Source organism: Magallana gigas, chromosome 10 (assembly GCF_963853765.1).
Source record: "Magallana gigas chromosome 10, xbMagGiga1.1, whole genome shotgun sequence".
NCBI classification, from domain to species: Eukaryota; Metazoa; Mollusca; class Bivalvia; order Ostreida; family Ostreidae; genus Magallana; species Magallana gigas.
In genome coordinates, this window is record NC_088862.1 from 8,699,213 (window position 1) to 8,760,616 (window position 61,404).

The window sequence follows — 61,404 nt, forward strand, 5'->3', positions numbered from 1 at the left end:
GAAGTATAAAAGATCGATTTTAAAAATTGTGAATACATGTACTTCACAGAACGAGGTATTTCATCGCTTACATATTCTTTAAAAAGCCACAGAGATTTCAAACAAAATCAAATTTAAGACAATATTTATGATTATCTTAAAAATGTAAGGGTCTGTCCACTGTTCTTTCTGTATAAGATACGTAATTTAAGACCATAACATTTTAAATGACTGAATGGTACAGTAATTGCTTATCGGGGGTGGGGGGTCTTTTTTTGCAAATACTGTTCATCTGTATGTAAAATGAAGCAACATCGATAATATCAAATAGGGCAATCATTCCAAATGTAGAACATTCGACGACTCACTTTAATAAACGCTTAATTGTAAAAAATTACACCTCTGATTCATACCCTGAAAATCATAGCTTGAGAACATTCAGACACATTTTGCTCTTTTTAATGTGTTTAAACTTTTAAGTTAGTAATTTATATTTCATTTGAACTCTGAATGGAATAAGATTGTTTGTTAATTGGTGACTTTTAAACCTTCATAGTCAAGTCTTCGTCGAATTTTTTTTTAGATTATTTTTTTTTTGTAATCATGGTCCAATTCCCATCAACTTATAGCGGTAATGTTCTGAATTAAAATGTTCCTTCATGGTAATAGAAGTACTTGAAAAAAAGAGCCCAATACAGTTGAATAAGATCAGACAATTTGATACCTGGCCCACATCAATCATTGTATTAGACAGGGTCGAAAACTTCACAAGGTAAAAAGCTTTGATGCATCTCACGACAATTGTCAAAATGATAAATGTTTTGATAGTGTGTATTTGTGTGTGCTTGGATGTCTTTCCTTTTTATGCAAACTTGTATATACTGTTGACACTGTTACCAGGCACTTATTTTATTCGCACATTATATCGAAAAAGAAGTTTATATCGTTAAATTCTGATTTCTTTTTACATTATTGTTGCATTATTATTATTATTTTAATAGCAATAATATTTAAGGGTTTTCAGAAATTTATTTTGTTTTCTTTTTATATGATAGAAATGTTTCATATCTTGAAAATTGTGAAACTCCTATAGTGCTTGGATCAATTACATCGTTAATATAAATCGATTGGTAAATTTGACATCGGCTCTTGAATCCTTGACATCGCATGCATGTATCGTAACCTTGTAAGTATAGCGTTAGATCGGATGTCTAACATTTAGTTATTTGCCTTCCTGTCAGCTAAAGTGACATTTTCCTTCTGTCTCTTTCACATCGATTTGGATTTAATGACGATAAAAACTGGGGTTTTTTTTCAATTCAGTAAAACTGTGATGTTGTTTATTTAGAATGCAAATTGCCTGATAATACAATACAAGTGGGTGTATTCGATTCAGTGATCAAGATTGTTGTAGATTTTTTTTTTAAATTAATGTAGATGCTATCTCGTTGCGAGCAACGAGTGGTTTCCATTTGAATGCAACATAAAAAGGTATTGGGATAAATTTCATTTTATAACTTTTCTAAAAAATTTAACAATTTTCAGGTATCTCAATAGATATACAGACCCTGAAACGTGCTACTACACCAGTTGCACGGTTCGGTTCGTTACGCTTTTTGAACGGTACGGTTCGCTTTGTGAACGGTACGGTTCGTTTTGTGAACGGTACGGTTCGCTTTGTGAACGGTACGGTACGCTTTGTGAACGGTACGGTTCGCTTCTTGCACGGTACGCTTTGCTAAAAATAGCTGCACGCTTTGTGAACGGTTTGCGCGCTTTATTAATGAGGTAGGCGTGGCCTGAACGCTTTGATTTTTCTCGATATAATTTTGTTTAGTTTTTGCCCAATCTACCTCAGCAAGGTGGTAATTATGACAATATTTTTTCTTTATTTATATATTTCGATCTATTTAAAATCAGAACTTCCATCCGTTCCCCCGTTTTTGATACGTTTCGTGAAACGTGTACTCGGTGACAACCGGGAAGCGGAGGTAATTTTTATTTTGATTAGTCTGTTATTAATCCATTTAAAATTGCCATAAAAAATTGCCCCTACTTTATTCCGATATTTCTTAAGTTTCCTTTATCATTGTTTTGATTCTCGGCTAGTTGTTAATTATTTATACAAGCATCTTTATTTTTCTTTATTCATAATTCGTATGATCATTATTTATTGCGTACTTCTGTAGTACTATTGCCGATCAAATCCCCTTAGTAAATAGACGATGTAAAATTACACGCAGTTAATGATCAGATACATGTAAACAGTGAAATTCAGATAAGAAATCTTGAAATCAACTCTTATATAGTTTTTTGACACGGATTTTTATTCATTTAAATATTGATTCTATGATTTTCTGCACTTGTTCGTATACACAGATCATACCTACATATAACTCGTCATCTTTTTTCTTATCTGAACAAAGATCGCGTGTATAGTCAAAGTATGACTATTAGTTTTTGTTTTTCCGTTAAACTATACATGTACATGTAACATATTTCTTATGATATGTACGCAATTGGATATACACAAGTCAATAGCATTTAATGGCGATATTTATCATTTGAACAAGTGTCCGCTCTTCACTATATGCATGCGATTTAGCTGACGTTTTACGAATGCCGACTAACCTGTTTATATTCTAATTACCTTTTTACACACATACTTGTTGTAAACAGGACACGGAAAAATACCCGGTAATCAACAAATGAATGTTAAAAGTGATAGATATATTAAGAATTTATCTAGTAACAAAAATAATACGACAGCGAGAGAAAACGACTCTGATCGCCAGTACATGAGTTACATGTATGTAATCATGAAGTTGAAAGGAAATTATTGTTGAATAATTTCAAATAGGAACACTCTTTTAAATAGGGATTTAAGAAAACATAAAACAACAACTTTTTCATTCGATAATTTTTTTCTAGCCAAATAGGAGGAGCCAAGTAGCACGCGGCACATGACGTGATCTGTACTGTTATACTTAAACTGATTGACAGGCGAAGCACGTGGAGTCCTGAGATTAAATCCCGCTCAAATGACCAACTTTAGAAACCCAAAGCGAAATAATATAGTTCAGTGATAAAACTTTAATTTAAGTAATATAATCAACACAAGTTCTCTCTCTCTCTCTCTCTCTCTCTCTCTCTCTCTCTCTCTCTCTCTCTCTCTCTCTCTCTCTCTCTCTCTCTCTCTCTCTCTCTCTCTCTCTCTCTCTCTCTCTAAGAGAGTACTATGTAATTGAGCGCAAACAATTTGGAATTATTAGATTTTACAATGTAATTTTGGTACATTAATGTACCCGGTAAATGATATTTTTATCGCAAGTCCCTGAATTGTTCTACGGATCCACGCGCCAAAAGTCTTACGTGTAGTTGTTTGTGTACATATCTACAGACAGTTTTTTTTAAGAGATTAAGAAAAGCCATGAAACGAACAAAAATAGAAGTAAGATATATTCAGACTATACACACGAGAGATTGTGATGAGTTGCCTAAGAGGTGTCCGTGGGAAGGTGTGAATACCGGCATCTCGTGTACACCCGTTTAAGCGTCCAAATATACAGAGTTAGATGTAAAGTACATTCTACTACAGTTATTGCCGAGATCAAAGAGATGCCGCGGACATTATTCTCCAATATACCACGAACGTCATCAGTAAATTATCAGATCAGAAATCTCACCGTTAAATTTTTTTTTAAACCATGTCAATTTCACGTGTTAGTTCCAGTCAAAACGATGTGTATAGCCTCAAATGTTTATTTTTAAGAGATCAATGCGGCTGTTCCTAGGACCTCCCTAGCACATTTTCACTGCGTGTTTTTACATAAAATATATAACGTGTAGTAGTAATTATCGTGTTAAATTGCCCTTAAAATATCAGGAACATGATTCAAAGATATTTTATAAATAAGTAAAGAGTATTAAAAATCCAAAGAAAAATTCTGTCGTCTGCATGTGATTCTTTTGATCAATACACATGTAAACATTACTAACAAAACCATTGGGGTTACACGGAACAGCTGTCAAAATGACCTAGATCGTCTCTCTATAGGAGAAATGATCTGTAGAAATACTGAGCTGTTAGTAGAATAGAAATAAAGTTCTTGTTATCGTGAATGTGGCAGGATAACCCCCTCGGTCTCGAAATGTTGTTTGAAATATAAAAGCCTCGGCTAACGCCTCGGCTTATATATTTCAAAACAACATTTCTCGACCTCGGAGGTTATTCTGCAACATTCACGAAAAAAAAAATAAGACAATAACACCTGTTGTGTATAGAACCCAAGATGAAAGACGCTGTTGTGTTTCTGATCAGCTTCTGTATACATGTATCGCACGAGTGATTTTTGTTCATGTGAAATCACGACGCCATTACCAGCTATGCGGGAAATAAAGTTGAAAGTTATTTTATGGAATGCGTGTATATTTTGTTCGTTTAATGCTTGTATTTAATTTACTAAGATTCTATACATGTATTTATCTATAATTATTATATAAGAGTGATTTTTTTGTTTATTTGTAGCTACATAAATAGCTGAAGTACAAATCACTCGAGTCACCGGTAATAAGTGGTTGTCATTTACTACAGCACATCCACATATATTTAAAAGCATGATCTGAAATGTTTTCTTTTCTCATTTTTAATTGGTTTAAATCTTAGCTGTAGATCAAAAAACAAATTAAAAGGTGTTCTATCAAAATGTTTTTCCGATAACAGAAAATAAGACATTTAGGCAAGCTCCCGACATTTTAATCGGATTGTCAGTTACAACATCACGCTGTTTAGGGGAAAAAAAGCACATGACTTAAATTGATTTGAATTTATCTAAGAAAAATTAATTAAAAGGTACCCATTAACGATTTCAGATTACAAAAATTTAACTTCACGTTGAAAACACCGATAATTTTCTGGGTCCGCGTAACGTAAGTCGGCATTCTTTTTTCTATTTTTTAATTTGAAAAGGATATAAAATTATATATTATAATATTTCAACCCTTGTTTAGCCATAATGTATTTCTTTCTAAACATACGCTATTTTTTTAACGTATCAGGTAACGATCTCTCTCTCTCTCTCTCTCTCTCTCTCTCTCTCTCTCTCTCTCTCTCTCTCTCTCTCTCTCTCTCTCTCTCTCTCTCTCTCTCTTTATGTGCTGAGAATCAATTAAAGCTATGTAAGGTCCAGTGTGTACCAAATGTTTCAAACAATTCAAAAAAAAATCCAAATAGTATAACCACGAATTGTGTGAACATTAATAGTTTACAATGTTTATGAAATAGGCGATGCAAGTTTAGTCGAAATCCAAATAAATGATTACAATCTTAGAAAGGAAATTAAATTAAAATGTTTTGTGACTGTTTTAATAAGAATTATAATGTTCAGTTTTAAATCCTAGCATATGTATTATCCAATCCCGTATAAAAAAAATCTAGCAAAATATTGAACTTAACTGGTCAGCGATAATCTCCGTCCATATTGATCGAAAGACACTAAGTCAATAAGCCGTTTATGGAAGTGCACGCGTCGCTTATTGCACGGTACGGTACGCTTTTTTGTCCGTCTGGAGGCGGGTCTTGCATAAATTATCTTGCACGCTTTTTGCACGGTACGGTTCGTTTTGTGAACGGTACGGTTCGCTTTGTGAACGGTATGGTTCGTTTTGTGAACGGTACGGTACGCTTTGTGAACGGTACGTTTCGTTTTGTGAACGGTGCGGTTCGTTTCTTGCACGGAACGGTACGGTTCGTTTAAGAGGTGTAGTAGCACGTTTCAGGGTCTGTACATATTTTTATAGGGAAACGGCTTTATTATTGCTATTTCTTTAACAAAATTAAAACGAAAAATAATTCAATGTATCATTTTAAAGACAAAATCGTAAATCTTAGCACAATGAAGATAGAAAACAAAGTTTCGTCATGAGGATTGAAGCTTATTGCCACTGCACAAAACCACCACTCTAACCATTACGACGCCGGAACTATCGTTTCACAACATTTATGCCCAATGTTGATTTTAAAACAAATTACTTTTTATGATATTATTATAAATGTGTCTCTATTAACTAATAAAACCCGGAAAATTTTAGAAAAACATACACGTTGGAATAAAGCAGGTTTTACTTTCCGGTGACGACCAGAAATAACGGCGAACGTTCATATATGTTATAGACTTTGTGGGTGTAGAATGTTTTTAATAAATAGAAATTTGAAAGTTCTATCTTCGATACTCTCTGAGAAAAATGAGGCACAGAACACACGAAATGTAAACTATTTCGGGACCGAAATTAAGAAATTTTGAGAAAACGTTATAGAAAAAATAAAAATAGAGAAAGAAACTAAGCAAAAACAGTAATGTTTTTCGTTTAACCGATAGATTTAAATCAGCAATTATCTCTATTTCTATTATTTTCGCCATGTTTTGACATGTTTATATAATGTCAGATTATCCTGATTTTTATTTTTGTTTAAATATTTTACCTGGTGATCTCCAGAATTATTCAGGTGTTTTTATTCAATAATGGAGATCCCACAGTATCTGTTCATTAATGACATTATTTCTTCAATAAATATTGAGTTGTTTTTTAAGGTGAACAATTTAAAGCTTCAGTTCATAGATGGAACAAAAAATGGAGATTATTGATGGAACAGTCTTTATTGGTAGTCGTTAAGATCAATGGATGGGCATAAATATTTTTCTGCTAAAACATACAAATAAAAAAATGACATCATTTTTAATGATTATATTTGCTCTTTTGAATTTTGAAAAAAATAACAACGCCAACTGAAAGGAGAAATTAGATATCTTGATTATCCTTTATTTTATAATTTGTATTATAGAGAAAAGGTAGTAGTGTCGATACAAGTAGATATATATATATATATATATTATGTTTATTATGTAATTTTAGAATGATTGCATTTTCTTCAAATAAAAAACTTATAGAGCTAATGCATTTCAAAAGAATCGTACAGCTTGGAATTAAATTCCTTGTCCTGTTTCAGCAAGCAATGTGGATCTCCGAGTTCATTCTTCTCTTTAACATGTTTACTTTTAATACTTTTGATTAAACATAACACTAACGCAACTGTTCCAAAGACGACAATGAGAAAAACAGCCGTTTCTAAAGTCGTCTTAATCTTCGTCTTGCTTCTTTTTTTGATATCTGAAATAATTGAAACTAATGAAAAAACTTTCTCTTACACAACATACCTAGAATAGCAGACATAACAAAATATAAACCAAAATAACAAAACTAGAACAAAATAAGAAAACATTAACCATCATTGGTCGATGAGTTTCGTTTCGATCCCAAACTTGCTAGAACGTCATTTGTAACCCCTTGAGACTCATTTATTGTCCATGTAAAATCTCCGCAGGATGGAAAGCCTTTCGGAGGTTTTGGGTGAAGAGATCGTTCCCCTTCTTTGATGATAAGTGCCATACCTTCCGTAAGATGTGCGTCCATATGGCAATGCAGATACCAAAATCCTGAGAAAAAAAAAAGCTTTTGATTATAGTAATACAAAATATTAAGGTTACAAGAAACAAAACTATTAACATGCATATGCATAATTTTTCCTCAAAAGTTTAATTTTCCTACATCTTTAGGAAACGTAACTTTGAAGTTAACTATTCGAAAATTTAAATGCATGCGATTTATAGAAAAAAGATAATATTCAACACAAGTTTTCAAAACTTTAAGTGAAATAAAAGCTTTTTGCAATGTTCCTAATTACTACAATATCAACTATTGTGATTTAGTTAATTTTCATTTAACTGAAATTTGTTTATCAATTATATATACCTGGATTATCCAAATAAAATCTAAGCACTACATAGCCTCCCCTTGGCACCATCACCGTGTCTTTGAGTGGGGGGTTACGCAAATTTAGGTCAGGAAGGTTTCCACCGGCCCACTCTTCATTACTCCATCTTGGTTTTAGACAGGTCTCGGTTTCGCATTCAATGTCTCTGCTAAAGTTCGTCACCAACCCTGTTGTGAGATCAAGTTCAGGGTATGCAATTTTCAAAACATGAAAGCTGTGTCCGTGGATATGAATTGGATGATCCGTGGACCCATGGATGCCATCTGTGAAGCAAACATTAGCCTTTGGTTAGACAGGTATTATTTTTTAATCTGACTCTGTGGTCACTGTTATCGCTTATCATCTAGCTGTATAATTAGCCCGAATTTAAGAATTTAAAAGTTTCATTTCAACTTAATGAACCTTTCATATTTTTTGCTGAGGCTTTGTTTGGTCAATTTCAAAATTTTGGTAATTACTGAATGTTCTTAATAATTTACTAATTTGCGTTTGAAATAATGGAGAATCATGAACTCAATGTCAAAAATAATACAATATATGGCTATATTATTCACCTCTATTCAAAAGGACGAGCTGTACAGCAGATCCCATCAGCATATTGTCATAGTTAAGCATAAAGGTACAATTGCACAGTCGTTTGGTACAATCATATCGACTACAGTCATTGATACATGCGTTTGCCTGCTGTTTATAGGTTGACTTTAAGTAAGAAAAGAAGTTTAAAGTCATTCAGGAATGAAAAAAGAACATGAGGATAGATTCATACACTGTATACTATTACGTTCATTTCATTCGATTTATATTCTCAGTATTTGATTTAATATTTGATCTAAATCTTTGCAATATGCATATTAATACCGTCACTAATTACCTGAGGGGGACATGTGGGTGTGGTAAAAGCATGTCCATTAATCGTTGCCTTATACGAGGGATGTTCCACCTCTACAACAACAGGAACAGAACATGATTTTGACATCTGGTGTGCATCATATTTTTCATTCAACAATATCAAATGAATAAAAAAAGTCTTTGAAAAATAAGGACTAACCATATTTGAAAAAAAAGAAAAAAAATACCAGCTGTTTATCATATATTAATATAATTTTCTGTAAACGGAAACAATCGTGCATATACTGATAATGTTCATGTAATTATAAGCGTATCTAAAGTACCAGGAGTGGATGTCGTAAAATGAAAGTTGAGAAAGTCCTCTCGTATAGTTCCTCCTTTTAGAGAAACAGGGACGGGGTGGGAATCTATGACTTCCTGTGTGGATCGTAGATCAGAAACAGGCAAACACTCAACGTTGGCAGCTTCTGGATATGATCTTCAATGTAAACGATATATCCTAATATACTGACTCTCTTCAGAATATTGTTGAACACTTTCAGAGCAAAGTCTTACCAGAGCAAAGTCTTATTCATTTTGCTCCATCTTAGCCACTTAATGTATAGAAATTAACAAACGTATTTTAGGGGAAAAAATCAATTTCTTAGCAAATCTACGTAATCATTCTTTTCACAAAACAGTGTATTCTGCAAACATATGATCTTCAATGAAAACAATACATCCCAAAATGCTCATTTTTTCAGAAACTTTTCGAACACTTTCAGTTTTTACCACAGCAAAGTCTTATTTTGCTCCATCTTAGCCACTTGATGTAAAGAAATAAACAAACATATTTTATAGTTGACAATACATCTTCATGGCCCTCATAAAGGAAATATGAATATTTATATTTTTTCTAATATAAATATACATATTTCACATTTACTGACCATGAGCTTTAGTATTAGATTTCTTCATAGCAATGTTTGGCGATCTACGTAAATTGATCCAATGATCTAAGTTTAATTATATTAATACGGGAATGTAATGGCTTTTTCCTATTGTTGAAGAGTTCACAAAAAATGAAATAATTGGAAACACGTGGAACTATTTCTAAAAGTATTATTGTAAAGATAAAAGAGCGGGGTTTTTTTTGTTTATGATATATAACTTACTATACATGATTTTGTTCACGGTATCACCTACTTATTTGGACAGTTTATGACTTTACACATATTCTCTTTGGTACAGTTTTGGCGACGTGTCTTGGGTAGTTCATCTGGAGCGTCCTGATATTTAAGAACGGCCTTGGCTACCTTGGGGAATATAGAGTCCTACAACAAAACAAGCATTAGTCAAAGTGATATTCTCTCCTTCCGTTTCATAACCTCAATATATATATATGAACCATTTCTTTCAAAGACTATATGCATTCAACAGTTGCATTTCTTTCTCAGTTTTGAATTCAAGTCTAGTTTTCTTCTCTAAGCATTTATTGCATGCAGAATCAATTCATTGCTAGATCGTGCAACAATTGTGTTGTTTCTAGCAATATCAGCCCACTTTTCAGAGTTCATTTTGCTGCAGAAATGTGCTATAGTGATAATTATGAATGTAGCTTAAACACACTACAATGATGTATTCATATAATTAAATCAAATAGCATTTTATAGGATTAAAAATGTATAACTATGAAATATATATACATTTGGTATGCACACTTTTTGTAACGACAACAAGGATCAGCTTTGCTTCAAAAGGAGCTGCAGACCCCCCCCCCCCCCCCCCCCCCAAAAAAAAAAAAAAAATTACTAATAGAAGTTTTGAATAAACAATAATCTTATAATACAATTTATAAAAAAAAATTACGATATTGCAAATATCTAAAAAATGCAGGCATAGGTGGGATATAACATAAATGTTTCTTTATACATCCTGTCTATTTTTGACTTCCAGGTCTCCTAGTCGAATAAAGTAGTTTTTCATTGAGTGTTGCTTTGTTTGAACCAAGACATCACATCTCTCTCCACTCGAAATAACGATTGACTGCGCAGTTTCCGGCTCGACGTCATGTCCATCAGTTGCAATTACATGCAATAGGTGCTAAAAAGTAAATTTAAAACATGTCAGAAACGTTGACTTTACCTTGGATAAGAATGGATTCAATTGATTTACGTATCTTGAAAAAGATGTGTATAGTTACACGTACATTGAAATATAAGATGCCGAATATTTTGATGTTTAAAGGGGGATGATCATAATTTTAGTCAAATATTATTTTTTTCTTATGATTTTTATGTTTAAAATGCTCCAAATGCTCCAGTAAGACATGTTAATAGGCACCAAAAAATTGGGCGGCTTTCTTTGAGGTATGAGCGAGTTACAGAGCTTACAATTCTTTACAATGTGCACAAAGCATTTGTTTACATTTGTTGAAGTAAGAATTCCAGTTTGAGACCTAAAATGAATGTGTTAAACGTTAGGACTGTTTATGCTTAAAATGAAGAAGAAAATAGACAAATCAGCTTGAACAATATTTTTTCTGGTATATCAATCTATGTAAACAAAAACTGGACATGACAAAGAATTGTGAGCCCTGTATCTTGCTTAGAACTTTACGGATGACTCTGAAATTTTATTTGATCATTAGAAATGCATTACTAAAGCATTGTAAATAATAAAAACAGAAAAACAAAATTGACCAAAATTGTGACCACGCCTTTTAAATTTTACATTGGCATAATAAAATAATTCTTTATTTCATTTTTTTTAATTGCGCATGGTGATTAAATTGAGTATAGGAATTTATTGATAACATGTTAATTGCTATGATCTAAAAAAAGACGAATTTTTTTTTTTGAAAAATATCGTGTAGAATATAAAATTATCCTACAGATAACAAACAGATTCATGCTGTAATTACACGAACTTATCAAAAGGCATCTTTCAAGTAACCATATTAATGATTTGATTCATTTTCTTGACAAAAACAAAATGGTTTGCACTTTGATGCAAATAATTTGGCTGTAAAATTAGCAAAAATCGTGTATCAGCATCAACATGTATTTTGGTTCAAGAATAACTTTGATTATAATTTTGATGTTATAGTAAAGTTTTATACAAACCTCGTCGATAGAAAATCGGAAAGACACAAACATGGCAACATTAATGATCCGGAATCTATAGTGCTTTTCTGGTTTCACTTTGAATGTTTCGAGAGGAAGTTCAGGATCTAAAGGTTTTTCTGTGTCATCTGGGTAATAGTGACCTAAATACATAAACATTGGTATTACGAAACTTCAAAATGTAAAGGGCAAAAATATCACCAAAATTATGTATGACATGTATTGAAGAAAAAAAAGTAACAGCGTCCTAACACATAATTTGTGTACATTCAAAATACTTGCAACCTCAAAGACTTTCTGTTCGAGTCGACACTATAGAATACATAAAAATATATTAAAAGTACATTAACGAAGCTAACGTGCAATTGATGTGAGACATACCTTTTCCGTTAATTAGTCCGGAATGTACAGGGTCCACGCCCATATTGGTTCCGTCCGTGGTATGTGTCATGACGTAGCAACTTCCGGTACAATTAAAGTTGTCTGCATAACTACAGAAAGACAAATATATTCCTTATTCATTATTAAAAACATTTAACAGGGTGCATAATGTAAATTGCAAGAAAAGTCCTTCAACTGTTTCAATACAATACCATTCACTGTAGACATCTTTTACTCTTCTTTTTGCCAATACTATATTTTTACAGAATTGATTTAAACAATATTCAAATTTTAAACACAATTTCCTGTTAATATCATATACAATTAATAAATTCAAAATATTAATTTCGATACTTGAATGGATAAACGCTTATTTTAATACTAGTACCACGATTTTTGGAACTCTCTCTCTCTCTCTCTCTCTCTCTCTCTCTCTCTCTCTCTCTCTCTCTCTCTCTCTCTCTCTCTCTCTCTCTCTCTCTCTCTCTCAGCGTATCATAACACATTCATATAGCTCGACACAAGACCACGCGAATTTACGGTTACACAGTAATACACTTTAACATACAGATGCATGTTCCATGCATGGATTTCGTGATTTTCGAGTGAAGATTTGTTTCTGTTCCACTCCTGTATAACAATGATGAAATCGTCCTCTACCCTGGGTAGATCCGTCCGTTCCTGGCGTGGGAGGACAATCAGGGGTCCCGCCAGCCCGTCCCCCCTCATTGACCCCTGATGGGCGTGGTACCAGTGGGTACCTGCTGGGTCAGCCTTAAATCTATTCAATGACAATATTAGTAACAAACGTTGATAGCACAGAAAAGTAGTGTTTAGAAATTTACCCTCTGTGGTGATAAGTTGAAAAAAGGTTGAGAAAGATTTATTTTTCATACGATGAATGTTGACAAGTTGATGGTTCTGGATAACACAAAACTTAGGGCATCATTTCTAAGATATCAAGTGCTACTTAAAAGTATGTTTATCAGCAGCAAATTTTTTTTACTACTAACTTGTATTTATCCATTACTTCTTCATGCAAAATTTGTGGTAAATCAAAGATTGATTAATTGATCCTTGTATCATCTTGAAATTATTTCACTCAAATTAAAACATACAAAAATACCAAAAAAAAATGTTCTCACATCTTTTACCAAGGGGTTCTGTGCCAACGGCAACAGGGAATTTTCTATTTATTTCACATCAAATGATAATAAATCTCGCTGCTAAAAGGTCTTATCTAAAACACAAATTTTAATCACCTATACAAAAATCTCTGTCCCGGTCCAATTGGACATTGAGATATCATGGAAGCCCCGTCCATCCAAGGCGTGTGTTTCTGGTGCATGCCGTGCCAGTGGATAGTGAAGACCTCGTTAGAGAGGCGGTTCCTCACCAGGACCTCTATCTACATGCATAATCAATTTGTTACAGAGTTAATTTTAATTAAGGTACTGACAATCTGATTTTTGTTTATAAATAGTTGTTTCTATGTGGTTGAGGGACTACTCCTACTTGTACAAATATTTGACGCAATCTAGACCAGAAGATGCTATATTTTGTCTTGATGTGCCATGGGAATGAGTACAAGAGCAGAGTTTTAAATTTAAAAAAAAACACATGTATTTATAAATTTAGCTCCTTATAAAGCAAGTTAAAAAATAAAAAAAAACCTTATTTTAACAATTAAAAATGTAATTAAATTGTTTTGCAATTTATGATATATACATAATTTATAAAAAGGTTTAATAGGGAGGTTAAGAAATGCCACATGCATAAACTTCCTTTCAAAAGATATTAGGTAATCAATATTTAAAAAAAAAATATACATTCCTAGAAACATACGTTATGAAAATGAACATAAAAAGGAACAACTTGCACAAACAGTTTCTCATCATTGGCATCGATTTGGCATTATCTGTCTAACCAGAACAACGTTTACATCTGTCATATTTGTTACATCGCACAATCAACATACATGTACAATAAAACCACTTAAGCCGCTTGGTAAGGTAGTCGAGAAATACGTATTGTGTACATGTTCGTTTAACCTTGTACATTTATACGCACATTTTTTTACTTTGACTGCACCAGGGCATTCAACAAAACTAAGTATCTCATGATATGTACTTAAAACATGTCTTGTAGTTTTATTTTATGTGTTGACACGATAAAAACCTTCACAGTGTGTCTGGCAAGATAATGAATGTTCACTACTAATAAGACTCTCATTATACAAGCTGTGGACACATTTTGAATACTGATATAACTCCTTATTGTGAAGCACTAAAGCGAATGTCTGCCTTAAGTATTGTTAAAATCTTTTGGAATGTTTAAATTTAAGCAGATCCACGCCTCATCTGGTTTTGCCAATTTATCTGATGGGATTGGAATAGACAAAGACGAATGAAACAGGCGTGATTAGCGCTTCTTTAAATCACCATTTAAATAGGTTAATCCCCCTTTAACGACCCCCTATTTTTACTTATACAATAATATTGCGAAGATAAGAAGTACCAATTAGGATGAAAAAAGATATCAAATGAGTGTCGCTAACATTGAAAAGGATATTTAAATTTTAAAACTGGACCCGATGTGAATATATCAGATCTTATACCTTAAACTCTTACAGTAAACATAATTCAATTCAGTTTTTAAAAATGTTGGTTTGTTTTGTTTGTTTGATGTGAATTGTTTTGCGGGTTTTTTTTAACACAGACATTAAATTGTTCAACAAAATGTGAAAAAGCGATAAAATAAAAAAAAAACCAAAACAAAATTATTTTCTTTTATAAATGAAATGTTATGCATTAACAGTCTCCAAAGAACACATGACAATTTCCATTTTACAATACAATTTGATAGGATGACTGCATGCTAGAAAGCATTGACAACAAAAAGGCTTGTAACCTTTTTTTTTTATAATTTATTTATTTATGAAATACAAGCATACACACAATTACACGACTTGTAACTTGATTTGGCATTATTTTTATTGATTTTTTTTAACTTTAAAGATATGATGAATGGCATGTGCATGCATCATTTTTATATGCGTTAGCCTATCTGCGTTCCTTAATATCATTTTTGGTAAAAAATATATTTTTTCCTCAAACTGTTTTCATATAGGGTAATTATAGCCTCTCATATCTCAATCTCTCTTTTTCTATCTCTCTCTCCCTTTCTCAATCTTACAGCCAAAGTTAAGGAAAAACGGAGAGAGAGAGAGAGAGAGAGAGAAGGAGAGAAAGAGAAAGAGGGAGACCTACCGTTTGACCTTCATATACAATAATAGGTGGGCCCGGAAATTCTCCATTGATAGCGAAGAGAAGTTTGTAGACCCCATCCACCGTCAGTGTTTGCTCAAGTTCTACAACAAATTCCAAGATAGAGTCCTGAGGCATAGAGTTTGAAATTTCTGACAGAAATTAATATTATATGAACCCCGGACCTGGGAAAACATTAGGCTTAAATCAAAATCTTGATTATTCACAGTTATAATTTAAATACTAATGTTGGAGATGTTTAGATAGCTGCAACATACAGAAACAATTTTATAATGAATTTTTAATTTAACTTGTATGCAATGACAATGATTCTGGGGATGAAAACTCACCTTCAATCAATTCCTCAAGAAAATAAAAATGGTGAATTATAAATAATTTACTGTGTAGTACAAATCAAAACCCTTTCAAAATGAAGTTTCAGATCATAAAGTACGCGACTAATTTAATTTACGGGGTACATACAACAGCAAGCAAATGTAAATATATATATATATATATATATATATATATATATATATATATATATATATATATATATATATATATATATATATATATATATATACTTAAATAAAACAGAATGCGACAGTCCAAATTAAATAAATTGTTTACTGTTAGCGCTTTCAGCCATGTCGGCTCTTCAGACAGTTATACAAAATTAAAAACGTTGTTTGTAACGTTGTAAATGACGTCGTGTTTTAAAGTTCATTATGACGTCACAATGTACATCAAGGTAGCGATGGCGTGAACTTTATCAACGCCGTTAAGCAATGCATAGACATATAATACAAGACATATAAAAAATTATATATATGATAAATCTATTTTCGATTAAGTTTCGGGTTAAATATTTTAATAAAATAGTCCTCTTTTGTGGTTCGGGCGATTTCATTTGAAGTCCACATTTTGTAAAACGGAAATATTTTAAATGTTCCCTTTCCGCACTTTGCAAAATGTTCCGAACATGGAGTGTTTCTCACTGTTTCGTCCTTTATTTGTTGTTTGTGGACTCTCACTCGGGCGTTGAGCTGGTTAGTCTGGCCTATATAATTTTCTCCACATGTTGGACAAGTCGCACAATATATCAAATTAGACGATTTGCAGTTCATTGGGGCATTAGGTTTTAAAATTTGGCCGCTTTTTAATATAATTCCTTCTCCCTCCTGTATAAGGTCACATGTTCCACATCGGGGGTCGCCGCACTTTTTGATGGAAATAGTATTGCTGGACGAGAACTTTGCTTTGGAGAGAATTTTCCTCAGATTCGGCGCTTGTCTTCTGCTGTTTATGATAGATGATTGGTTTAACAGTTTTTTCATATTTTCTGATTGTTCTAATATTGGAAAAAAACGTTTTGCTGATTTAAAAATAATATGGTTACACGGATTATGTGTAGTTACAAACGGAATTTTCTCATCTTGTTTCTCCTCCTTAAGGCGGGTCCTTCTAAGTTGTGCTAAAGGAATATCCATAGCCCGGTTAATTCCGTCATTAATAAGTTCCACGGGGTAATTCTGTAGTCTAAGGTGTTGTTTTAACTCTTGAAGCCTTTGTAGGCGAAGAGAAGGGTGAGTCACAATAGTACATACACGCCGTGCCATGTTGTATGGAATATTCCTTTTTGTGTGAGACGGATGACATGAATGAAAATCCAAGTTTTGATGGGAATCTGTTTCTTTGCTAAATAAATCGGTAATGATATTCTCGCCGTCTTTGATAATAAGAATATCTAAGAATGGGAGTTTCTCACGATGGACGTCTGTGTTAACAATTTATTTAATTTGGACTGTCGCATTCTGTTTTATTTATTTAAGTATTTTTTGCTGTACCAAGGCTTTATTTATCTACATATATATATATATATATATATATATATATATATATATATATATATATATATATATATATATATATATATATATACACACACACACACACACACATGTACGAAGAAAGTTATCTAATTGTGGTTTATATTCTTCAATTAGAGTTATCAGACAAAAACATAGGGACCTTTATAATAAATGTATGTGTAATTATGACACGGATTATCATATAAACCTATCTGTAAATATCTAGTATTCTATAAACATATACTGTGTACAGGGAAATATTCGTCCCCATTTTATTTTCGCTCCTTTCACCCTAGTTATCAGCGGGCGAATTCCTATGTCTCAAACTATCCTAATTCGCAAATTTATATGGGCGAATTCAAGACAGGGGAGACCGTTTGCAAGTGAAGAAGGGCGAAAATAACAAGGGGCGAAAATAACCCTGCAAACAGTAAATTATAAAATGTTGACTTCTTAATTAAATGGTTTAAACCTCTAAAGATAAAAATTCCAAATTAAAAACTACCAGTTGAGAGAAAATTTGGTAGAGAAAGAGGCTTACCTTTAGGAGTCAGTGCCATTTCCTCATTTTTAGACCAATTTCTTTTCCTGATTGTCCCATTTCGAATTACAACAGGGGTCGATAGTCCGTTGTCATCTGTGTAAACCATAGTAAACTTGTATTGAACGTCAAATTCAAATTTACAAACCTTTTCGTGTTTTTTGCACGCTGGAACTACTTTGTGATTAAATACACATAGAGTTTCAGTTACAAATATTAATAAAAGTACTTGAAACAGTATTGTATCCATGATTGAATCGTTTTCTTTGTAAATCAATATTTTTTTCTCGCCTTTTTGTGGGGTTTTTTTTTTTGGCGAGATATAAAGTGTTACGGATATTGTCTACGTAAAGTAAAGCTTCATTAAATGCTGCAATTGCTATTTAAATGCTCAGGTTTAAACTTTGATGAATGAAAAAACGGCCATGAAACTGTAATTTAGAGGTTTTTAGGTATCTACTGTATAGGACATGTGATTTATTCTATTTTAGTCGAATATGAACATGTACTGGTGTACTGGTGGATCACGTGTGAAAATCAGCGGGTGTGAAATTTCACAATGACAATGGTATTAAAGAAGGGTTATGTGGTGGTCAGCACTCTGGGGAATCTATTTTGCAAACCATTAAGAATGATCAGTATGTTCTCTTTACAAAATGATGTCCTTCACGTAGGTTGTTACTTAAAAAAAAAATTTTCCAATTATATTATTCAGTACTGTAACCCAGGGCTCAAAAATCCAAAACGTACAATAGTTAAGTTGTAAGGATCAATTCTAAATTGATCAAAGCTGTTCAGAGACAACTATTAAGAAAAACTGCAAAATATTATCTGTTTTACTTAAATTTGCTCTACGATGAATTTGAACTTCATAATTGGGGTTTATTTTAAGAATTAGAATTTGTAAGATTAAAGCGAGAGTACAGAGCTGCTAAATAAGCCTAAACCATGTAATTAAAAATTTCTTGATTTAGATTTATATCCAAAACAAACTCATGCTTGTATGGAATGACGCATTTATCTGTATCACACTTTTAATGTTGATATGTATTATATACATTGCCTGATACGAAAGGACGCATTTATCAGTATCACACTTTATTGTTTTTGAAGTATTAAACAGCAATAAATTTTAAATGTTCTACAAGTAAACAAAATTTTTAATTCCGAGACTCTATCTTAATAATAATCGATGAATATGTATGAATATGACATAACGTGATATACCTTTATTCATAATATAACATATCAATTTTTTACAACTATCATAAAATATTAATGAATTGAACCAACCATTCAATACATGTATTTTTGATTTAGACTGCTTTTGAAACGTGGATAAAAGTATGATAGTTTATATTTTTAGACCAGATGTTTTCCTTTCATGTGCAAAATGCTAGTTATTGATGGTAGAAGCAAGAACTTTGTTAAAATTATTCTAGCCATCTGACGAATTATAGAAGAAATTGATTGTCTATTTTCTGAGCCTCTTATAGTGGGATTTGGCTATGCATGCTGTTCTTGATAATTATATCTAAATTTCTCTATCATTCTTTGGTTCGTTCTCAACATCTCTGTGAAAAACGCTCATTTCCATCTGACCCAATTGTCACTCGACTGAAATTTGTTAGATTTTTTTCTTTTTGGATTCCATTTGATTTTATACACTTGATCTTTTTGCTGAGATTTTATAGAACTCATGCCTTTATATAAGAGTAAACAAACAAGTCATGAACGATAACTGTAAAAAGTAGATACTTCCAATAATTCTCTACATCAGAAATATGACCCAGACAAGAGTGCACTAACAGATAGACGGACGGAAGGACGGCTTGTTTTGTTGAATTTCAAAAAGTTCATTTTGAATTCTACAGACATTTTAATTTACAAATTCATACCTATCTGATTTATCAATACATCAGTTAGGTTCTTTGGTGTCCATATAAAGCAAGTTAATATTGCCTATATAAAAAAATAGTTCGTACACAAACACGAGTAGATATATTTGCAGGTTATGCAGCCTTGAATTATAAAAAAAATTATTTAGATTTCAAAACAAATTGGCTTTCCATAAATCTTTTTTTGAAAATCTTAACCCAAAATTTGTTGGGGGAAACCCTGCTACAGGAGAAAGTCTTCTATATAGAATCTATATACCCCCCCCCCCCCCCCGGGCGGGAAACTACTTATAGCAGGTTTTCCGGTGGTAGCTATTATGGTAGAAAATCTGCTATATGTGCTCCTGACATGGTTTTGCTACTTTGTCCGTTACTCTTTAGGAAACATAGTTTAAGATCACTGCACGCTCATTAGATATCAAGTGATGCCAGACTGATCAAAATAGTGTGCCCTCATGTTTTCAAATAAGGTATTTTTTAACGTGAATCACTACAAATTAAAATCCTTTCTTAAATCAGCAGAAAATTACTTGATAATGATAGATTGCGCTATGAACAAGAAGTATATAAATCAAATAGGTACATGTAAACAATCGTACAAAGCGTTGACGTGCTGTGCTACAATACACACTGCTTATCGAACAGCCCTAGAAAGAGTTTTCGTTTTGTTTGTATTCGGGGGTGGGGGTGGGGATGGGGGAGGTGTTTCCATGCGGTTACGACTGTATCGTTTGACGTTTTGTAGCTTCAGTTTTTTCAGTGATCTGACCTCCTGACAGCAGATTTACTTGACTCATCAAAGTGCATGGGAACAATGGTTATAAAATGGTTTAGTGGATGTTCTACCAATTTTGATGATGAAGTAAGAATGGTCAAATCTCCACAAAATAAACTTAAAAACATCTCACCAATAGCAATAGCTTTTCGCTATTTCGTGGATTCAATATAGAAAGCAATCTAGTTGAAGCGGATTTAGGATTAAATTTTAATTTGATAATATCAATAATTTTCACATTTTGACATTCTTATTCTTTTCATTGACAATATATTTTTGGTATATAATTATGATTAATGTACTAGTATATCTCATATAATTCGAGTGATGTTGCATATATAATCATTTATTTCACAAATTAAAAAAATTGAAACATCAAAATACTACCGTATTTTTTTCGTGTTTAAACAATTCAAATTTAACAATGATATGTTTGGAATCATTATTATGTTGGCATGTGATTTCTTCTATTGCAAAATTAACAAAAACGTCATTGAAATACATAAAGTGCAAAAAAAATTTGTAAAGAGGGTACTTTATAACATGTACTCTATCAGTCATATGCAGTTAGCTAATTTTTCTTCCATTAAATAGATTATTATCAAGAAAGTAGAGGTTTAAGTATTTACGGAAACAGCAAATTAAAACAAAAATTGAATGGTTGATCAGACAGTGACAGATCTGCCCCGGGATGAGTAGTCCCCCTCTTCATAGAAAAAATTCTTATGTTATAATATTTCTCTGTCTGGAAAATCACACCCTGGGAATTGACCACGATCCGACCATTAGGGATTTATAAACGAAATAAAGAGCTCAAAATTTGTTATGCTAGTTTCGTCTCATTTTTTTTTTACATCTAGCTTACTACATAGAAAATGAATGATTTAAATCCAAATGAGAAACTATTGACAACACCATAAGCTATCAAATCATGTTCATAATCAACATGCAGATAGAAAAATCTATGAAAGAAAAATTTCAACTATAAGCCATTTTTCAATGTAACTAATGTTAATTGAAAGACAATAAATCAAATTAAATACTTATTATTAGACTTTTTAAAACAAAATCATTCAAATATACTAAAGACTAAATTAAAATCTTTAATTCATAAATTCATCGTCTATTTCTCAACCGTGTTGATAACCTTGATGATCATAGTCCGCTTATAAACAAAAACTTAATAAATACAAATTTAACGTTTAATAATGAGATTGGAGGGGTTTAGTCAGCTGAGTTACTGAAATTCATATTTTAAAGAAAACCCTTTTGTGTCACTAAACAGAATTAAAATGTTACTTGGTTTAAATTCAATAATGCATCAAAATTTGCTTCAATTAGAAGTGTTAACAAATTATCAAAAATTCCATTTTCACTAGTTTTTTTTCTAATATTGTCTTCATCAATAAGAATTGTCGTTGCTTGTAGGAATTTCTCCGTTAAGCAGACTATCATTGAGTTGGGGATAATCATTTAAGACATTTGACATGCTTTCCAATGTAGACCCCTCTCTCTTGTCTGAAATATCTCTCATATAAGTAGGTAAGTTGCTAGAATGATATCGAACCTGTAACTGTAATATTACTCCTTCACTATAACAAAAATGGTCCAATACGGAAGAATGGTATTCCTTGTTCTCAAAACGTCTATGATTTTGGTCTTGTATACTGTTCTGAATATCTCTATAGCCTATAGTTTTGGACTGGTTTGCCATTTCCTCGCGAAGAGCACTTGCTTCCATTTCCAAGTTTTTAGGATCTGAGTCATCTGATACTGGAACTGTACACCTGTACGTTCCTTGTATTTGCTGAGATCCTTTATCATTTTCTAAAGCCCTGATTGGGATAGGTCAAACTGGGAACTTTGGTTTGCTGATTCTTCAGATGTTGCTATTGGATTACCAACCTGTGGGGCTGCAGATGCAAAGTGTACCGGATTATTAATATAACTCCCAGAAGGCCTTGCCACATTTGATTTGTTTTCAAACCGGAATTGCTCTATATTATTCCTTATATCGCGTTTTCCTTGCATTAAACTTGATCCTTTCTGACCTTCTGCAATATATTGTTGTTGGTTAACCACTATTTCCCTGGGCCTGGGCCTGACAATGCTAGCTTTTATGTTTACATTAAAAAAGTAGTTGAAAGTGTTCATATTATCACCCGGATAATAAGACTTTGGGCAGGTTTGATGACCACATCCGACACCAAGACCTGAAGGCTGTTCTGAAGCTTCTATGCGTATGCATCACTACATGGACTATCTAATTCTTTCGTCTTATTTGATAAAGCAATTTCTTTTTGGGTATCTCTTATAATAGGGCTAATGCCAACACCCTCAGTCCCTGCTATAGACCTTGAGGTCAAAGTTGAGATCATTTGGGGTTGCTTGTCCTCTTCTTGGCCAGACTTTTCTCTAGAGCCACATGAAATAGTATGCCCTGTTTCTGCAATACACTTCATAGCCGGATCACAGCTATCTAAGAATTTTTCTGACATTGAGGTTTTAGCAAAGCTTGATCGATTCGATTGGCGTGCCTCTCACAAATTCTTGAACTCTATGATGGTGAGTCCATCATGTTATTTTGAATATTTTCTTTCAAGTTGCTCAAGGAATCATTGAGTCGAGGTAGACCTTAGGTAACGATTTCAAATCTAGCATCGCTGGCAACTGGTGAGTCAGCAATGTTACAATTTTTGTAGCTTTAAAAAGAGAAAAAAATCTGTCATCAGTATTTTTGTCTTCGAATATTAAAGCACTTCATTTTTGGTGGGATTTTGAAGCATGGGAAAGAGAACGTGTTATCATTATTGGATACATATTTACCTTTGTTTGTTCTTTCATTAAAAAAAGGACTGATATTATTACCGCAACGCAGAAATGACGTCATGACGCTTATATTCTCTTTATAAATTCAAGGGGTAGCTGTGATGTTTAGAATCATGTTCACAAAAATATATGTGGAAATGGTACTTGAGCAGACAAGCGTTCTATATTTCCGAAGGCAAAATATGAAGACAAAGATATAATATTTTCATTTGCTTGCAAAAAGAGAGAATCGGTCCATTTTAATAACGTCAAGGTTATTGAGCAATGATGACTTCAACATGATTATTGTGATAGACATGTTTTATAAAAATCTACATCATTCGATAAATGGCAAATGTAACAACAGTGTAGACAAGTTAAATTCGAAACAGTTTTCAAAGTTCAAGGACAAATAATAAATGTCTTTTGAGACTGCATACAATTTATCGAAGCCACAGATGAATAAGAAATCAGCACAACATCCTGAAAAAGGAGGGCACACATGAAACGTACCGGAGCAAAAAATGCAAAAAGAAGGTGAAATGTTAGAATGCAAAATCAATTCAAATAAAAATATACAAAAAACTTTAAAGAAATAAATATGAAAGTCCAATGAATGGATAAGTAATACTTCTTGACGTTTTATGGTGTTGCGTGAAAAGAATGATTTTTGACAGTCTATATGCATGTTTCATACAACAAAAATATTCGAACTCATTGCATTATCACTTTCAGTTAACGGAATCTTCCCTGTAGATTAACTGTTCAGTTGGTCTCTGACTATTGTTCACCTGGGTTAAAATTTCTATTGTCCTCAAAGTTGGTGATTTCTTTTTGATAATTTTTTTTTACCAATCTCCATAATTGCCATCCATAAATTTCCATACTCATGTTCAAGAAGAGCAGCTAAAAAGCTTTTGAAACAATCAAGGTTTCTTCTCCTTAAGGCTTCATAAAGGTTGTCAATAGAGTCGTTCTGTGTCCTATTTTTAGCAGCTGAGGTTATTTCATCTATATCATTTTCACTTAATCCACGAATGAATGGCAATATTTCCAAAGGTTTAACTTTATGTGTCCGCAATAATGGCCATATTTCTCTCTTTAAACTATCGATTTCGTTCACATTTAATTCATTCAATAATAAATCCATTTAGTTAGTCTTACTTTCGTTTAGGAAATTAGAACTCTTTTGTTGGTAAAGGTTGATAAAATATCAACATTGTCGCAAATTCAAACTAAAGGTTTTAACACGTATTTTAGAGGTAAATCTGATCCTGGTCTTGATTGATCATTTAAAGGATTTTCAGTAAACATTTCGATTATTTTTTTCAAAGCTCACTTGCAACGTTTCCTTTTAGTAAATTTTACAATTTGAATGTTAAAAAAAATATTAAAAATTAGCCATAGCCATTGTATTGTTTAATGTACTTACTAGTACTGAAGAAGATTTCAAAAGACGGAGCTATTCTCAGCAGTTTCAAATCTTATGTTCAGCATTCTTTCTCATATCTAATTTAGCAACAGAACAATTACACGTGTAGAATATTACAATGATAGATGTGTTGATTGCAAGTCAACGTAAGACATCAAAAGATGTCCTATATAAAATGATGTTTTGAATGTTTGCATAATGGACTGGTTTCTTTTTCATTTTTAAAATTATGAATATCGAAACAGACAAATAGGATAATTTTAAAAAGTATACCAAATGCCATGTTTGGATAATACTTAGTTCAGTCTGTTTGATACAAAGTACGATTTGTTTTCCATTATCATAAACTAGGGTTTGACATGTTGGTGGTAACCCTCCCATAGAATTTTGACATATGTTCTTTTGCATCTTTAAAATTCACGCATCACGTAAACTAAATTTGAAATATTTTTATATCTGAAGTGATCCTCCATTTTGACATTTATACGTGATTAATTTGCCATCCGAACTACAGCCAAATCTTTTGTCATCATAATTATTTTAAGTTTTCATTAAATTTTATTTTGAACAGATTTTTTTTTATCTTTTTACAAGAAATTCCAGTCGAATGGTTTTTACATTTCATATTTATATACTCCAGTAATATAAATGTTCATTATTTTGTTTTATTACATAATACATCTGGCATGTTTTGATTTGGGATTTATTGAAAAAAGTATTTTCTAGTTTGTAGAAAACTGTTAAAGAGTTTTTATGATGTAACTCACTTTTCACTTCAAAAATGTCTGATACACTTAAGTATATATATAACAATGTACACACTTTACATTAATAATGTCGATATTTAAAGATATACTTGATACATGTATACGTGTATTATCTGCTTGTTTTGTTTCTTTGTTGAATATTTCATTTATACAGAATCTAGTGAATTTTCTAGACCATTTTGTAGATTAATAAGGAAAATGTTTAGACTCAAATCCCTTACCTTTTAATTCCATCTGATCCAAATATCTTACATTGCTCTCAATTAGTATAAAAATCTTCTTAGGTCAGCCTACCGTTGACTTGCATTATAATTTGAATCAGCTTGATGTTTGACCATTATAAATAACAAGCATTTTAGAAGACAACAAGACTTTCTTTTCATTTTTTATGTTACATTTTTGCGATGCTGGTTTATTCTCGGTTATGTGAGTGTATCTGTCCTTTGGTGCATTTTATATATTTTCAGAGATTTTTGTGCAAAGCTAAGTTTTAATAGTCAACTATTGAAACGCAAATTCTAGTCTTAAGAAATCAGTTGAAATAATGTTACTGATAATGAACACTGATAAGCAGGAGTTTTCGTTATGTCTGTGATTTGGGAGTAATCATGCAATTACGATTCATTAGGTATTGTAGCAATCGGTTTCTGTATAATCTACTGCCAAATTCCCGTGTGTACGGAAAAGGACAGCTAGAATCCTCTCACTTTCAACTTCCAGAATTCCCAAAGTACATTAAAACAAACTAACAAATTGGTTTAGCAGCTGCCTTGACGATTTTGATTGTTTTGCAACAATGGTCAAACCTATCGGTAACAAAATATTTTTTTAAAATACCTCCAACAATAATTGCCATTTTTTGTCTTTGTTCATACTTTTTTCATTAATAATGTACTTTTGTGGCAAGATATAATTATAAACTGGTATATTAAAAATCTTATGATGTTGCATATTAAAAGTATAGATTACAAAATTAACTCAAGAATTTGAAACATTTTTATTTTATTCGCATTTTAATTCGCATTTTAACAGTACAAATTAAATAACAATCTGTTTGGAATCGTTAATATACTGGCATGTAATTTCTTCTGATGCAAAATTCACAAAAAATTTCTTTGAAATACATAACGTGCAAATATAATCTGCGAAAGAGGTTACTTTATAACATGTACTCTGTCATAGGCAGCTGACTAATTTTTCTTAATTTTTAGCCATCGTACGATTAAATATTTAAATATAAATAAGCAAACCCCCTGGCGCCTCAATTTGGCGTCATTTGTATCATGGGTTATATAGTACAAAATCGATACGTAGTGTTATCACAGTCAAAGACACTGGAAAATGTAAATATATAACAATAACACAGTAAATAGCAAGTGACCATGCATGTAATCAAGATAAGTCACATTTAGTTGATCAAATTTCGGGTGATCTTGCCAAGCATGGCTGGATCCCCTATCCATGGTAAATTTCATATGTTACATGCTATATTACATTTTCACAGTGGAAAACTGCTACCCTTTGGAAATGACTAGGGTTCGACAAAAGACGTTATGAAACGTGCAATGTATCGTCAAAAGGGCATGGTCCCAATTAAGACTATTTACAATGCTTAACTCGGGTCAAAACTGTTACATAACGTTTTCAGCGAGATACAGAGCTGAAAATGTGTTGTTATATAAACAAGGCTCGATTCATGTTTTCATTTACATCTATCTTAGTGAATAGAAAATACATGACTTAAAACCTAATGATGAACTACTAACAACGCTAGAAACTATTTAATTATGTTCATAACTAATAAGCAGTTAAAAAAATCTAAGGAAACAAAACTTTTGATAGTATACAACCAATGTTAACAAAAACAAAGCTTTATGGCTCTTTACGTAATATTATCACAGTAACTGTTGTAAACTAAAAGAATATACATTGTATTGAATCGACTTTATAAAACAAAATCTTTCACATATACCACAAAATAAATTAAAATCGCAATTTTATTTTTTTCCTCTATATATCTAAAAGAATAAACCAGCATGCCCATAAGTCATAGTCTATTTCTCTCAACCTTGTTGACAACCTTGATGCTATATTCTTCTTATAGACATGTATTAAAATTCTATTTACTTTATTTAAATTTCTTAATTGTCTTTAAAGAATGTGATTGGAGGTGGGTCAAACATGTGAAATACTCAAATACATTTTGAAAGAAAAACCATTCTGTCATCAAGCATAATTTAAATATTAAATCATTTGAATGAAATAAAGCAACAATATTTAAAACATCCTTATCTGTTTAACAAATCATCCAATCATCAAACATTCCACTTTTACTTGTCCTTTGTAATATTCGCTTCATCATTAAGAACTGCTGTTGCTTGTAAGAGTTTCTTCATTAAGCAGACTATCAGTGAGTTGGGGAAAATCATTTAAGACATTTGACATGCTTCCCAATGTAGACCCCTCTCTCCTGTCCAAAGTCTCTCTCGCATTTGTAGGTACGTTGCTAGAATTAGATCCACCCTGTGACCGTGATCTTCCACCTTCACTGTAACAAAACTGGTTAACTATGGAAGAATGGTATTCCATATTCTCCAAACATCTCTGATTTTGGTCCGGTATACTGTTCTGAATATCTCTATAGCCTACAGTGTTGGACTGGTTTGCCATGTCCTCACGAAGAGCACTTGCTTCCATTTCCAAATTTTTTGCTTCTGATTCATCTGATACTGGAACAGGAGATGTGTACGGTCCCTGCATTTGTTGAGATCCCATGAGATTTGCTGCAGACTGCTGCCCTGACTCTGATTGGAATAGATCAAACTGGGAACTTTGATTTGTTGATGATTCAGGGGCGGCTATGGGGTTTCCAACTTCTGTGGCTGTTGGTGCAAGCTGGACCGGAATATTCATAGAACTCCAAGAAGGCCTTGCTGCATCAGGATTTTTTTCAAACCCAACTTGCTCTAAATTATTTGTTAGATCACGTATCCCCTGTATTAAACTTGATCCCTTCTGACTTGCTGTATCATCTTGTGCTTGGTGGACTAATGGTTCCCTGGACCTCAAAGAATCCGTCTGTGACACGGTTTTGGTGCTGGTTCTCATATTCTCCTCAGACAATAGGCCGGTGAATCTTTTTGATGTCGATTCTTTTGGTTTCATGGATAAGTTTCCTAAAGAGTTTAAATGTTCATCCAGAAAAGTAGACTTTGGACAAGTTTGATGAGCAGAGTCGGCACCGAGACTTGAAGGTTGTTCTGAAGCTTCCCTTTGGTATATTTCATCGTATGGCCTATCCAATTCTTTCTTCTTATTTGCCAAAGCAATTTCTTTTTGGGAATCTCTAATAATAGGGCTAATGTCACTACCCTCAGTTCCTTCTTTAGACCTAGAAGTCAAAGTCGGAATCATTTGGGGTTGCTGATCCTCTTCTTCGCCAGACTTTTTTCCAGAGCCAAAAGACATGTTATGCCCTGTCAGAGTAACATCCTCGATACTATGCTTATTGCTATCTGTGTTGTTTTCTGGCTTTGAGTTTTTGTTAAAGCTTGAACTACTTGATGAGCGAGACTCTGACAAATTTCTTGAACTCTGTGCTGGGGAGTCTATCAAATTATTCTGAATTTTTTCTTCCAAGTTGCCCGAGGAATCACTGGATGGAGGTAGACCCAGGATAACATTTTCAAATCTAGCATCGCTTTCCACTGGCGAGGTACCAATGTTAAAATTGTTTAAACTTGATTCACCTTAAAAATAGAAAATGAATACTTTTCACCAATATTTATATCTTCAATTATTAAAAAAAAGGCTGGGTGCTCAGCAATTTATCCACAAGATATACCAGGTGCCTAAATCTTTAAAAAAACAAATAATTTATTTAGCTATTAAATATTATTTATTAATTTAAAAGAAAAATGTCTTACAATTTATTTAACCTAATGGGTTTTCTTTATAATCATATACCAGGTTCTTCTTTGTATACAGTTTAAAAATGACCAGGACCAATAATCCAGCCCTATAAACAGTTCCAATTTTGGTTAAGATTGCAAGGTAAGCAATGGAAAGGAGACATATGTTATCACCATTGAATACCAATAATAATCATTTTCTTATTTTTAAATTTAAAAAATGGACTGAAATAACAGTGATAAACAGAAAGATTGCATCATTTATTGAAACGACAAAGTATAACATGGGAGGTAACAATGACCAAAGATGTACATGTCCAACAAATCACTCAAAAGACATAATGCACCTTGACTTCAAAAGATAACCATGAATATGGCTTTGTGATGAAATTTGAACTGTATGTACATGTACACTTTTTTGAAGTTTTTTTCTTCATTTTATTGATATAAGTATAAAGCTAAATTCTCTAGCACCCATTTCATATCCCTATCTCCGATCCCAAGAGACTTTTTCTTATTATGTATTTTAATATATGTGCTTAGTTTGGCTGCCAGACTTTTTTTTAAAGTAAAATTTTAAGATATGACTTAAAACAAAAATTGTAATCATATATTTCACATAATTATGTAATTACTGTGACAGTGTCCATTCAATGTCCTGTCAATTATTCATTAAGATGGCCAGAGTTCGAAATTCCATTATATAAGTCACAAAATGCAAGTCAGAATAGCAAAAACTGTGAGATAAAACTTTGAAAATTCACAAAAAAAGAGTTCAACTGTTTTTTTTTTTTTCATTGTAACTCTATCTTCAAAAAACTCTATTCAGTTTGAGTCTTTCTCTCTTTATTTGCTGTTTATAATTGCCATATTTAAATGAGCCAGAGTGCATTATGTAAAAAATAAATTTTGGTCAAATATTGTAAGATTTGAAATTTCTAAACCAGATTTGACTGCAATGTACTTTTTATCCATAAATATAAAATATTATCGATAGGCATCCCATGCCGCCTTAATACATGTACATGTCTACCCACACAGTTAACTTAAAACTTTTAAAATTTCTTTATCATTGAAATCGAATCAACTGTGATGATCTTTGTGTCATACTAATTTAATAAATCACTCATTCAAGAAACGGATTGGCTCATTTTATTTGTTCAACATTGAGGACAGGAAGATGGTGAAATTGTGATTTTTTTTTTTTGCACTCGTAAACATTTGCTAGTAAGTTGTATAGGGAGTTTCTACTGCTGAAACTTTATAATTAACAGTGCATGTAATTATATCTTGCTCCAAAGGAGCATCAACTTACCAAGGTCTAATCTAATGATCTGTAGAAAACTTGAAAACTTTTCATCTTGAAGATGTTTCATCAGATCAGCCACTTTGAATCCACGAAGTGTAAGTTCATCAAGAAAAGCATCCCCTGCATTGCCAGATTTTTCTACAAAAAACAAAAAGGCAGAATAAATACCAATTATTCACATACATGTATGTACATTCATGATATGAATTGCTAAAAATATTGTCATGAGTGTATCAGTTCTTACGTTATCCAACAAATTTTTCTAGAGCTCCAATACACTGAAATATGGGGTTTAATTGTTTCTATAAGCATTTCTTAGAGAAAATAAAGCCTCATATTGCACTAACCTATTTCCATGACTTTATTCTTTTTGAAACCCATTTTTTTACTCAGTTCTCTCCAAAGTTTATTTTTACTCAGTTCAGCGGCCCATCTGTCAGTAATTTCAACTGACACTTCTCCTAGTTCTGTTTCTGAAGAAGAAATAAATCTTTATGCATCATTTTAAATCTGGAGGATTAACATAAAAGATATACTCTCAGGCATTAAAGAGACAAACATTAGCCAGCTCTGTTAATGTAATATAAAATCATTATGCTACATGGAATAAATTATATATAAGGCACCATTTTGTTGATTTCTGAAATAGCAAGGCATGAATAAGCTTTACTTATAGTGGGCAATTTATACTTATGATAAATATTCTTAATACGAATATGTGAAGAAAAACATGGTTTTAATCATTATGTATGTAACTATATAAATGTTTTGTTTTCATGGCAAATGGATAAAAGTAATGTTTTCAGTAATCTACATGTAATAAAAGATTTAATTGAGGTTGTCATTGCATAGTAATTAAAGTATTGCAATGCTCAAAGCTGATCACAAAAAAGTGATGCAAGGGCTTTAATTTGACATTTAAGCTCAGTATGCGTCGACTTCATTCACTCTTGTTTAAAAAAAGTCAAAATTATGCTAACTAGATTTTGTATTGAATTCAATTGATCTAAAGAATGTCTTAAGATTACGTTTTTTAAACGCAGGTAGGTTAAAGCAACTATGATTTAAATGATTGTTGATATTACATGTATTGGCATTTCAAAAATTGTTAACTTTTATTAAAACAATGCTGAATATTAATATTAAGTGAATGTGTTCACTAAGAAATTAAATTTCTACATCGGAATTGAGTCGCTCGTTGAAGCTGCCATGTCATGTTATCATGTAACAGTTAAAAATAGATCACTATTTTACCTTTCGTTAACAAAATATCAAAAAGTGTAACACTACCCTGAAGTTTATTTGTATGCATGATACAATAATATGATCTGAAATTAGCTCATGATTTTTATTACCTCTAGAATCCTATTGTTAATTGTCATTATTTAACACAAACCCTCTCAGCTTCTTTAATTTCATTGAAAAAACTATATTATTTTCATGTACAAAAACGAAGCAAAGGAATCTAGCAGCACTTTTCAAGTATTTTAGGACATATGCTTTGATATTTGCCAAATTCATCTTTGAATCATATTTGGGGTAGTTTACACTTTTGCCTTTTTCGTAAACACTGACAAAGGAAAGGCCAGTCAAGGCAAATGAATGTCTATCTGCTTATAAACTTTTTAACACTTGCTCATAAAACAAAATATCCATGCCTGTATTATACTGATTATATCCTGAAAGACTCTCATCAATTTGGGGGTATCTGTATTAAATAAGTCTTATTTCAGCATTGTTTACACACTGTATTGATTCCAACGATTTGTCACTTGACATTAATTGATCTAATCTTTTAAACTAGCTTGTGACGTCATCAATGAAAACGATACAAAAAAATCCTAGATGTATTTAGTTAGAAGAGTTTCTTTTGACATTTTACGTCTGTAGTTTTTATAATTTGGAGTTAAAGTTGTAAATGATAGGTTTGAGAAAAATATGACATCATGCTGCTTAGTGTGATGTCACATTGATTATGTTGATCAGAGGAATTTTTACTCAATCGATTGCTGGTACTTGCCTTATCATACCTGCAAATTTTATGCTATATACATATGTATGTACATTTCATTACGTTCCTTAAAATTATTCTGATTCAAAAATGTTAAAATACACATCTCTTCAATAGAGACACTTTTTTCTGAACCCTCAATGAGTCGCAATCGCGGTCAGCTCTCTCTTCCCTTTGCACTAAATTGTAGTCTAATTATTCTGAGTGTTTCATATCCAACAATCGTTAATTTGTCACCTGAAGTTAACTGGTCCTCGTCTGTGCCTCCACTAGCCTGCTGTTCTGCACTTCGTGTGTTACTCGGGATGCTTCGAGTGTCTGAGGATGAAGAACTAGAGGAGTGAGACCATGGTCGGGCACATATCTGAGCTGTTCCCCTATACACTTGAACATTTCTTATTCCAGTGATTGGCGAAGTTATATTTTGTTGCATTGCACAGGTTAATCTAGGTGGATATTCCAGCTGAATACCACCCCTCTCTGCAATCTCCATCGCCAAATCTACGTATTGGTGTTTCAGTAAGGCATATAAAAAGCTTTGAAAACATCTAAAGTTTCTCCTCCTTAAGGCTTCTTGAAGTTTGTCAATAGCCTGAATCTTGCTCCTTAGAGCGGCTGCCTTGATGTCCTCTTTGTCAACGTCAGTAAATCCCTGAATGTCAGGTAAAATCTCTAAAGGATCCACCAAATGTTCTCTCAATAAGGGCCATATATCTCTCACTAATTTAAAATGGTCCATATTTAACCCGTCAAAATGGGGCTCTGTTTGGGTTAAGCCAGAGACGTATTTTTACTATTTATATTTTGCTAATATTGTCTCTGGGCACGACCCTACTTTCGCTTTCAATAATCGGAACTCTTTGGTGTGCGGAGGTTACATTCGTATCATTGAAGGGGTGGGCCAAAAGTCATCATGGAGCTTCCTCAGTCAATGCAAGATGCTTTAACATTAGCGGGAGAGTCTATCCACATTCCAGACGCACAGTTTCCGAGTTTTGTAGAGGTGGCATTCCGTGGAGTCATCAATTCAAACGAGAGAAATGCCATAGAAAGTATGTATTCGCGATACCGTATACCTGCAAAATCTGGATAAACATCACATGACTTTTTTTATGCACGACTCGAGAACTTAAAAATGAGACTTTTTCATCTTAACTATAATAAACCAGATTTAGAATGCAAACCTGGTATCATGGTTTTGTACATTTTAACATACACAAAGCTATAACTTACTGTCAAGTTGATGAAATATTTCTAATTTTGCCTGTGGCATTTTGGTATATTTTTTTCACAAGTAATTGGAGAAAATAACTAGAGCAGAGCTCGTGGCAAAGCCACGAGTAGGTCTTCCGTTGTTGCTGCGGGTTGAAAATATATGTGATATGGTGTCAAAATATTATAATGAGTAAACTATCAGTTCTGCTTTTGTTATAAAAACGTGTTGTGATTGAAAGCCTGTATATAAAACATGTTTTGAAAAAGAAAGGAAGAAAATGTTTTACGAAACTATTTGTCGAACACAGTTTGTGTAATCGTTTCAAAAATTCTTTAAAAAATGAGATGTTTAATGGCGAGTTAAATTTTCAAAGGGTAGCAAGCATTGTTATAAACAGTATGTACTCATGATTCATATCAGGAATTGTATTTTTTTTTAAAACCGAACCCGCCTACAAAACATGTAACCTTTTCTATGGGATAACTTCTTTATTTATTTAAATCTTTCTAAATTTTTGAAGACAATGTGCAAGTAAAGAATTATTACGTGCTGATAAAATTTAGTAATTAGTCAAAATTGATGGCTTCTCTGAACTTTTCTACAGGGAAATGTGTGTCGTTTGATATTATTTAATGATACGAGTAGACTTAGACATTCAAAATAATATATAATCAGCTAAAAAAAAGAAGATCAGCGGGAGAATTTATGCAAAAGCGAGCATCTAAATTTTACACCAGATGGTGCTGTTTCATAGAGACACCGCTATGTAACGTGAATTAAATAACCTTATTTACAGAAATGAATATTACTTCTCTCGACAACGTAATAATATTCAAAATCCTTCTTTTATGTCAGTGGGTTGACTAATTAAATTGAAAAAAAAAATTCAATTGCGCTTGCGTAAATTGGAATTCTGGAAAGGAATTAGACAGTCCGTGTTAGAGAATTCGAATAAGTTATGAAACTGGTCAGTTTCTAGATCAAACTGTGCATTGATGTATTAAAGGACTATCATGGGTATCGTCTGTACCCACGGTCCGGAATCCGTATGTGCAGTCATACATTGTATGTACATCGATACACCTTTACCTCCCCACCTACAGCCATACAAATCAGGGTGCAACCTTCATATACACATGCATAGTGTTATAGTTCTGGAAATTATTTATCTTGTATTTTAATATATTGGATATTCATTGTTCAGCTAAAATTAGTATTCCGCTGCTGCAGCTAACCTTGTAAGTAAATTAAGTTGCATTACAACCTCATAATACACAACTTCAATTAAAAGTTGGTTTTTTTTTTATCAATTTTCAATCAATTAGAAATAAATAAAATCCCCAATAACGCACATCTATCTCACTTAAGTGTAACTTTGAGAAGCGCATATATTTTTGGGAGGCAGATATGTCGCTATAGTCTGCAAGTCAAGTGAATTATCATGGTCTTTCAAATCTGTCGACACTTGCAGTACTTTGATGATTTCTATGGCGATCGACTGCATTGCATAATGTAGTCGTATTTCCCAAGAACAAAATTTCCTTTGACTTCAAACTTTTAATTATAATACATTATGAATTATTCTGTTCATAACTATAGAAGTTTAGCGTGTTTAACAGGTTATTTATTAGCTACATTCTCAGGTTACGATTTCACATCTTCAATGTGAAGATGATTGACTTCGAATACTAGTAATAGTCTTATTGTTTATAAAAGCACCCTTTCAACTGTTACTCAATTACATATGTTCTGAGAAGAGACACAAGATTTTCGGTCGCACATGGCGATTGAATTAACACAGACTGACCGAATAAACAAACGGGTGGGAAAATGAAACACGTTGAGGAGAAAATGTTACACATAAGAAAAAGTCACCAAAAATGATTTTCGACAGATCTGGATATCTTTTCGCCAATTTAAAAAAAATCCAGCGCAAGGACTTGTCAGCGGGGCGGGAGGAGGGAGGAGGGGGGGGGGGGGACGCAGCAATGAGTTCGCTTCCATACTGAAACGAACAACCATGTAGAAAAAAACTACTGCGTGATTAATATGTGAACGATAGAACCTAATCTCAAGTTGTTTAAAACTCATGTGAATATTCTTTAAAATAATCATCAAATGCCTCAATTCAGGACAATTCAGGACATTCTTTTATCGTGCTAGCAGTTACCGCAAACATGTAACATGGAACTTTGATTATAATTTGATTTGATTTTTAAACTACCTTGTACGCTATCGTATAATCAAATCAATGCTTAATCAACTGTACAATTCAAATAAATTTATCTTTTCATTTTAAACCTATATAATAGTTGAAAACATAATAAAATATAGTTCTGTCCGTGCAAAATATGAAACATGAACGCGTGATAAGGTACATGTAAAAGAACACGAGCCGACCGCGGATCACTTGTCCACTCGCGCTAGATCTCCTCGGCCATGTGCGAGGGATGATCATCATTTAATATTTGTGGGGCGGGGGGGGGGGGGGTAAAATTTTTTAGATATACAAACCAACCATTAATTTATGTCTGACGATGTTTCCGATTTGGAGTAATATCGTTCATTAATATTCACTTACACTCAAATTTTTAATAAAATAAATACAAGATGGACAAACTTTTATAAAATAAATTTAAAACAGTTCTTGTATTTATGGCTTTATAAACTCAAACACTTTCATATTCATCTAAGTGTGCGTCGCGGTGTGCGAAACTTGTGTAATAGATAACCGCTTACCGCTAGGTAGTGCAGCCGCGGCTGATCTCCTCGGCCGTGGATGAAGGAAAGATTACGTAAAGGTACAACGCACAGACACGCACAGCTCTTAACCCAGGAAGATTTGAAAAGTTTGCAGTATAATGACCATATTCTCTCAAATAAAAGTTCTTTATTTTAAACTTGAAACCCACAATTGATCTATGTCTGATATTACTTTAGAATATGAGAATGACATTGATTTTATTAATTAACTGAACGATTTCTTAATTGACACCTAATCGTTTAGTCCATAAACTTTTAAGTGTAATCAAAACTAAAACAATTCTTGAGTTTGCAGCTAAATAAACTCATATTTGAGAGGCGCAACTCTCGTGTATTAGATAACCGCTGACCGCTATGTAGCCCAGTCGCGACCATGGTGACCGATTTTCTCGGCCGCGGGCGAGGGAGAGATTCGTAAACTTGGCCAGATTGCCTCGAGTACTGGTCAACAGGTATTACTTTTTACCCTCATATTATGCAATACCCGAACACAAAAACAGTTTTATGAGATCAATAAAGTCACAAACAACATTTTTTGCAGCGACGCCCATATCGAAAAATTTACCGTTTTAGAGTTATGAGGCAAAGATTTTTAAGGGATCTAGACCCCTCATTTTAGGGGCTAGCCCCTTTTTTATGGTATCAAATGAAAGCTCGTAATATTCTGCACAACTTTTGTTCTAAATGTGACTGGACAAAATTTACAACTAAAAAGTTATTGAGCAAAGATGTAAGCAAAATTTAACATTTTTTGAAACATAAATTTCGATGTAATTTTTTAAGAAGTAAACGTGGGTAAATCAAACATGTAAAACTAGGAGGACAACGTTCAAGATGTCTACATTAAAGATTTGTAAATTAAAACTACTTGCTACGGATGAACTCTGAGCCTTTGCAGGTACACGAGACCCACTAAAAAAATATTCAAAGGGGAATAACTCAAAACCGGAAGTAGCGATTTCACAATATTTTGTGCTATAGTAAGCTATTGTCATTTCCAAGAAACCCTAAAAATTTGAATAAAATCTAATGACAAACAAGCGAGATATTACAGTTTAAAGAAACGTCTAGAAGAAAAAGAAGAAGAAAAATAATAATGAAGAATTTCCAACAGAATCAGTACAAGGTCTTCCGTTGGAAACGGAAGACCTTAATGATGGACCAGACCGTGATAATAATAATATCAATATAACCTGCACCCCTGCGGGCGTGCGACCTGTTCTCGCCGAGTACCATTTCTTGCCAGTGCATTGTTACGTCATTTTATCAACACATAAAATATTATACGAAAAATGACATAACAATGCACTGGCGAGAAATGGTACTCAACACGAACTGGTCGCACGCCAGTAGAGTTTCTAGTCACCATGCTCTACCAACTAAGCTATTTGGTGCTTGTGAACAGGTTGTGATCAATCTCGCAAATGGGATATAAATTTAAAGTGCAAAAAATAAAAATTTTTGAATTTTAAATTATTTATATAAATCTGCATTATATTAGATGAAATGTAACAACTTTTGGTAAAAACTTTTTCTTTATCCCTGAGTACCCAAACTCCGTCACCATAAGCAGAAAACATTCCGCGTTTCTCTGTAAATTATTTTTTGCAGTTTTTATCATTTGCAATCACTAAATTTAATCTGAAACATTATAATTTATAAAATTATTAACAAAAATATTTTTATTATTATTCAGATAAGCCCTCTGAATACGACGTTTATCACACGTGCTATCATAACTTATGAACCTAACTCCGTCACCCACATGATCTATGATACACCAGGGAATGAAGACACATTAACAATTTAGCTTAAACTCAACTTGTATCTAGGCCAAGTTATAATAAGTAAAATCGGTGTATACATTTTAAATTGTATATCATTTCATCAAAGTGAAATGATCGCCAGAATAAAAAAAATGGGTCCTTGTAACAACAATCACAATTACCTTTTCAGAATGTATGGATGCCGTTTAATTTCTGTCCTTACTTATTTCAAATATATCATATCAATAATGAATATATTTATGATTATATTATTTATTTATTACATTTTTAATAAATATAGCATATTTATCATCAAGTGTAGTGGATAAACGTTATTGCGGATTGAAAAAAAATGTATTAATAACCTTAATAAAAAATAAATAACATGTGAAATGTTTCATCTTGACCTCTCTTAAAATGACTGACCACGGTAAATAATCAAATAGGCCCGCGTGTCAGAAATATCGTTATTTTAGTGCACCTGTAAAAGGTGTTAGCTGATTTCACGCAATTATTGTTGCATAAAATGAACAAGGTGTAATTTTGTTATGTTTGAACACATTCTTAAATTTAACCGTTGTAAATTGTTGACATTTGATAGAAGATTTTTGACATGCAAAAAATGATATCATAATCGCACTTGATTTCAAACGGCGAGGAGTTTCCTGAAAGTGACGGAGTTAGGGTGCTATGTGATAACCATATACTATTACAGAGATTGAATCCTCAGTATATTCAAAAGTTCTTGCCAGGAGATCAATCTTACAAGCTATAGACATATAGAAAAACTTATTAATAAACAAAAGTTGTTGCATTTGATACACATTATTGCGGATTTATATCAAAAGTTTCAAAATCAAACACTTATTTTATGCACTAAAATTTATTTCCTATTTTGGCTATTATAATCCCATAATGGGCTATTATATCCCATTTGGGTGATTGGTCCCAACCTGGTGATCAAATGGTCACACATAATTATTATTAAAAATCCCAACCTGGTGATCAAATGGTCACACATAATTATTATTAAAAATCCCAACCTGGTGATCAAATGGTCACACATAATTATTATTAAAAATCCCAACCTGGTGATCAAATGGTCACACATAATTATTATTAAAAATCCCAACCTGGTGATCAAATGGTCACACATAATTATTATTAAAAATCCCAACCTGGTGATCAAATGGTCACACATAATTATTATTAAAAATCCCAATCTGGTGATCAAATGGTCACACATAAAAGCAGAGACATTATATAGATATATTTGTCTCTGATGAGATGTAAATATTTAAATTAGAGACTAAAAAGTAAACTTAAATAAATGAGTTTTTCCAAACATTACAGCATCAGATTGAACACAGATAGGTGTTCCCTTATTATAATATGTCAATAAAAAAAAAATATTGTTCATTTTACCCCAATAATCATGATAATGAATATTCGGAATTCCTAAAATAATCATCTCTGCCATGCATGGGTATCGGAGACAGGTCAATGGTCTTTGACAATAGAATTTAAATTGTTTACATTTCTGAATAAGAATATGTTAAAAAAAAATTTATTATATAATTGATTAATTCCTAGTTCTCCGATTGGCTGATATCAAACAATCTAGAAAAAATGGAACATTATATTCACCTGCACGCGTCCTAGGTGGTCAATATAAGATTTGATTTTTTCTATGTTCGACTGAATATAGATCATCCTGTTGTTTGTTCAGTTGGCATGGCAATGTGCTTGTGTGCAGTGGCTTCGGCTCAGTGAATATTTTACTTCTTGGTTAGCTAATTAAATCACTGTACATGTATTAACCTCAAAAACAGCTGATTGTATAGCATCTCATAGCTACAAGACTTCATTTCTTATATACTAACTTAGATGATCTGGAGCAAGTAAAAGATAAAAAATTGTCTTATCACAAGGGAACTTTTTCAGATTTAAAAGAATTTACCAGTAAAGATCCAGCAGCTGTGAAAGAGGCTTATGCTGGCCTTGTTGCCATGGTGATAGAGGCAGCCAAACAGGATACAGATATAGAGTCACTAAGGTAACTTTTCTGATTTTGCATCCCCTTTTATTTCCTTAATCAATAATGAATGAACCTTTGAATTTTATGGGAATCATTGAACAGACTTTGATTTGCAGTTTGATTGCAAAAGACATTGGGGAAATGTATGAATATTGAACCATAACCACCCCCCCCCCCCCAAAAAAAAAAATGTACGTGTACATGTATTTAAGTATAATTTGCTACATCATATAGTTTTTATGATAATTATATAATTAATATTATATTGTATAGAGAATCATGTTTAAAAACCTTTAACAATCTAGAGCTTATCAAAATCAATGTATTTATACTATAGCAATAGATTACAAAATTTCAATAACATATGATATACATGTTTATATGCTGTTACTAAATGAAATTTGTCAACAAAACACATCTTTTATTGTGTATCTTTCAGCTCTCTCTTAGAAGACTGTAAGTTTCCTCCAGAGAGAATTAAGGAGGTTTCAGAGACTTATCAGGTAATAATGGTAAAAAAAAAAATTTAATTCAAAAGTGTGGGCAATATATCTTATTCCTACTGCATTATATTGTATACTTACAGATGATTGTTTTCGGCCCTGTGTAGTATAAACCAAAAATTCCCCTTTCTGTGTAAAATAAAGTTCAAGGGTGTAATTTAATTTTATATAACACCCCTTTCCAATTCAATTCAATTCAATTCAATCAAAAAATGTCATTGATTGCTATCATTAAATTCTGATGCTGAGTATAATGCCGAAGATTTCATCAACATCAACTTTGAATTCAAACAATGCCACAAATTGACAGGAAAGTTTATTTCATGATTTCCTCCCAAATTATTTCAAAAGAAAGGTTGATAACCCAAATTCTAGAAACGGAATTCATTTGATTTTTATTACTAGTATTAATTATAGAAATATTACCTAATGCATTTTTTTAGCTCACCGAGACGAAGTCAAGGAGAGCTTATGCTATACCCTCGGCGTCGGCGGTGGCGTCGGCGTCGGCGTCCGGACCTGGTTAAAGTTTTTGTTGCAGGTCCTGTATCTAAGCTATTACTTGTCCTATCTTCACCAAACTTGCATGGATGATGCATCTGGACCTACTTATGGACTTGAAAGACTTGGATGTTGAATCTGGGTCCTAAATTTCAGATGCTGGAGGAGGTTAAGGTTGTTGGACCAGGTTAAAGTTTTTGTTGCAGGTGCCCTTTGATAGCAGTATCTTAGTTACTGCTGGTCTGTACTTCATCAAACTTGCATGGATGGTGTGCCTTATGATACTGATGCACCAGACAGGCTTGAGTGCTGAATCTGAGCTATAGGTTTCGGATGCTGGAGGAGGTTAAGGTTTTTGGAGCAGGTTAAAGTTTTTGTTGCGGGTGCCCATTGATAGCAATATCTAAGTTACTACTGGTCCTAACTTCACCAAACTTGTATGGATGATGCGTCTTATGATACTGATGCACCTGACAAGCTTGAATGCTGAATCTGAGCAATAGGTTTCGGATGCTGGAAGAGGTTAAGGTTTTTAGAGCTGGTTAAAGTTTTTGTTTCAGGTGCCCTCTGATGATTATATCTTAGTTACTACTGGTCCTAACTTCACCAAACTTGTATGGATGGTGCGTCTTATGATACTGATGCACCTGACAAGCTTGAATGCTGAATCTGAGCAATAGGTTTCGGATGCTGGAAGAGGTTAAGGTTTTTAGAGCTGGTTAAAGTTTTTGTTGCAGGTGCCCTCTGATGATTAATCTTAGTTACTACTGGTCCTAACTTCACCAAACTTGTATGGATGGTGCGTCTTATGATACTGATGCACCTGACAAGCTTGAATGCTGAATCTGAGCAATAGGTTTCGGATGCTGGAAGAGGTTAAAGTTTTTAGAGCTGGTTAAGTTTTTGTTGCAGGTGCCCTCTGATGATTATATCTTAGTTACTACTGGTCCTAACTTCACCAAACTTGTATGGATGGTGCGTCTTATGATACTGATGCACCTGACAAGCTTGAATGCTGAATCTGAGCAATAGGTTTCGGATGCTGGAGGAGGTTAAGGTTTTAAGAGCTGGTTAGATAAAGTTTTTGAAACAGGTGCCCTCTGATGATGATATCTTAGTTATTACTTGTCCTTACTTCGCCAGACTTCCATGGATGGTGTGTCTTATGATACTGATGCACCTGACAGGCTTGAATGCATACTCTGGTGACGGATGCTGGATAAAGTTAAGTTTTTAGGAACAGGTCACATGTTTAATAGATGATAGTACTATTTCAAACTTGCATAGTTGATTTAACTGTAATATGAATGAATCGCAGAGGTAGCTTCAGATGCAGAGCTTGCATGATCTCCATTATCAAGGATGCTAAAAAATAAATCTTAGTTATTACTGGTCCTAACTTCACCAAACTTGAATGGATGGTGTGTCTTATGATACAGATGCACCTGACAGGCATGGATGCTGAATCTGAGCCATAGGTTGCGGATGCTGGAGGAAGTTAAGGTTTTAATTGCTAGTGCCCTCTGATGATGATATCTTAGTTATTACTGGTCCAAACTTCACCAAAATTGCATGGATGATGCGTCTTATGATACAAATGCACCTGATGGGCTTGAATGCTGAACCTGAGCCATAGGTTTCGGATGCTGGATGAGGTTTAGTTTTTTGGAACAGGTCACATGTTTTATAGATGATAGCTTGCATAGTTGATTTAACTTTATTATAAATTAAATGCAGAGGTTGCTTCAGAAGCAGAGCCTGATCTCCATTATCAAGGATGCTAAAGAAATCTCCTACCTCACTCAAACCAGCTCGATAGATAGATGTGTTTGTTGATAAATGATATAACATGATTCCTATGATAAAGTATTGTATGATTATATGAAACAATATTGTTTGATATGATACAATATGATATCATATGTTATATTATAAAAAGTTATATGATACGATATGATATTGTATCAATTTTTTTGATATTTTATGATATGATTATGTATCATGATATTGTTATGTATAGTATTGTATATTATGATACAATATTGTATAATATTATATTGTATTTTTAATTTATTATTTTATCACATGATACAATTACATAAGATATTGCAAAATATTATATTGTATCCTATGATACAATATTGTATATTCTATAATATTGTATCATACAATATTGTATAATATGATATTGGTTTCAGTAATATAGAATTATATCACATGAAATTCTATTATATGATATTGTAATATTATATAATATTGTATCATATGATATTGTGGTTTATATGATATATTATCATATCACATGAAATTGTATTATATGATATTGTAATACATTTTATTGTGTCATATGATGCAATATGTATAATATAATAATGTATTTTATAATATTTTACCATATCACATAATATTGTATCATTTGATAAGATACAATGTTGGAATCAAATTATATTGTATTATATGATATAATATCATATAATGTATCAAATATGTTTCAGTGTCATTCAATACATTGTCAATATCATTCTATATTATACAATATAATATCATGTTTCAGTGTTATGATGTATTATGTAATATGATATTGTAATATGATACTATATTGTATTATATTTTATGATATTGTATTATGTGATCAAATACAATAAGGTATAACACAATACAATGTCATATCATACGTTACAATATCAAATCTCATTATTGTTTATTACGGTATTTTATTTATTATATGATATATATTATATTAGAAATATGACATGATGCAATATTTAATTTTATATCATTGTATTGATTAACATATTAACATATGATTATCATAAAAAAAATTATCAGATGATATACGATATTTTGTCAAAACAGAATCCATGAATATCCAAGATCATAAAGTATGATTTTCATATAAAATGATAAAGGTGGTCTTATGAAGGTGATGTCTCATAAGGGTGATGCTCCGTCTCGGTGAGCTTAGTAATCTATGATTACCTATGTTTAAAATTTGCATTTGAAAATATATGGTTTGACATAAGAAGGACATTAGTCAACATTATAAAGATTTAACTTGAAAGTATGGAACAAAAATGTATTGTAAAAGTCTTTGCATTTTAAATAGAAAGGTCTACAGATATATCTTGGGCAGATTTCATTTGTTGACGGTATAAAAATATAACTCCCTTTTTTTTCTATTGCAGAAGAACAAGCCAGCTCTTCAGATTCTTCTTGGAAGGTAACGATCAGTAAATGTAATTGTAGATGCTTTAAAGTGCATATTCCGAAAACAGCACATGGGTATGAGATGAAAAGTGAAACTGTTTTGCCTTGCTTTGTAACCTACATTTCAGTAGTTTGCAAGTGGTAAATAATAGATGGCAATATGGTAGCTGTAACATTTTTTTTCATTGTATTTCTTTTTTTCAATTTATCAATTTGGGTCCTCTAAAAACATTAAAATTTTTTGTTTCAGTGTTGGTCGCACACCTGCCCATATTGTAGATGTAGACTGGAGACTGGACTACTATGTCAAGGTAAGCTGTGTGTGTGTGAGAGAGAGAGAGAGAGAGAGAGAGAGAGAGAGAGAGAGAGAGAGAGAGAGAGAGAGAGAGAGAGAGAGAGAGCTTGGTATTATTCATTTGACAGTAGAAGATAGTTTTATTTTTGAATGAGTTATATTTAATACCATTAAACAAATTACAGGATATATGTATATGAATGTAATGTTAGATTCTGATGATTTAGATATATGTAAAGTGATTTCATAGATAAATATAGTTTACATGGTTCAAAGGAGTTAAGTCCCTTTTAATTAACTTAATAGGTGTTACATATTGCGATATAGCTGATAAATGAAATTTATGAAGAGTGTAGGATTGTATTGTTTTATTTCAATTAAATATGTAATTTTCTTTATGTAATATGTATTTTTTTATTAAATGTATTTTTTGTTGCTTCAGAACAATCATATGGAGAAAGTGAATGAAGCTGTGTATTTGATCACCCTCAAAACAGAGGTAACCATTCTTTAGTTTCTTGAATATTCACATAACGTCCAACAGTGCTTTACTTGCATTGGTCAGTACTTGAATGAGATATTCTTTGCTAATGCAATCCACGACCAGATGGGAGAATATCACACATTCTGGCTCTATTTGCAACAGTGGGAAATATTTTTTTTGGGGGGGGGGGAGTGAGAGTGTGAAAAATTATATATTGTATAGAGAAAGAGTTCTTCTTCATTTTATTTTGGGTTCTTTTTTATTAAATAGATAAAATGCAGGTTGGATGTCAACAAAGGACTATATATGGTTTGAGCCTAAAATGGCCACCTTAAATGAACATCGTCATTTTACTGTAATTCTTTGTTTTATTTGTACAAAAATACATTTAAAGTGTTTTCATAATTTTCATTTTGATTTTAGTGCCCACAGTTTAAAAATATGACATCATAAAGTTTACCTTCTACCGCCATTTTCTCATTTTTAGCATAAAACAGCTTGTTTTGAAGCAGTTTTTCTTTAAGGAAACATTGAGCGACTGCTTGAACAAACAAAATATTTTCACCAAAGATGTATTTCTCCAATACCTATAAGTGACAAAAAGTTCGCTCTTGTTCAAAGAGTTGCTCTATATTTCCTATTCGAAAAACGATAAGAAAAATGTTAATTTTTGACTGATTTTGATTGAATTATAAAAATAGCGTCACTTCTGACGTCATATACTGCCAGTGAGTGCATATAAATCAAATAATTAGGTGTCAACTCCTTTATAAAATAACACAGCAAATTAAGGTACCTGAATCATTTTAAAAATAGCGAATTATATGGGGGACAAATTTGACTAATATCATATATAGTTCTTTCCCATTCATATAATGAATTTCAGCCATAAACTACATGAGGATTGTATTATTGAAATTTGATGTTAAAACAGAAAATCCAGTTAAAGTAAATTTTTTATGCAGATCTATTTAAATAATGAATCCCTGAAAAGGCTAATGAAATTGTAATTTGATTGAAAAATCATGTTTCAAAAAGTAACAAAAACACATTCTGTAACCCAATTTGGATTTCTTATAAGTTCTCTTTTGTTAAAAAATATGACATTATTTAAAATGCTTACTGGTATTAAGTTTATCAACCTACAGTAATTTTGAATCACATAAACCTGTGATATTTTCCTATGCCTGCCAGTGTTCCAAACTTTGATTACTATACTTCTACACCAAATTGTACAGTTGTAATAAAGAAAGAAAAACATGATCTTTTAAATTTCTTCTTATATCTTGATTTAATGTATATATAGTCAAATATACTGTTGATATTATAAGTACAAAAACCAGACAAAACCAATTCCTTTTTTGGGGTTATATACAAAACACTAAAGACAGGTCTGAGATAATGTTTTCTATATTTTTTTTTAACTTTAGAGTAAAGAATACGATATATCTTATTTTTTTTTACATTATCTGGTATATTTTTTAGTACATGTTACCTTTCCCTTTACTATTGACCTTTATCCCATAGGTTAAAGGTCAATGACTGGTAAAGTTCAAGGTCGATGATTGATAACAAGGTCAAATTGATCATCACAGACTGGTTAATATTTGATGTGACCACAGGAAAATGACTGTTTTAACCTTGGTTCCAAATTATTATTTCATATTAATATTTTAAAAAAAAATATTGAATTCCTCATTGACATAACATTTTGATGCATTCTTTCTGTAGTTACCGAGTCTGAAAGAACTACAGGAAGTGCAGTTTTCTTGCTCTCAGGAACAACTTCAGGTTAGATTCCAAACTTTCATTTAACCTCTTTATTTGTTTTTAGATATAAAGAACTTAAGATCAATTCTATGTAAGAATCAAAATTCGGTGGCCACGCAGAGTCACGGATTTTCTTCATACTTGACAATTTGATAGACTTTGATGAGTAAAAAAGCCTAACACCATTTGTTTGTTGCTATGTGGTCCCGTTGCCATGGTAACCGAAGGTAAAGATGTAAAAATGGCATTTTAATGCTTATTTGAGAACATATTGTGAGTAATGTGCAGAAGTTGGGGTTTCCAGAGTAGAATATATTATCAAAAATAGTTGTCATTTTTCAAAAGAAAGAAAAAAATTCATGGAGAAACGCATATTTTAAGAGCGTCTCCATGGTTACTAAACAGAAATTTAAAAATCTGTTTTCTTCATCTAATTTGAAAAAAAAGTGCAAATCTTGGATTTTTTGGTAAACACTATTATGATTGTGCAATTAAAAATTTAAATATGAAAATTGAGAACCGTTGCTATGGTAACAAGCTTAAAAATAAGGATAATAATAATATTTTTAGGCATCTTTAAATGGATATTATTCACTTATAATGAATAAATATATAAAATCAAATGGTGAGAAAAAATAAAGTATGTCCTTAACTTTAATGACACTTGAAAAAAATCTGAAATTTTCTAAAATTAACTGCCGTTGCAATGGACTTTTCAAAAAGTAAGAATTTCTGTGTGATTTTTTACGCAACTTAATTTTCCATAGCAACAACACTTTTCTGTTGCATAACAAAGGTTTTTAGCTCACCTGAGCTGAAAGCTCAAGTGAGCTATTCTGATCACATTTTGTCTGTCGTCCGTCTGTCCGTCTGTCTGTCTGTCCGTCTGTCCGTAAACTTTTCACATTTTCAACATCTTCTCAAGAACTACTTGGCCAATTTCAACCAAACTTGGCACAAATCATCCTTAGGCAAAGGGGATTCAAAGTTGTGAAAATTAAGGGCCACACTCGTTTTCAAGGGGAGATAATTAAAAATTAATGAAAAATTTCGAGAAATTTTCAAAAATCTTCTTCTCAAGAACCAGAAAGCCAGGAAAGCTGAAACGTATGTGGAAGCATCCTCAGGTAGTGTAGATTCAAAGTTGTGAAATTCATGACCCCCGGGGGTAGGGTGGGGCCACAATGGGGGGTCAAAGTTTTACATAGGAATATATAGAGTAAATCTTTAAAAATCTTCTTCTCAGAAACTAATCAGCCAGGAAAGCTGAAACTTGTGTGGAAGCATCCTCAGGTAGTGTAGATTCAATGTTGTGAAATTCATGATCCCTGGGGGTAGGGTGGGGCCACAATGGGGGGTCGAATTTTACATAGGAATATATAGAGTAAATCTTTAAAAATCTTCTTCTCAGAAACTAATCAGCCAGGAAAGCTGAAACTTGTGTGGAAGCATTCTCAGGTAGTGCAGATTCAAAGTTGTGAATTTCATGATCCCTGGGGGTAGGGTGGGGCCACAATGGAGGGTCAAAGTTTTACATAGGAATATATAGAGTAAATCTTTAAAAATCTTTTTCTCAGAAACTAATCAGCCAGGAAAGCTGAAACTTGTGTGGAAGTATCCTCAGGTAGTGTAGATTCAAAGTTGTGAAAACATGATCCCTGGGGGTAGGGTGAGCTCACATTTGGGGGGGGGGGTGTTAAAGTTTTACATAGGAATATATAGAGTAAATCTTTTAAAATCTTCTTCTCAGAAAATAATCAGCCAGATGATTCTTTATAATTGTTAAGACTTTGGCTCCAGGACAATTCTTTGGCCTCACAAGAAGGTTCAGAGTTTGAAGTAGCTTAATATCCCATATATAAACAATTGTAAGGGATCTTTTTGAGGACTGCAATACTCAACATGTGATATGACTATAAAATCATCCTGTTAGAAAAGGGACTAATGATTATAAACATAAGAATATCCAGGTGGAAAAAGGGATTTTATTTATACAGGATCTACGTGTATTATTGTACATTGTCCAGATTGTTTGTATTATGACTCCATTAAGCTGATTTTATCATACCTATTGTTCCTCAGGTGAGCGATGTGGCCCATGGGCCTCTTGTTGTGGTGTATAATAAAAATTTAGATATATTTTTACAAGTTCCAACTAAAACAATTGCAAATAAATTCTAAAATCAGGAATGAAAGCATATCAAAATAATCTTCAATTTCTCAGTTTTTCCTAATTTTTTGCCTTGTTGCCATAGCAATGGATGTCAATTTTCATGATAAAATATATATATTGCATGGACATTGATATGGATGTAAAAATTTAACAGTTTCCTATGTTGGCTTATTATAAAACCACAGGAAACTGATTTCAGAAATTTGTAATGGTTTCCATGGTAACATTTTAAAAGTATTAGTTTCTCCATCAATTTTCTTATATAATTAAATAATTGAAAATAGGACATAGGGTATTTTATGTCTTTGATAGTTTACATTAGTGGGCAAAACCTTCTTATATGGATTCAAAGTAGGTAAGTTTTGCTATTTTCCCATCTTTAGCCTCGATTACCATGGCAACGGTTACCCTCGGCAACCAACTTTTAGTGGTTTTTTGCGTTTTACACGTAGGTGTGTCCATGTATGAAATATAAGGAAAATTGGTGACTATGCGTGGCCAGACACTTTTATAAATCATTGATTCTTACATAGAATTGATCTTAAAAACTTTATACATATTGTATTGGTTATTTTTCAAACACTAGATTTTCGAAATGAAACAAAAATTTTTTTTACCAATTGTCAAAAAAATTTACATTATTGATTAATTAAAGAACATCAACATTTTTTTAAAAAAGAAATTAATTTGTATGATCTATCTCTTTTTCATTTAATTATGGCGGATAATTATGCCAGTGCCAAGTTGGCATTTTTGCACCCGCTTAAGATGCAGTTTCGGAAAAATCCATGTATACCTAGAGAGTATATATCCACTTTTGTTTTTAGTGTTTTTCACCTGACAGGTGAGATATTTACCTTTAAAGATTAATATCCCATCGGAAAATGATAATTCCCATAGGAGAATTGATTCTCCTACGGTCCTACGGGAAATATTGACAATCTTGTAGGATTTTTCAAAAGTAGGAAAATGGTATTTCCTGTAGGAATTTGATTCAGACATGCAGTTTTCATATAGGATATTAAGTTTTCTTATCGGATTTTATCAAATCCTATCGGAATTGAAATTCCTAGAAGAAGTTCTTGTATTTCGATAGGAAATTCCAATTTACCTATAGGAATATTTTTTTTCTTATAGGGAAAATTATTTTCCTGTAGGGATTTATTTTTGAAAGGTAAATATCTCACCTGACAGGTGAGATACAATGATAACAAAGGTGGTTGTTAACTCTTTAAGCAATGGTCTATCATATGGCATATTAAATTTTTTAGATATATGCAACTTAAGCGGGTGCAAAAATGCCACCTTGGCACTGGCATAATTATCCGGCACAGTGTTAAATACTTAGTACTTGTGATAAGTGAATAAAGATATAAACATATAAAAGTTCTAATAAAAACTAACTCAGTTTATTTCTTTGTCAGACTTTTAACCTTTGATCTAGCTTATTTGAATTATACATTTAGTTATCAAATTCTTAGAGATTTATCTCCCATATCAAGGGTTAATGAATCTTAAATTATATTCTAATACTGAAATAAAATGGAGAATTATAGAAAAACGTATTTATTTTCAGGATTTAGTGGGCAAGCTAAAAGATGCTTGCAAGTGTTTAGAGAGAATCAGTCAAGGATAGTGATACCGGAAGAAGATAAACGATTAGTCTTTAAAACTATCCATGCATAGAAATAAAGAGAAGGACTTTGTAATTAAAGTTGATTTGTTTTAAAAGAATAATTTTCAAAGTTATTCATGTATAAAAATATATAGAATGTTATATGTGAATTACACGTGTATTAGATAGATCTATATGATATCATTAAAATGGATTTGTTTTATTTCAAAATAAAATTTTACTCATTTAAAATTGTAAAACTGAATATAAATTGTAATAAAGAGCTCCAGAAATCATCGATCATTTAGTGAATGATAAACTGGCCTGTAGCAAACTTGAACTTGTGGTTAATTGGTGTTGTTATTATGAATTAGTTCAGTTAATTACGTTAAAATGGAGACAGCTGTAAAAAACAGACAACTGAAGCCCTGTAAATCATTCACAGGTGTTGTTATTTTTAGAATCTGTTTTTAATAAACAAATGAATTAATAGTTTTATGACGTGGAATTGTACTGTACAAACTTAAAATGCTAGGTGTATAAAAATTTTAAAGAAATTTGGCCAACAAGATAGTTAGTTGGCATGAACCATCAACACAAATCGAATTGCTATATGTAGAGGTTCGAACAAAAATTGATTACCGGTACTCAAAGTATATATGTTGAGAGCTGAAATTTATGTCTATACAGGCTATTGTAAAAAACCACGTAAGCTTTCTAAAAAGGGCAATAAGGGGTAAACGGATACAAAATAAATTGATGATGTTAATGCATATAAATAGTTAAATTGTATATCATAATAAATTAGTAATAAGAACAGAAAATAGTGTGCATATGGCAAAATAAATAACGACAAATTAAACAATAAAACATACAAATTTATTCCATTGATCAACATAACATTATAACAGCATACATATAAAAACAAAAACGTTTGAAAATTTAAAAAAGGCGGTGGGGGGGGGGGGGGGGGGAGGGGGATCACCAGGAGGATTTGAACCCAAAACACTTTGTCTGTATTAATTAACTAATCCAGGACGAACCCAGTGAGCCATGTGGGACTTTATTATATACGGTATAAACTAGTGTTTGAAACAACATTGTCATATATCTGGCCTGGGGGCCATAAAAGTTAGACGAGCTCACTTTCGATCTCAGTCTCACTTTTCCACTATATCTTCCTTTGATAAAAGTGAGACTTAGATCAAAAGTGAGCTTGTCTAACTTTTATGGCCCCCAGGCCTGGACTTTGTTTTTTATCCTCCAAAATTATTTTGAAAAAGTATTAGTCATTTCTAGGTCATATCTCCATCTTTTTAAGGTCTTCCGTTTCCAACGGAAGACCTTATAGTGATTGTAATGTTTCTTATTATTATTAGGGTCTTCCGTCTTCAGCGGAAGACCCTTTTATTATTCTTCGGTTTCTTTTTCACTTTTCTTATTATTATTATTATTAGGGTCTTCCGTTTTCAACGGAAGACCCTCTTGTTATTCTATTGTTTCTTTCTATTATTAGGGTCTTCCGTTTTCAACGGGAGACCCTCTTGTTATTCTTCGGTTTCTTTTTATTATTATACTTTTTCTTTTTTTTTCTGACTTCTTTTCGGCTTCATAACTCAAAAAGTTTTTAACCGATTTTTATGAAACTTTCAGAGATTATGTGCAATTATAATGCATCAAAGATGTTTAAGTTTCTAAGGTAACGTCACTTCCGTTTTAACGTTACGTCATTTTTAAAATTTTCAAAAAGTCATTTTGTCCGCGGCTTTTTTCAAAAACGCTTCAAGATAGAAAGTTGAAATTTTTCGTGCTTACAAATTGATCGTTTTGCCTTTGTAATAAGGCTGGAAATCAAAATCCGTCACTTCCGGTCGAAACCGGAAGTAAATCAAATTTTTCTAAAAAATGAATTTTCTGATCAAATCAAAAATGAATATGTGTTTTGTAGACCTTATCAAGTTGAATCTAACACTGAAAACCGTTTTAAAATCGGATGATGCATTTCAGAGATATCGGGGTTTAAAAATTGATTTTTCCGGAAATTTTGATTCCGCGTCCTTGGTTTAAAAAATAGCGTAATGTTCAAAGTAAAATTAGCTCGTACCATAAATAATTGTTAAGTCGTACTGTAACACATTCGGATTTTTTTGGTTAAGTTATTCTTGAAATCGGAAAGGTTTTTGTTAAGTCGTACTTAAAATCATTCGTATTTTGTTAAGTCGTACCAGGAATAATTCGATTTATTTTATATTTTTATTTTAGTTACTCTTGTTATCGGTTAAAGAGCTCTGCTTCTTACAGGAACTTTCAGCTTTACTTCCGACATTAACGGAAGACCCACTCGTTGCTTTGCAACGAGCTTTGCTCTAGTTATTATTAGGGTCTTCCGTTTTCAACGGAAGACCCTTTTGTTATTCTTCGGTTTCTTTTTATTATTATACTTTTTCTTTTTTTTTCTGACTTCTTTTTGGCTTCATAACTCAAAAAGTTTTTAACCGATTTTTATGAAACTTTCAGAGGTTATGTGCAATTACAATGCCTCAAAGATGTTAAAGTTTCTATAGCAACACCACTTCTGTTTTTACGCTACGTCATTTTTAAAATTTCCAAAAAGTCATTTTGTCCGCGGCTTTTTTCAAAAACGCTTTAAGATAGGAAGTTGACATTTTTCGTGCTTATATATTGATCGTTTTGCCTCTGTAATAAGGCTGGAAATAAAAATCCGTCACTTCCGGTCCAAACCGGAAGAAAATCAAATTTTTCGAAAATTTGAATTTTTTGATCAAATAAAAAACGTATATGTATTTTGTAGAGCTTAATAAGCTGAACCTAACACTGAAAACCGTTTTTAAATCGGATGATGCATAACAGAGTTATTGGGGTTTAAAAATTGATTTTTCCGGAAATTTTGAATCCGCGTCGTTGGTTTAAAAAATAGCGTAATGTTCAAAGTAAAGTTAACTCGTACCAAAAATAATTGTTAAGTGGTACTGTAACACATTCGGATTTTTTTTGTTAAGTCGTTCTTGAAATCGGAAAGGTTTTGTTAATTCGTACTTAAAATCATTCGGATTTTGTTAAGTCGTACCAGGAATAATTCGATTTTTAAAAAAAAAAATTGTTTTAGTTACTTTTGTTATTGGTTTAAAAGCTCTGCTTCTTACAGGAACTTTCAGCTTTACTTTCGACATTAACGGAAGACCCACTCGTTGCTTTGCAACGAGCTTTGCTCTAGTTATTATTATTCTTTTTATTTTTTTTTCTGACTCCTTTTCGGCTTTATAACTCAAAAAGTTTACAACCGATTTTGATGAAATTTTCAGAGGTTGTGTGCAACTATAATACCTCAAAGTTTGTGAAGTTTCTTTGAAAACGTCACTTCCGTTTTGACGTAAGGTCAATTTAAAAATTTTCAAAAAGTCATTTTGTCCGCGGCGTTTCTCAAAAACGCTTTAAGATAGAGGCTTGAAATTTTCAATGGTTATGATTTGGTCGATTTACCTCTGTAATAAGGCTCCAAATAAAAATCTGTCACTTCCGGTCGAAATCGGAAGTGAAACAAATTTTTCGAAAAAATGAATTTTCTGATCAAATCAAAACTGAATATGTGTTTTGTAGAACTTATTAAGCTGAATCTTACACCGAAAGCCGTTTTAAAATCGGACGATGCATTGCAGAGATATCGGGGTTTAAAAATTGATTTTTCCGGAAATTTTGATTCCGCGTCCTTGGTTTAAAAAATAGCATAATGTTAAAAGTAAAAATAACTCGTACCAAAAATAATTGTTAAGTCGTACTTGAACACATTCGGATTTTTATTTGTTTATTCGTTCTTGAAATCCGAAAGGTTTTTGTTAAGTCGTACTGAAAATCATTCGTATTTTGTTAAGTCGTACCAGGAATAATTCGATTTTTTTTCATCTTTTTATTTTAATTACTCTTGTTATTGGTTTAAGAGCTCTGCTTCTTACAGGAACTTCCAGCTTTACTCCGACATTAACGGAAGACCCACTCGTTGCTTTGCAACGAGCTTTGCTCTAGTTATTATTATTATTCTTTTTTTGTCTTACAAATTTTGTGCAGGCGATTTCTCAGAGATGGGACGATCGATTTCTCTCAAATTTTCAGGACTGAAGCCTCGTTATCTGAAATTTATACCGCTGAAACAGATTTTGAAAATTCGCTTCCGGTCGGAAGTTATCGTCCGTTTACGATTTTAAAAAGTCAATATTGTCGCTCAGGTTTTTCAAAAATGAGCAAAGATAGAGAGCTGAGAATTTCAGAGATGATAGATCTATCGATTTCCTGGTGCACCTCGGTATAGAGAATGTCCGCCGTCACTTCCGGTCGTCACCGGAAGCAAAATTAAAAAATGAAAATTTTCAACTTTTTATTTTTATATATTTTTTCCAATAAGATGATAGTGACCCTTTTACTGATTCAGAATATGTAATTTGTTTCAAAATCGATCAAGGCGTTCTCGAGAAATTAAGCGTCAAAGTCCTGAAGCGAGAGTCCGAGTAGCTCAGTCGATATAGTCGTGGACATGGCCCAGGCGACCCGGGTTCAAGCCTCGAGTGCCGCAAAAAAAATTTTCATTTTTTTTGCTTAGATCAACGATTTTATCTTTGAATTGATAAGTTTAATCTAATCTATTCAAAAATCGGACGGAAGACCCACTCGTTGCGAGCAACGAGATCGAATCTAGTTATTATTATTATTTTTTTTTTTTTTTTTTCCGTTTTTTGTCTACAAGATTTCTCAGAGATGGCTGGATAGATTCTCTCAAAATTTTCAGGACTGATAGAAAATGATAATATCTCTAGGCGTTTTTTTCATTTTTTCAAAATTTACTTCCTGTCGTCCGTTTCCTGTCCCGCGACAAAAAGCTATGGACAATGAGATCTCAGAAACGATAAAGACTTGAACCTCCAAACTTTGAGGGATGATAGACCTATAGTTGTAGATGTGTTTAAACTATTTTGTTTTGTTCGTCGTAACTTCCGGTCGTCACCGGAAGCTCTTCAAAAATTATGCTTTTACGCATTTAATATATTTCTCGGAGAATTGAAGTATAAGTATACATGCTTACATATGTCATCTATCCGATGATTAATAAACATAAAAATTCTACTTCCGGTGAGATATCTCAAATATCTCATGAAGCCTTTTTTTAAAATAAATGTTTGAACCCCGAGATCTCAGAAACTGTAAGTGATCAAGACACGAAACTTACAGGGATGGTAGACATTTGATAGAAGATGTGTTTAACCGGGTTTTTTTTTTGTCGACCGTCACTTCCGGTCCACACAGGAAGAGTTCAAACAAATCAAGTTTTTTAAAAGTTTAACCCGATTTCTCAGGGATGCATGGATGGATTTTCTTGAAATTAATAGGACTGATAAAGTACGATAATATCTCCAGGAGTTTTTTTTTTATTTTTTTCAAAATTCACTTCCTGTCGTCCGTTTCCTGTCCCGCGACAAAAAGCTATGGACAATGAGATCTCAGAAACGATAAAGACTTGAACCTCCAAACTTTGAGGGATGATAGACCTATTGTTGTAGATGTGTTTAAACTATTTTCTTTTGTTCGCCGTAACTTCCGGTCGTCACCGGAAGCACTTCAAAAATTATGTTTTTACGCATTTTATTTCTTTAACACAAAATTGAAATATAAGTATAAGCGCTTTCATATGTCATCTATCCGATGATTAATAAACAAAAAAAATTACTTCCGGTGAGATATCTCAAATATCTCAGGTACTCTTTTTAAAACAACTATTATTACAGCGAGATCTCAGAAACTGTAAGTGATCAAGACACGAAACTTACAGGGATGATAGACATTTGATAGAAGATGTGTTTAACCGTTTTTATTTTGTCAACCGTCACTTCCGGTCCACACCCGAAGAGTTCGAAAAATTCAAGTTTGTTAAGAGTTTAACTGTTTTTGTTTGACAATGTAAGACAAATTGATAGCCAATAAAGTCCTGTTGTGTAATGGTTAAGAAATACTAACTTTCATTTTCATCAAACACTTCCGTTTGTCCGTTTCCTGTCCCGAAACAAAAAACCTTGATTCCTAGAGATCTTAAAAACGGTGACGACTTGAATAATCAAACTTTGTGGGATGATAGAAGTATGTATGTACATGTGTTTACACTATATTATATTGTTCGGCGTAACTTCCGGTCGTCACCGGAAGCACTTCAAAAATTTGGGTTTTTTTCAAATATTATTCATTTTACATAAAAAGAAAATATCAGTATATAATCTTACATATGTCATCTATATAATGTTAAATTAGCAAATAAATTTTACTTCCGGTGAGAAATCTGAAATATATCTGTGTAACTTTCATCTTTACAAATTTGATGTCCGCGAGATTTTTGTCACTGTAAGTGATTCAGACACGAAGCTCTCTTGATTAATAGAAATTTGATTGGGGATGTGTTTAATGGGTTTAATTCTGTCAACTTTAAGAACCGGTTCTTACCGAGGGTTCAAACAAATCATGTTTTTAACAAGTTTAACTGATTTTATTGGGTGTTTCATCTAGCCTGATAAACAGTGATGTACGCTAAGCAAATGTACGAGAAATACCAGCTTTTGTTTTTATTAATCACTTCCGTTTGTCTGTTTCCGGTCCCGAGACAAAAACTATTGTTTCAAAGAGATCTTAGATTTGGCAGAGACGTGAACAACCAAACTCTGAGGAAGGATTAACTTGTGATTGTACAAATGGTTAACATTTTTGTTTAGATCGGCGTTGCTTCCGGTCGTCACAGAAAGTACTTCAAACATTGATTTCTTTTTCATTCTCGTTCTTTTACATGTAAGTAACGTCTGGATATATCATTCACAATTATTATCATATCCACTTCTTTTTCTATGTCAGAGAAGCAATGTCTTACAGTTAAATTGATACATGTATATCAAAACGGAAGACCTTTTTGTTGCTTTTGCAACAAGTGTCTAGTTTTCTTTTCTTTTTTAAGAAAACCTTTTAATGTTGAAATATGTTATCTTTACAAGTTTCAAATTTATTGAGAGAAGACCAAGAGATAACAAAATCACTTATAAAAAGTTGTAAATAAGAAGGATTTTGCATCAATTGCGTTGTGTTGCTATATTTAGACCCATATTGTGATAAAACCTTTAGCATTTTAAGCATGTTGCTACTCATTCCACGTACAACAGGAAACAAATGACGTTATAATTAAAAAATGTGAAAATTTCACTCACTTTGTGAGCCCAGATTCCTGCCGAATCTACATCTTAAGCGCCCACTTTCTTTTCTCGAATTTTAAAAAGGAACATGAAAGGGGCTTAATCACGATTTGGGTCAAAAAAATGTTTCCATTTTAATGTATACTATTCTAAAGTAAGGCATTTTAAAGGGACCTAAACACGATTTGAGATCAAAGAAGATGGGGGAACAAGATAGCACAAATGCCCATTTGTTTAAGTCGTAAAATACAATTTCAAATTTAATTTTTTCCATTGGCAACTAAATACTGGTATACTTGACAATTTCATAATTAAGTTTACAAAAGCACTAATTCTAACTATATTCAGTATTGAATATTTAAACAAACAAAAAGGAAAAAAAACTAGATCTCGTTACGAGTAACGAGTAGGTCTTCCGTCCGATTTTGTTTTCATATGATACGATGAAAAATCGATATTCTCTGCCAAATCTGCGATCTTGGTGAGTCTAGGTTTTTTGTCTCGAGACCGAAAACGGACGAACAAAAGAGGTTTATGAAAATAAAAGCTAGTTTTTTTTTATACATTTGTTTAGTGTACACTACTGTTAATCATGGAAGATGAAACACCAAAGATAATCAGTTAAACTTGTGAAAAAAATGAATTGTTTGAACTCTTCTGGTGAGTACCGGAAGTGACGGTTGACAAAAGAAAACCCGTTAAATATATCTTCAATCGATTGTCTATCATTTATAAAAGTTTGTGTCTCAATCACTTACAATGACTAAAATCTCGCTGGTATCAATTTTGTAAAAAGGCTAGGTACCAAAGATTTTTGAAATCTTGTTTTCAAGTTATCTGTAATATAGTTTACGAGTGTCTTGGCCCCTCATTTAAGGGGCCAGCCCCTTTTTCTTGAGTTCAATCGAAAGGTCTCACGAATACTAACATTTTTTGTTCTTACACCCATCTAAAATTGTTGTTCATTTTTGAGATACAAATGATTGAATATTTGAGGGCCAGCCCTCTAGATCCTTAATGGGGACAGACTTTAGAGTTTTGATTAGTGGAATCGATTAGAATTAACAATGCAAACATTTTCTTTTCTACATTGCCTAACAAAATATGTCTCCTTTCTAGATATATTGCATCAAAGTTTAAGTACTTTGGCCCCTTAAAATCCCTAATTACGTCATAAATGGGTGTGAAAATGATTTTACCTGATAAATATTGCTACAATCAACAACTTTGCTTCTATATTGCATTACAAAATTTTGATCGTTTTTAAGTTATTTGTAATAGAGTTTACGAGTGTCTTGGCCCCTAATTTAAGGGGCCAGCCCCTTTTTCTTGATTTTCTTGGAAAGAACGTTTAATTATCTACTGCTTTTGTTATATATGTCTTAACAAAATATCAACTGATAAAAAGATACAGTTGAAAACAATTTTTGAATGAACATTCGTACTCAATTTTCGAGCCCAGGCGAGCTCCAAGAAATGGCGCCACTGGCGTAAAACAACATAATAGTGCACAACTTCAAACTATAGACTACCTATCCTGAAAATTTCATAGTCATATCTCTGATAGTTTCTGAGATCAGCTCTGCACAAAATAGGTCGTAAAAAATAGAAAATCCGCCGTAACTCGGTACCGGAAGTGACGATTTCAAAATTTCAAAAAATGTCTAGAATTATGACCTCTGGAAATCATCTTTGAAAAAATTGTCAAAATCGGCCAAATAGTTTCTGAGAAATCGCGTGCACAAAATGTGTGGGAAAAAATAATAATAAGAAACAGTACGAAAACAAAAAGGTCTTCCGTTGGAAACGGAAGACCTTAATAAATTCGAAAGTTTTGGTGGTATCGAAGCCACAATACCTAAACACCCTAGCTCTATAATGTTACCGAATGTCTGGTGCTCTAACCACTAAGCCATTTTAGTCACAGCGAAATGCATTGTTAAATGCTACAAATATGCGACTTCAATCTTCAATCACGAATTTACGTACTTGTATTATATTTCTAGAACGTTCAATTTTGGGACACAAAATGACATTTTTAAAGTATACTGGGTTAACTATCTACGTTTTGTTGCTTAAAATTGGTTTGATTTCTACTTAGAATATGATACAAATATGGAGCTCAGACCCAATCTATAGAAGAAAAGGCATCAAGTTCTAAAAATGACACTCCTAGTATTTGGAAGTCTTGACAGGCATACCCAGTTAAAACCAACCTACCGTGGGTATTCCAAATATTTAACATATTAAAGGGTTACAAATCTCCGATTTGGTGAATATACATTGTTCCAATTATTAAGAAAGAATTATGAGAAAATGTTCATATTTTAAGTTTATATTACATGTATCTTATCTGTCCTTATACAGACAGTTTACACGCATTTTTCACCCATCTTTTATTTAGCATTTTTTTATTGTATAAAATGGTTTACTTCGCTGTGCATTCTGAATGATTAACCAAAATTTGAATGTTAGAAGTCAAGTTACAAGCGAGATACAGAGGTCAGAATTTATGGTATGCAAACAAAGCTTAAGTCTTATATTTGTTTACAAATAGTGTAATGTAATTAGTAATTACCATTTCTTTGACAAAATGACTCGTGGCAAACAGGAACAAAGCTGATTCAATGTGTTCATAAATAATACCACAGACAAAAGAAAGCAACATTTGCTTGAAACAAAAAAAATATTATAATTAACTATTCTAGACATTAAAAATGGAAAAATAAAATTTGAAAATTTGTTAGTCTTCGAGTTATGAGTTAGATAGAGAGCTCACATTTCTTTCTTTAAACAAAGCTCGTGTCATGATATTGTTTACATTTTAAATGTTGAAAAGAAAATTCCAGTTCTAGACCTAAAATGAATGTGACAAACGCTAGGAATTGTTACGACTTAGCAGATAGAACAATCATGATGAAAAAAAACCACTTTTATAGGTGTATTGAACCAATGTAAACTGAATTCTGGAATCTGAATTCTGGAATCTTAAGAAAAAACTGAAAAATATAGAGAAGCGCTTTCATATTTTTCTTTAGAATGAACCTGTATGATACTGCAAAAATGCATAAATGCGACATATTTAAGTAACATACTGTTTATAAA

At 32.4% G+C, this 61,404-nt stretch overlaps 3 protein-coding genes across 3 annotated transcripts; 1 reads left to right on the forward strand and 2 right to left on the reverse strand.

Annotated features, from left to right (window-relative positions):
* Positions 1 to 6,615: 6,615 nt before the first annotated feature.
* Positions 6,616 to 18,197, reverse strand: LOC109619990 (uncharacterized). The gene is made up of 14 exons (XM_034453239.2): positions 17,826 to 18,197; positions 15,414 to 15,514; positions 13,407 to 13,552; positions 12,713 to 12,925; positions 12,145 to 12,254; positions 11,764 to 11,906; positions 10,571 to 10,741; positions 9,845 to 9,972; positions 8,983 to 9,137; positions 8,682 to 8,752; positions 8,365 to 8,509; positions 7,789 to 8,073; positions 7,263 to 7,472; positions 6,616 to 7,146 (listed from the first exon to the last, which is right to left on the reverse strand). The coding sequence occupies exons 1-14, from the start codon at positions 18,073 to 18,075 to the stop codon at positions 6,929 to 6,931; spliced, it is 2,346 nt and encodes a 781-aa protein (XP_034309130.2). The 5' UTR covers positions 18,076 to 18,197; the 3' UTR covers positions 6,616 to 6,928.
* Positions 18,198 to 26,510: 8,313 nt separating this feature from the next.
* Positions 26,511 to 33,610, reverse strand: LOC109620152 (uncharacterized). The gene is made up of 4 exons (XM_020071900.3): positions 32,974 to 33,610; positions 31,073 to 31,198; positions 30,732 to 30,863; positions 26,511 to 29,254 (listed from the first exon to the last, which is right to left on the reverse strand). Exons 1-4 carry the CDS (start codon positions 33,473 to 33,475, stop codon positions 27,867 to 27,869), a joined length of 2,148 nt encoding a protein of 715 aa, XP_019927459.3. The 5' UTR covers positions 33,476 to 33,610; the 3' UTR covers positions 26,511 to 27,866.
* LOC105339586 (COMM domain-containing protein 3) lies at positions 33,601 to 51,407 on the forward strand. Its single transcript, XM_034453237.2, has 8 exons — positions 33,601 to 33,788; positions 40,426 to 40,537; positions 40,959 to 41,022; positions 44,709 to 44,743; positions 44,981 to 45,041; positions 45,468 to 45,524; positions 47,241 to 47,300; positions 51,029 to 51,407. Exons 1-8 carry the CDS (start codon positions 33,650 to 33,652, stop codon positions 51,086 to 51,088), a joined length of 588 nt encoding a protein of 195 aa, XP_034309128.2. The 5' UTR covers positions 33,601 to 33,649; the 3' UTR covers positions 51,089 to 51,407.
* Positions 51,408 to 61,404: the final 9,997 nt, after the last annotated feature.

Coding starts and splice junctions, on each gene's coding strand:
- LOC105339586 (XM_034453237.2), top strand. CDS start 33,650: ATGGAGCTTCCTCAGTCAATGCAAGATGCTTTAACATTAGCGGGAGAG. Junction 45,042..45,467: donor GACTGGACTACTATGTCAAG/GTAAGCTGTGTG, acceptor TTGTTGCTTCAG/AACAATCATATGGAGAAAGT. Junction 45,525..47,240: donor TGATCACCCTCAAAACAGAG/GTAACCATTCTT, acceptor TTCTTTCTGTAG/TTACCGAGTCTGAAAGAACT.
- LOC109619990 (XM_034453239.2), bottom strand. CDS start 18,075: ATGGATACAATACTGTTTCAAGTACTTTTATTAATATTTGTAACTGAA. Junction 10,742..11,763: donor TCCGATTTTCTATCGACGAG/GTTTGTATAAAA, acceptor TTTACTTTTTAG/CACCTATTGCATGTAATTGC. Junction 9,138..9,844: donor GTCATAAACTGTCCAAATAA/GTAGGTGATACC, acceptor TTTACATTGAAG/ATCATATCCAGAAGCTGCCA.
- LOC109620152 (XM_020071900.3), bottom strand. CDS start 33,475: ATGGACCATTTTAAATTAGTGAGAGATATATGGCCCTTATTGAGAGAA. Junction 31,199..32,973: donor CGAGGACCAGTTAACTTCAG/GTGACAAATTAA, acceptor TTTCTTCTTCAG/AAACAGAACTAGGAGAAGTG. Junction 30,864..31,072: donor GAATAAAGTCATGGAAATAG/GTTAGTGCAATA, acceptor TGTTTTTTGTAG/AAAAATCTGGCAATGCAGGG.